The sequence below is a fragment of the Phyllobates terribilis genome, unplaced genomic scaffold (genome assembly GCF_046119375.1).
Source record: "Phyllobates terribilis strain yellow unplaced genomic scaffold, ASM4611937v1 Scaffold_3__8_contigs__length_932513732, whole genome shotgun sequence".
Classification (NCBI taxonomy): Eukaryota; Metazoa; Chordata; class Amphibia; order Anura; family Dendrobatidae; genus Phyllobates; species Phyllobates terribilis.
Genome location: NW_027362763.1, coordinates 43444845 through 43516933, shown reverse-complemented (window position 1 = coordinate 43516933; position 72089 = coordinate 43444845). Strand labels below are relative to the sequence as shown.

The 72089-nt window shown below is 48.6% G+C and overlaps 2 protein-coding genes across 2 annotated transcripts in view; one reads left to right on the top strand and one right to left on the bottom strand.

The window, feature by feature from the left end:
- The first annotated feature begins 36282 nt into the window (after positions 1-36282).
- Positions 36283-58011, top strand: PBK (PDZ binding kinase). The gene is made up of 7 exons (XM_073672919.1): positions 36283-36456; positions 43628-43724; positions 44733-44875; positions 45273-45442; positions 55382-55511; positions 57204-57395; positions 57475-58011. The coding sequence occupies exons 1-7, from the start codon at positions 36396-36398 to the stop codon at positions 57675-57677; spliced, it is 996 nt and encodes a 331-aa protein (XP_073529020.1). The 5' UTR covers positions 36283-36395; the 3' UTR covers positions 57678-58011.
- A 9847-nt stretch (positions 58012-67858) lies between these two features.
- ESCO2 (establishment of sister chromatid cohesion N-acetyltransferase 2) overlaps positions 67859-72089 on the bottom strand; it is a 10393-nt gene continuing 6162 nt past the window's right edge. Inside the window, exons 8-10 of the mRNA XM_073673831.1 lie at positions 71688-71831; positions 70533-70705; positions 67859-68865 (exon numbers count right to left, since the gene is read on the bottom strand). Coding sequence (XP_073529932.1) covers positions 68733-68865; positions 70533-70705; positions 71688-71831 — 450 coding nt within the window. The 3' untranslated portion in view covers positions 67859-68732. The remainder of the gene's footprint in view (positions 68866-70532; positions 70706-71687; positions 71832-72089) is intronic.

The window sequence follows — 72089 nt, the reverse complement described above, 5'->3', positions numbered from 1 at the left end:
CGATGCCTTTGCTGGTCTCTTTCACCTTGAATACCTGTAAGTGCTCCACTTAATGTCATATTTTTGATTCTGTTCTTCTTCATCTTTTGGCATGTGCAATTGTATGAGCAAGTATTCATATGAATTTATGACCTACTTAAACCTTCGAGGACCTTAAATTTTATTCAATCAAATTTTTTTCCAGTTTAAAACTATGGGACATATATGTGCCTTGGTCCTCAAAGGGTTTTTAAAGGGGCTGCAAACATAAATACGAAAAAAATAATTCAATTAGTGCTTTTTGTGTTCATTTAATTTTTATTTGAAGTCTATTTTTTTATATACCTTGAAATTAAGCCCTACCCCATGGAATGAAGCCCTACCTACATGACATCTGAGAGCTACATGGATCCCGCTTGTGAGGTGCCTGTCCGTCACTACTATTCAGTTTTAGGGTCCACTCACTAAGCCATATATTCTCTCATGCAAGAGAATAGGGCCAATTATGCTAATGACACTGGGCTCAAACTCTGTCAGAGCTTCAACTGAGTGTGATCCGATTCTCTCGCAGCACAGATATGGAGAAGATGGAGAACTTACTTTCTCCATCTTCTCCATAGTCTCTGTGAGTGTTCATCGGACTGCACTTGGATGACATCCGAGTGCAGTCCAATGTTTTACGTGCACCCGTAGACTTGTATGGGTGCACATGGTCCGAATATCGAATGAGATTATTTTCTCATGCCGATAATCGCAGATCTGCACTGTCCCATAGTATAACATAGGGCCGAGTTCTATCCGATAAAACATCACATAGCATTCGGCCGTGTTATACGACAGTGTGAGCGAACCCTTAGAGTCAAGGAATATTTACATGCAGATGATGATATTACTCTCCAAGTGTATATTTTTTTAGGCGAGTTCATAGTAAATGCTTTGCCTTTTTGACATGTGATCAACTAAAGAACAAGAAAGATTTAGGACCTCCCCTATAGAGAAACGGAAAATAGTTTGGAGGACTTGCATGTCCTTTTTTATTTATTATGAGAAAATCATAAAAGATCCCGTTTTTTAACCATGCTGTGACTTTCTGCTGAGGGAGAGGGAGAGAGCTGCCCTATTCAGAGTCTGTAATAAGACCTGCTGACAAAAGTGTTGAAGATACAGTCTAATGTGAATTAACAATGAAAAAAGTTAATTTCACAAATGGCTTGTATTTTTTTTAATACAAACTTTTTTTGTGTTTACAGCTCCTTTAAAGGGAATCTGTCATCAGGTTTTTGCCACCTAATCTGAGAGCAGCATAATGTAGGGTTAGAGGCACTGATTCCAGTAATGTGTCACTTACTGGGCTGCTTAGTGTTGTTTTGATAAAATCATTGATTTGTCAGAAGGTAATTGATTAGTAAGTTCTGTAGGACCCCACCCCCATCACTGATCAGTAGATTTCTGTTTACACTGAGCATGGGCAGAAAGCTGCCAATCAGTGGTGTGGGCGGGGCTATACAGAGCGCAGCATTCAGAGAGCTGCTAGATCTGCAGCAGATAAAACGGTGATTTTCTCAAAATGACAACAAGCAGCTGAAAAAGTGACACATCGCTGGAATCAGGGTATCTGCCCCAATATTGTGCTGCTCTCAGATGGGGCAGCACAATTAATATTGTGCCAAATTAATTTCCCGTGAACTATCACATGATCTATCACAGGGGATCATGTGACATGTCACGTGATAAATCAGGTGTGGGGGGGGGGGGGACCCGCGCCTTCTAAACTGCCCGGGGCCCTTGCTACTCTTAATCCACCCCTGAGCATGAGAATGTGTGTAGATTACAGACAAGTAAATCGCATTACACATAAAGATGCATACCCTTTACCACGCATAGAGGAGTCCCTGGCTGCCTTAAAGTCTGCAAATTATTTCTCCACCCTTGACCTCACTAGTGGGAACTGGCAAGTAGCTGTGGCTGAAGAGGATCGGGAGAAGACGGCCTTCACCACCCCGATGGGACTCTGCGAGTTCAATAGTATGCCGTTCAGACTCTGCAACGCCCCCGGAACATTCCAGAGATTGATGGAGTGCTGCCTGGGACACCGCAACTTCGAGACTGTACTACTATACCTGGACGACGTGATAGTGTACTCCAAAACGTATGAGGACCAATTAAAGCACCTGGCGGAGGTATTTGAGTCGCTGTCCCGGTATGGGATGAAGCTGAAGCCCTCAAAGTGCCACCTGCTCTAGAGAAAGGTACAGTACCTTGGGCACATCGTTAGTCCAGAGGGAGTAGCACCAGACCCGGAGAAGGTCACTGCCATCCAGAAATGGCTGGAGCCGAAGAGCCTCAAGGAGGTGCGTCAGTTCCTGGGACTAGTCGGGTATTACCGGAGGTTTGTGAAGGACTATACCAAGAAACTGGCGCCTCTGCAAGACCTCCTGGTAGGACAGTCCCCCAGAGGCAGAAATCCCCCGTTCCAGTGGGGTCAGGAACAAGCTGAATCCTTTAATGTGATGAAGGAGATCCTGACCGGCGAAGAGATCCTAGCCTACCCTGACTACAGCCAACCATTCCTGCTGTACACTGATGCCAGCAACGAGGGATTAGGAGCTGTACTGAGTCAGGAGCAGAATGGCCGAGAGAAGGTGATCGCCTATGCAAGCAGGAAGCTCCGCCCGACCGAGAGGAACCCAGAGAACTATAGCAGCATCAAGTTGGAGTTCCTGGCCCTGGTCTGGGCCATCACCGAGCGGTTCAAGCACTACCTAGCCTCCAGTAAATTCACTGCGTTCACTGATAACAACCCCTTGACTCATCTAGAAACAGCCAAGCTAGGAGCCATGGAACAACGATGGATGGCTCGGCTGTCAAACTACCAATTCAATATTAAGTACCGGGCGGGCCGCAAGAACGCAAACGCCGATGCCCTTTCCAGGATGCCTCACCAGTCGGACACTGAAGAAGAAGTGGATGACCTGGAGGAGATTGAACTACCTGCCTTTCATCGGAATGGGATGGTCCACGAGCAAGGAGCATCCAGGAGGCCTTGCGGTAAGACGTTAAACCCCCTGCCTCACCACAGCTGGAAGGAGACCCAGGACAGCGACCCGGTTGTCAGCCGTATCAAGGAGCTGATAACCCAGGAAGGTTCCTCCCTGGAGAAGGAAGCCTCTCTACAAGCCAAGCAGCTGTGGAATGAGAAGAGCCGGTTGTTCATCTATAGAGAGAAACTGTGCCGGAGGTACGTCAACCCCAAAATCCATGAGATGGTATGGCAGATAGTGGTGCCCAAGACAGACATCCAGATGGTGTTGGAGGCCTACCACGATCAGGTGGGGCACTTTGGCTGGAAGAAGCTAGAAACCCTGCTGAAGTGTCGGTTTTATTGGGTAGGAATGCGCAGCTCCATTGAGAGGTGGTGCCGGAATTGTGGACCCTGTAGCCTCAGAAGAAAAGACTACAGCAGCCAGAAGGCACCCCTGCAACCCATCAAGATGACTCGTCCTTTGGAGATCGTGGCCCTGGATCATGTCAAGCTGTCACCCAGCAGGTCAGGATATTCTTATGCCCTGACCATGGTGGATCACTACTCCCAGTTCCTGGTGGTCACCCCCGTCAAGGATCTGACGGCAGAAACTGCGGCAAAGACGTTTCAGGCGTACTTCTGCAGGCCCCTTGGATACCCGGAGCAGGTGCTGACAGATCAAGGCTCAGCCTTTGAGGCCGAATTGTTCAAGGAGTTCTGCCATTTGTACGGGTGTAAAAAGATCCGGACTACACCGTACCACCCCCAAACCAACGGTCTCTGTGAAAATATGAATAACATTGTCATCGACCTGCTGAAGACCTTACCACTAGAGGAGAGAAATCAGTAGCCAGACCTACTACCTGACCTGGTAGATCTGTACAACCACATACCTGTGAGTTCCACCAATTGTACTCCAGCATATCTCATGCCAGCAAGACCCGGAAAGTTTCCCATGGACCTGGAGCTTGGTGTAGTAGAACCAGAAGCAGATGTGTCCACTGAGGACTGGGACACGACCAGACAGGAGCAGTACAGAAGAGTACAAGGCTGTGTCGAAGACAGTCTCACTCGGGTAAGGGACAAGCAGGAAGCCCGCTACAATAAAAGTGTGCCCGCAGAACCCTTCACACCAGGAGAAGTGGTGTTAAAGAGGAAAAGGAGAAACCACAAACTTGATGACTAGTGGGAGAGAGAACCCTACACTGTATTAAATTCAAGATTTGATAACAAGAAGACCTGTTTGATTAGCAAAGACGGAGGAATAACGACTGCAACGGTATCTAGAGACCATCTGAAGTTGTGTCCAGACCTGCTAAAGCCCCAAGAAGAAGTGCCTCTCACCGTACCGGAGGAGCCTAAAGAAGCAGTACTCCATACTGACTTAGGAGATTTCCCGGCAGATTGGCCTCAACTAGGAGGAGCAGTAATAATACCTGTGATCCACTTTTTTCAACAGCCAGAAGACCCTCCACAGCAAGTAGAGCCTGTAAGTGCTTCAGAAGAGCCTGCTCAAGAAGAATCCCCGGAAGGATCCCCGGTTGGAGCAGAGCAAGAAGGGCCAGCCAATGGTATACTTGCCAGTCCTGTAGAGAGGTTAAGGCAACCCTGCAGTTCCCGAACACTTAGAACTGACAGAATGGGAGGTAGTGCAAACACTAGTGCCTCACGCATCCCAGTATCACGTAGGTCGACACGTAGCACACAAGGTCAGACCCGTCAGATACAGAGAATAGAGAAGGAAACTCTGACAGTGTAAATAGTTTCCCCTGGGGTATTATATTGTGTATTTTCATGTATATGTATTTATTAACTTGTGTTTTGCCTTATAATGGACAATTTAAGTAAAATGGACACTTTTCTTGTTTGCCTCTAACTACCCGTCAGGGTACATACAGAACTTTAAGGCTGAGGACTATGTGTAGCCCAAAAAACTGCTTCTTGTAAATAATTGCACTCCCTGGAGTGCCCCTTTAGGTGACCTCAGAAGAAAAACCAGTCTGGTGTGGCACTAACGGAGGTCCAACTCAGGATCGCCATGCCCTGCAGCCACCCCAGGGCCTACGTGGAGGGTTTGCTTTGGACAGGTCCCTCAAGCTACCAAGTACTCTACCCTGTGAGATGGACATCCTGTCGGGGAACCTCACCGGAAGAGACTTGAATTCTGGGGTTGCTTATCTAATTGTATATACTGTATCTATTTTTTATTTATAATGTTTTATATGCAACGTTCAAGCAAAGTGCCTCCCATAAAGGGAAGAGTTATTGTATTGTTGTTATAAATAGTACTTCAGTCCGGGACTACTGAGCTTTGCTAGGGGGGAATGTGGCGCCTTGCTGCGCATTGGTGCCACAGATCCTAGAGGGGTGCATGGATGGATTCCTCCACAAGAGGCCCTCGTCACATTCACACACCTCCACCTTCCACCTCAGACCAGCAGAGGGAGCCCGGACAGGGATATAAAAAGTAAACAATGGTGCAGCGGTCTCAGGGAGCGCCAAAGGAATACTGGACAATTTAGTAGATGTCAACCGACTTTTATTCTTCCTCCAATACCACTGCCACAACGCGTTTCAACGGTCTAAGCCGTCTTCATCAGGTGGGGTCTATTTGGATGTTTGAGGACCTGCGGTATCCAACCACCGGGTTAAACTACTGAGGACCTGCGGTGACGTGGTATCTGGTCCAGCAGGATCGTGTGACCACTTGAGGAGCACGGAGTTGCGAGGCAAACACCGACAGGACGGTACTACAAATAGAGGTGACCCGGAGCCTCATTAATTACACGCTTAATCTTGGTTGTGTAGACGTACACAACCTTCACAGGTGAGTGTACTGGCACTTTTTAAATTCAGCAAATAGCACTGTGAGTCTACACATGCGCCCTTTCTTTTCTTTTCACAAGGGATATAAAAAGGGAAGGTGGAGCTAGGCAGTTCAGTCTAGAGTCTGTGAGAAAGTCAGTCTGGAGTCAGCAATCTAGAGTCTACAGTCTGCTGCAGCCAGAGAGAGGTTGTCAGTCCAGCCCAGACTCATTGAGCTCAGGTTAGTGAGCCTAAGGCGTGCCGACGCCATAAGAGAGGTGAAGAGTAGCGAAGCCTACTGCCAGTGTGAAGCCTAGTGAGGGCCCGAGCGCGGCCGAAGGCAAGTGGAGTAAACGAGCTACATAGGGGGAAGAAGAGCTTAGCCAGCTCACCCCAAGACCATATACCGGACACCGGGTCCGTGTCTGCAAGGATCTCTAGGACCAGCAGAAACAACCAGAACCCCAGGCGAACTACATGTCCCAGGAACACGAGAAGCTGACCATTATCCCAGAGTCAGGAATCACAGAGGCCCAAGAGACCAGGGAGTGTAATCTCCAACAGAAGGCCCTACCACCAGGTCAGCAGGTGCAAGACAGAGAGCAAGTTAGGCCTAGCTCCAGGCAGGTCATAAACTTATCAGGAAAAGGCAAGAAACAGGAGGCCCCACACCCGCTCACTGGGGAGAGTCCTGAAATGCACCCTTCACCCTACAGTGCCCTGGATCGTGCCTGAAACACCACCAGTAAAAGGTACTGAAGTGAACTGTTGTGAGTGTGCCTATTCTTCTTCTTCCGACCCAGCTGGGTCCCCTCTGTCCTGCATCCTTTTTCCTACGCTGCCCTGAAGCCCCGCTCCACCTGTGGGGAGCCGCACCAACTAAGCTGCCTGACCACCGGCCTCAGAGGACTGTAGCAGCGCTGGTGATTCTCACCAGACACCACAGGTGGCATCACGAACTTTCCCTTTCTCATACACCTTTCCCCCAATTCCTTGCTTTTAAGAGTGACCCCAGGGTACGGGCCCGGGAGCCGGCCACCGCGGCATCCCCCAAAACTAACAGCAAGGCCCGAGCGCCGAGTAGTCCCCCTTTATCCCCTGGGCGCGTCACTGCACTCACTATTCTGCTGGTGCAGTCACTGTGTCCATACATTACATTGCTGATCCTGAGTTACATCCTGTATTATACTCCAGAGCTGCACTCACTATTCTGCTGGTGCAGTCACTGTGTACATACATTACATTACTGATCCTGAGTTACATCCTGTATTATACTCCAGAGCTGCGCTCACTATTCTGCTGGTGCAGTCACTGTGTACATACATTACATTACTGATCCTGTACTGATCCTGAGTTACATTCTGTATTATACTCCAGAGCAGCACTCACTATTCTGCTGGTGCAGTCACTGTGTACATACATTACATTACTGATCCTGTACTGATCCTGAGTTACATTCTGTATTATCATCCAGAGCTGCACTCACTATTCTGCTGGTGCAGTCACTGTGTACATACATTACATTACTGATCCTGTACTAATCCTGAGTTACATTCTGTATTATACTCCAGAGCAGCACTCACTATTCTGCTGGTGCAGTCACTGTGTACATATATTACATTACTGATCCTGTACTGATCCTGAGTTACATCCTGTATTATACTCCAGAGCTGCACTCACTATTCTGCTGGTGCAGTCACTGTGTACATACATTACATTACTGATCATGAGTTACATCCTGTAGTATACTCCAGAGCTGCACTCACTATTCTGCTGGTGCAGTCACTGTGTACATACATTACATTACTGATCCTGTACTGATCCTGAGTTACCTCCTGTATTATACTCCAGAGCTGCACTCACTATTCTGCTGGTGCAGTCACTGTGTACATGCATTACATTACTGATCCTGAGTTACCTCCTGTATTATACTCCAGAGCTGCACTCACTATTCTGCTGGTGCAGTCACTGTGTACATACATTACATTACTGATCCTGAGTTACATCCTCATAAAAGGGTGGCGAGATTCTTCCGCCAGCTCTCGAGCCTCAGGAGCCTGGACAGGTATCGCCATTATCAGGGCCTGAGGAGGAAACTCGAGCATCTTGTCTCGATTGGAGGTAGCCGCGAGGAGATCTCCAGAGTGAAATCTTTGCTAATGAGGTGTCAGTATGATAGACACGCATCTTTGGTTCTTGAGAGGGATTATGGGAAGTACCGCTCGCCCAACCCTTACAGAAACTGCAAGATAGAAGTGAATAGTAAAGTTGTCGTAAAAATGGTTGACAGTACGGGTTTCCTAAAAAGATCCAGATCAAGGGTCATGGAGGTCGTCAGATCCTTCTACTCGCACCTCTTGGGGAAGAGGGATCTGGATTGGGATGAGATGTCGGCTTTTCTGGCTGAAGCCATCCCCGAACCAGGTGTAGACCCCTCTCGCAAAGTTTTGACAGAGATGATCAGGGAAGAGGAAGTTAAGTTGGCGATTGAAGGGCTTGCCCTAAAGAAATCTCCTGGTCCAGGTGGCTTAACATCTGAATTCTATAGGAACCTTTAAGGACGCCTTTGTTCCCTCTTGACTGAGGTATTCAATGAGTGTCTTTCCTCGGCCACTCTGCCGAAGTTAAAAAGGAGGTCTGCCCTGATCATCTTGTTGAGGACCCATCTTGCATTGAGAGGTGGCGTCCCATAGCGTTTCTCAATGCAGACAGGAAGGTTTTGGCAACGGTGCTGTTTAATCAGTTGGTGAAGTTTGCAACCTGGGTCCTTTCCGGGGTCCAGCATTGCTCTGTTCCAGGCTGCAGTACATTTAGTGCTGCGCTCTGTCTTTGAGAGGCACTGGAAATCATGGACCCAGATTCCTCAGAGTAGCGATCTTCCTCTGATTTACCCACTCTGCCTTCCCATCCGAGGACACAAACCCGGTGATGTCTTCAGCATACACCACCACCCTCAGTGGCTTCCTTTGCTGCAAGATCCTTCCTACCCCATGCTTTGGTGAGGGACAACCGTGGAGAACACCAGTTTCAACCTCAAAAGAGCTGCCAATCCAACCATTTACAAGAGGAAAACTCTGACACTTTACATAAGATCTTAAACACAATCAGCAACCCCCTCTACCGTCACCCCCAGTAGGCCATACCTGGAAAGAGAGGGCTCCTCTGGGGGTATTCACCTGTAGGGGATGGTTTAAACTTTTCTTCTAGGAATGGGAGACAAGTGAAGGATCTTCATACACCGCATGGACATCTTCCGGCTTACGCTACCCTGGTTCTGAAGGTAATTTACCGGTGGGGACTGGGAATGTGGGAGGACAGGACAAGCTTCTTGACAAGAGTTTTGGTGACCCATTTTCAGAAGCCTATGGCGCTCAGGGATTGCCCAAGTCAGGATCTTGGGTTTGGTTTACATCTATCAGGATACCATTGACGTTTTGGGACTTGGCGTTGCTTCCATGAGAACCTCTGTGTAAGGGACAACCCGAAGTGCAGAAGCTCTGAGGATAAGGGCTGTCCTCCGAAGGAGTGTGGCACCAAGCTGAAAAACATGGAGCACCTCCTAGTGACTCCGCCAGCAGAATAGTGAGTGCAGCTCTGCAGCATAATACAGCATGTAACTCTAGATCAGTACAGGATGAGTAATATATGGGGACAGTACAAGGAATGTATACATTTTTATATGTTGTAGTAAATTAACCACTTTAAAAGAGGTAAGTTCAGTAGGTATATGGGCATGGGTAGATATATCATTTCAGAGACAAGAGAAGTATTGTGTAAGCAGGGGATGCATTGCCTTTCTCAAAGCGAGCCGAGATTATCAGCAGAGACAGGACACAGCCCCGTCTCCATATTATTAATGGTGCTAGCTGCATTTGTGAGCGGTTGTATCACTGCATTCATGTAACGCCTGTGACTGTATGATTTATGAGCTGCGTACTTGATCCCACAGATACTAAGCATATGGGAACCAAATGCGCCCCAAATATTATTAATGACATACTCTATGCAAAGTGCACAAAGTCAACCAGGCTTTGAGCCACTAAATTGACAATAGACCACCAAGAATTGGACACACGAGGACTAGCAACCATGCAAGATGCAATGACCTCCAGGAAAGGATCACTACCTGCACAACTGACCATGGACTAATGCCTCAAATACAATACAGGTCACAATTAGTGATGGCGAACCTGTGACTGTTCAGGTTCGGCTAATTGAGCCGAACTGTTTTTTTAAAAGTTCAGGTACCAGAACAGTACCCGAACCCGGACCCCATTCATGTGAATGGGGGAGCCGAATATCCCTCTTATCCCGAGCTTCCACTTGCGTGACAGCGCAGGAAACACAGCCTCTGATCGGCGGTAATAGTATTACCGCGATCATAGCGCTGTGGCATGATGCTGACAGGTGCCAGCATGATGCCACAGCTATGACAGTGACCCGCGGTAAAAAGCTTACCATGGGTCATAGGCGCCGGCTGATGGTACTACTACCACCATCAGCCAGCGCCTACTGCCATAGGAAACGGCGAGCGCAGGTACCGCTGGATGGGAGCAGTAGTCTCTGTTCATGGGATCTTCGTGGGACCCTCGCTATTTGGACAGGTGAGGATGAGGTTGCTTTATTATTTTAACTTTATCACAGGTGATCATGGACTTTAGCTGTAAGGTGAGTATATGGTGTTTTTTTATTTTTTTGCAGGGGAGGAGAACATCGAGGACAAGGTGCAGGTGAGTATAATGTGTTTTATTTTAATATTTTTTTATTAATTTTAACATTTTTTTTTACTTTCAGCAGAGCACAGGCGCCGGCGGATGGGAGACTATTGCTCACATCCAGAGGTGCCTGCGCTCGCTGTAGGAACCGGCTGATTGTTGTAGTAGTACCATCAGCCGGCGCCTATGATCCACGGTAAGCTATTTACCACAGGTCACTGTCATCACCGCCGATCAGAGCCAGCGTTTCCTGCTCTGTCACACAAGTGACAGCGCGGGAAACACGCAAACCCGAACAGTAACAGGGACTTCCAGAGGAAGTCCATGTTCGGGGTTCCGTGCCCAAGCAGTAGGTGTTCGGTACAGACCCCGAACTTTACAGTTCGGGTTCGCACATCACTAGTCACAATCCATATGAAGTCATCATGTGAGGAGCGCTATGCCACTATACAACTGTGCAAGGATGTTATCCCTACAACTCCTGAGCTGATCTAGAAACACAAGTTCTCTAAGTTTTTATTGAATTAACAACACATTTTGGGACCTGTTCCTCTCTACTGTTTAGATAAAAGGAGTGGATCAACTCGAACACGTTGCCAATGTGCAGGATCCATCACCAAAGTCTCCAGAACCGAAGGCTCAATAAAAGCGTTAGGCTTAACTGGTGAGATGGATTCATGAAGTCGCAAGTCACGATGGACACAAGGAGCCAGGGCGTTGGCACAGCGGGCTGGAAGGCATGTGGGACAGCAAGTTCTTGGAAAACAGGCTATGCTGTATGGTAGACCAACAGGCAAGGCAGGACATGCTGGAGGCCATAGAACCAGGAGAGCAGTTGAAAAAAAATAATGGCAGGTCTGAATCAGTACATGGATAGATGTGATGGAATTCTTTACCTTGAACAGTCTCCAATAACATTTTGTGATGCTTACAGCCAACGATGGGTTTGAGATATCAGTGGTAACAGAGGATTAACCACCTTGTCCTTTTTGGGTCCTCAGCATCTCTTGTCAGGACTGTGTCCCTTCCAGTTTATTAATTAGAAGAGATGTCTATGAAACTTCTTACCGTCCAGAATTTGGTTGATCTCATACTTCGTGTTTGGATCAGAGGCAAAAGCAGGAACCGTCTTGACTTTAGGAGAGAATCTGTTGAGCACTAGAAGATGTAGTCGAAAGACATTAGGGATTTTTAGCGTAGGAAGTAGGTTTAGATGGAAAGTGGCAGGATTAGTTTGCTGAAAATATAGAATGGGCTGAAAAACTTAAAAGCCAACTTTTTGTAACAAGTCTTTAAACAAATGTTTTTGGTGGAAAGCCAAATCTTATCTCAAGGAGTGAGGAACAGATCGATGGTGTGTATCAGTGCTCTTCTATGCTTTAGCTTCAGCCAAATTGGATTGCACCTCAGTCCAGATGTTATGTATGTCCCGAGGGGGCACAGCTGAAATTAGACTTTTAGATGCAATAGGCAGAGAACGACGAGGTCCTCAATCATACACTGTAAGAAAAGGAGATTTCCTAGAAGAGCTCTGAAAGTAAAATTGTTGCTGGTCAACAAATTTGTAAATATTTTTCCATGGACTTATCGATTCTCTCAATCTGCTCATTACGTTGGGGGTGATAAAGTGAAAAGTCCAAAAGAGATTTTAAATTCTTGTAGAACGCCCTCCAGAACCTGGAAACAAATTGCTAGAACTGGAATTTTTTCTTTTTTTAAAATATTAAGGAGATCCTGATAATGGCATACAATGAGACATCTTGGAAAACCGGTCCACTACGACACAGATAGTGGTGAAGACTAGAGATGAGCAAACCCAAACTTTAAAGTTCGGGGTTTGTACCAGACACAAGAGTCTGGTGCTGAATGCCGAACTTCTCTTGGAAGTCCAGAGAGAGAGAGGAGAAGAGAGAGAGAGAACATTTTCCAGGTCTAAGTTTAGGTCCACCTAGATTTCAAGGGGTTCGGGTTCATGTTTGGGTAAAGTTCTGGAACCCAAATCGAACTTTGGTCTAAAATTCGTATGGGTACCAGAACCCGAAGTTGCACGGATCCGCTCATCCCTAGTAAAGACTTGTGCCTCAGGAAGATGTGTAACAAAGTCCATGAAAATCTTAGCCCAGTGCTCTTGAGATATAGGAAGAGTCTGAAGAGAACCGAGAGGCGCTTAACGTGAGGGTTTGAATTGCGCACAATCGAGTAAGACAGTACAAATTCTTTGGCGTCTTGTCTCCATTTGGTAAAAATTAAAAAGGCGTTCAGCAACTCAGGGCTGATTTTATGGCTAAGAGCTCACAGTCACCCATGGACCATCGAGCACATCTGTGAAGTCATTGGCCCGTGCCAGCAGCGGATCCTAATGATTTCCCAAGTGCATTCAGTGGCAGAACCTTCCTCAGACGACCACGAATAACCTCAGTGATGGCAGCCGAGGCTGGAAATGTAAAGCGCTGCGGAATATGTTGGCGCTATATAAAAATAAAGATTATTATTAAAGATTAAAAGTGCTGGGATTTCTACACATGGCTCATCTATAATATAACGGGGGATGCGTCCCTCTGTCTGAAGCCTGCATGACGCGCAGTCTGGCTCCAGACAGAAGCAGGCATCCAGCCGTTACAGGTAAGAGGAGTGTATGGCGCCGGAGATCGCTGTATGCCTAGGCACTGAACACATACCGCGATCTCCGGCACCATACTTGCATACTTACCTGACTGGGAGGAGCGTTGCCGCGGCGCCTCTCTTCGCCGGAGACCGGGGCAGGAGTGAGGCGTCGGATCGGCGCATGCACATAGCGCTATCTGGCGCCATTTTACTGAAGACACATTTACAGTGTGTCTTCAGCAAAATGGCGCCGGACAGCGCGGTGCTCCAGCGCCGCTCTCCTCCCCCAGAACAGGACGCAGCAGTGCTGGAGTACAGAGAAGAAAGGTGAGTATAACTGTTTATATTTTTTGTATGTGTGTACAGTGTGAAAGGGATGAGGGAGCTACACATACCAGGATTGTAGGGTGAGGGGACCACGCATATCAGGATTGGGGGGTGAGGGGTACCACACATATTAGGATTGGGGGGTGAGGGAGCCATGCATACCAGGATTTGGGGGTGAGGGAGCCATGCATACCAGGATTGGGGATGAGGGGTGCCATGCATACCAGGATTGGGGTGTGAGGGGTACCACACATACCAGGATTGGGGGGTGAGGGGTACCACACATACCAGGATTGGGGGTGAGGGAGCCATGCATACCAGGATTCGGGATGAGGGAGCCATGCATACCAGGATTGGGGATGAGGGGTATCATGCATACCAGGATTGGGGATGAGGGAGCCATGCATACCAGGATTGGGGATGAGGGTTGTCATGCATACCGTGATTGGGGATGAGGGGAGCCATGCATACCGGGATTGGGGATGAGGGGAGCCATGCATACCGGGATTGGGGATGAGGGGAGCCATGCATACCGGGATTGGGGATGAGGGGAGCCATGCATACCGGGATTGGGGATGAGGGGAGCCATGCATACCGGGATTGGGGATGAGGGGTGCCATGCATACCGGGATTGGGGATGAGGGGCCATGCATACCAGGATTTCGATGAGGAGTGCCATGCATACCAGGATTTGTATGAGGAGTGCCATGCATACCAGGATTCGGATGAGGGGCCATGCATACCTGGATGGGGATGAGGGATGGGGTACCATGCATATCAGAATGAGGGATACCATACATACCAGGATAGGGATGAGGGATGGGGTACCATGCATACTAGGATAGAGATGAGGGGCGCCATGCATACCAGGATTGGGGATGAGGGGTGCCACGCAAACCAGGATTGGGGGTGAACGGTGCCACGCAAACCAGGATTGGGGGTGAGGGGTGCCATGCATACTAGGATTGGGGATGAGGGGTGCCATGCATACCAGGATGGGGATGAGGGGTGCCATGCATACCAGGATTGGGGATGAGGGGTGCCATGCATACCAGGATAGGATGGTGGGGACAGGATGGGGGCAGCACAAATACCAGGATGGGGGCAGCACATACCTGCATGGGAGACCATATACCAATAAAAATGCTCTCCACCTGGGCGTAGAAGGGGTTCAATAGCTAGTACTGAATAAATCTGGAGGTGTTGCAAACGTTTCTTCCATTTTTTTTTTTTACCATTTGCAGGTCATTAACGTCTCCTTCTTGTGGTTTCCATCATTTCACAACTTCGTCTTGCAGTTTCAGTGCCGAGGAGCGTACGTTCTAGATTCAGAGATTTGCAGTATTGCACCGGACCAGTTCTTAAACATTTTAATGAACGAATATAGGATTTTCAAAATGTCATTTTCAGTTACAAAATGTGATTTTAAACTGGTAAAGATTTTCAGGATTGTTCAAAAATAAGTCCCAAAATGCATTATTGGCTCAGAAGATTTAATCACAAAAAAAATGCTGCAGACGAAGTAAAGGTTTTCAGCAACAGTCCTGAAAGGTGTTTCTAAATCAAAGCATTATATGAGATAACTCCCAAAATACATTGTAGAATCAATATAGATCATCAGCTCTGTACTACGTTGGTCCCAAACACATTTTTAGTAATGTACCAGACCAATCCAAAAACCAATCCCGCATTATTGCAGGACTGTAGAGAATAAGTCCGGAAACGCGATTTTCAATATTTTAAAAGATTATTGAGATGTGATAACAATCCAGTAAAGATTTCCAGCATTCTCCAAGTTCAGGCCCTAAATGCTGAAAATACACTGCTCAAAAAAATAACGGGAACACTGAAATACCCCATCCTAGATCTGAATGAATGAAATATTCTCATTGAATACTTTCTTCTGTAGAAAGCTGAATGTGCTGACAACAAAATCACACAAAAATCATCAATGGAAATCCCATTTATTAACCAATGCAGGCCTGGATTTGGAGTCACCCCCAAAATTAAAGTGGAAAAACACACTACAGGCTGATCCAACTTTGATGTAATGTCCTTAAAACAAGTCGAAATGAGTCTCAGTATTGTGTGTGGCCTCCACGTGCCTGTATGACCTCCCTACAACGCCTGGGCATGCTCCTGATGAGGCTGAGTATTGTGTGTGGCCTCCACGTGCCTGTATGACCTCCCTACAACGCCTGGGCATGCTCCTGATGAGGCTGAGTATTGTGTGTGGCCTCCACGTGCCTGTATGACCTCCCTACAACGCCTGGGCATGCTCCTGATGAGGCTCAGTATTGTGTGTGGCCTCCACGTGCCTGCATGACCTCCCTACAACGCCTGGGCATGCTCCTGATGAGGCTGAGTATTGTGTGTGGCCTCCACGTGCCTATATGACCTCCCTACAACGCCTGGGCATGCTCCTGATGAGGCTCAGTATTGTGTGTGGCCTCCACGTGCCTGTATGACCTCCCTACAACGCCTGGGCATGCTCCTGATGAGGCTGAGTATTGTGTGTGGCCTCCACGTGCCTATATGACCTCCCTACAACGCCTGGGCATGCTCCTGATGAGGCTCAGTATTGTGTGTGGCCTCCACGTGCCTGTATGACCTCCCTACAACGCCTGGGCATGCTCCTGATGAGGCTGAGTATTGTGTGTGGCCTCCACGTGCCTGTATGACCTCCCTACAATGCCTGGGCATGCTCCTGATGAGGCTGAGTATTGTGTGTGGCCTCCACGTGCCTGTATGACCTCCCTACAACGCCTTGGCATGCTCCTGATGAGGCTGAGTATTGTGTGTGGCCTCCACGTGCCTATATGACCTCCCTACAACGCCTGGGCATGCTCCTGATGAGGCTCAGTATTGTGTGTGGCCTCCACGTGCCTGTATGACCTCCCCACAACGCCTGGGCATGCTCCTGATGAGGCTGAGTATTGTGTGTGGCCTCCACGTGCCTGTATGACCTCCCTACAACGCCTGGGTATGCTCCTGATGAGGCTGAGTATTGTGTGTGGCCTCCACGTGCCTATATGACCTCCCTACAACGCCTGGGCATGCTCCTGATGAGGCTCAGTATTGTGTGTGGCCTCCACGTGCCTGTATGACCTCCCTACAACGCCTGGGCATGCTCCTGATGAGGCTGAGTATTGTGTGTGGCCTCCACGTGCCTATATGACTTCCCTACAACGCCTGGGCATGCTCCTGATGAGGCTCAGTATTGTGTGTGGCCTCCACGTGCCTGTATGACCTCCCTACAACGCCTGGGCATGCTCCTGATGAGGCTGAGTATTGTGTGTGGCCTCCACATGCCTATATGACCTCCCTACAACGCCTGGGCATGCTCCTGATGAGGCTCAGTATTGTGTGTGGCCTCCACGTGCCTGTATGACCTCCCTACAACGCCTGGGCATGCTCCTGATGAGGCTGAGTATTGTGTGTGGCCTCCACGTGCCTGTATGACCTCCCTACAATGCCTGGGCATGCTCCTGATGAGGCTGAGTATTGTGTGTGGCCTCCACGTGCCTGTATGACCTCCCTACAATGCCTGGGCATGCTCCTGATGAGGCTGAGTATTGTGTGTGGCCTCCACGTGCCTGTATGACCTCCCTACAACGCCTTGGCATGCTCCTGATGAGGCTGAGTATTGTGTGTGGCCTCCACGTGCCTATATGACCTCCGTACAACGCCTGGGCATGCTCCTGATGAGGCTCAGTATTGTGTGTGGCCTCCACGTGCCTGTATGACCTCCCTACAGCGCCTGGGCCTGCTCCTGATGAGGCTGAGTATTGTGTGTGGCCTCCACGTGCCTATATGACCTCCCTACAACGCCTGGGCCTGCTCCTGATGAGGCTGAGTATTGTGTGTGGCCTCCACGTGCCTGTATGACCTCCCTACAACGCCTGGGCATGCTCCTGATGAGGCTGAGTATTGTGTGTGGCCTCCACGTGCCTGTATGACCTCCCTACAACGCCTGGGGATGCTCCTGATGAGGCTGAGTATTGTGTGTGGCCTCCACGTGCCTGTATGACCTCCCTACAACGCCTGGGCATGCTCCTGATGAGGCTGAGTATTGTGTGTGGCCTCCACGTGCCTGTTTGACCTCCCTACAACACCTGGGCATGCTCCTGATGAGGCTCAGTATTGTGCGTGGCCTCCACGTGCCTGTATGACCTCCCTACAACGCCTGGGCATGCTCCTGATGAGGCTGAGTATTGTGTGTGGCCTCCACGTGCCTGTATGACCTCCCTACAACGCCTGGGCATGCTCCTGATGAGGCTGAGTATTGTGTGTGGCCTCCACGTGCCTGTATGACCTCCCTACAACGCCTGGGCATGCTCCTGATGAGGCTCAGTATTGTGTGTGGCCTCCACGTGCCTGTATGACCTCCCTACAACGCCTGGGCATGCTCCTGATTAGGCTGAGTATTGTGTGTGGCCTCCACGTGCCTGTATGACCTCCCTACAACGCCTGGGTATGCTCCTGATGAGGCTGAGTATTGTGTGTGGCCTCCACGTGCCTATATGACCTCCCTACAACGCCTGGGCATGCTCCTGATGAGGCTCAGTATTGTGTGTGGCCTCCACGTGCCTGTATGACCTCCCTACAATGCCTGGGCATGCTCCTGATGAGGTTGAGTATTGTGTGTGGCCTCCACGTGCCTATATGACCTCCCTACAACGCCTGGGCATGCTCCTGATGAGGCTCAGTATTGTGTGTGGCCTCCACGTGCCTGTATGACCTCCCTACAACGCCTGGGCATGCTCCTGATGAGGCTGAGTATTGTGTGTGGCCTCCACGTGCCTGTATGACCTCCCTACAATGCCTGGGCATGCTCCTGATGAGGCTGAGTATTGTGTGTGGCCTCCACGTGCCTGTATGACCTCCCTACAACGCCTGGGCATGCTCCTGATGAGGCTGAGTATTGTGTGTGGCCTCCACGTGCCTATATAACCTCCCTACAACGCCTGGGCATGCTCCTGATGAGGCTCAGTATTGTGTGTGGCCTCCACGTGCCTGTATGACCTCCCTACAGCGCCTGGGCATGCTCCTGATGAGGCTGAGTATTGTGTGTGGCCTCCACGTGCCTATATGACCTCCCTACAATGCCTGGGCATGCTCCTGATGAGGCTGAGTATTGTGTGTGGCCTCCACGTGCCTGTATGACCTCCCTACAATGCCTGGGCATGCTCCTGATGAGGCTGAGTATTGTGTGTGGCCTCCATGTGCCTGTATGACCTCCCTACAACGCCTGGGCATGCTCCTGATGAGGCTGAGTATTGTGTGTGGCCTCCACGTGCCTGTATGACCTCCCTACAACGCCTGGGCATGCTCCTGATGAGGCTGAGTATTGTGTGTGGCCTCCACGTGCCTGTATGACCTCCCTACAACGCCTGGGCATGCTCCTGATGAGGCTGAGTATTGTGTGTGGCCTCCACGTACCTGTATGACCTCCCTACAACGCCTGGGCATGCTCCTGATGAGGCTCAGTATTGTGTGTGGCCTCTACGTGCCTGTATGACCTCCCTACAACGCCTGGGCATGCTCCTGATGAGGCTGAGTATTGTGTGTGGCCTCCATGTGCCTGTATGACCTCCCTACAACGCCTGGGCATGCTCCTGATGAGGCTGAGTATTGTGTGTGGCCTCCACGTGCCTGTATGACCCCCCTACAACGCCTGGGCATGCTCCTGATGAGGCTCAGTATTGTGTGTGGCCTCCACGTGCCTGTATGACCTCCCTACAATGCCTGGGCATGCTCCTGATGAGGCTGAGTATTGTGTGTGGCCTCCACGTGCCTGTATGACCTCCCTACAACGCCTGGGCATGCTCCTGATGAGGCTGAGTATTGTGTGTGGCCTCCACGTGCCTGTATGACCTCCCTACAACGCCTGGGCATGCTTCTGATGAGGCTGAGTATTGTGTGTGGCCTCCACGTGCCTGTATGACCTCCCTACAACGCCTGGGCATGCTTCTGATGAGGCTGAGTATTGTGTGTGGCCTCCACGTGCCTGTATGACCTCCCTACAACGCCTGGGCATGCTCCTGATGAGGCTGAGTATTGTGTGTGGCCTCCACGTGCCTGTGTGACCTCCCTACAACGCCTGGGCATGCTCCTGATGAGGCTGAGTATTGTGTGTGGCCTCCACGTGCCTGTATGACCTCCCTACAACGCCTGGACATGCTCCTGATGAGGCTGAGTATTGTGTGTGGCCTCCACGTGCCTGTATGACCTCCCTACAATGCCTGGGCATGCTCCTGATGAGGCTGAGTATTGTGTGTGGCCTCCACGTGCCTGTATGACCTCCCTACAACGCCTGGGCATGCTCCTGATGAGGCTGAGTATTGTGTGTGGCCTCCACTTGCCTGTATGACCTCCCTACAACGCCTGGGCATGCTCCTGATGAGGCTCAGTATTGTGTGTGGCCTCCACGTGCCTGTATGACCTCTCTACAACGCCTGGGCATGCTCCTGATGAGGCTGAGTATTGTGTGTGGCCTCCACGTGCCTGTTTGACCTCCCTACAACGCCTGGGCATGCTCCTGATGAGGCTCAGTATTGTGTGTGGCCTCCACGTGCCTGTATGACCTCCCTACAACGCCTGGGCATGCTCCTGATGAGGCTGAGTATTGTGTGTGGCCTCCACGTGCCTGCATGACCTCCCTACAGCGCCTGGGCATGCTCCTGATGAGGCTCAGTATCGTGTGTGGCCTCCACATGCCTGTATGACCTCCCTACAACGCCTGGGTATGCTCCTGATGAGGCTGAGTATTGTGTGTGGCCTCCACGTGCCTGTATGACCTCCCTACAACGCCTGGGCATGCTCCTGATGAGGCTCAGTATTGTGTGTGGCCTCCACGTGCCTGCATGACCTCCCTACAACGCCTGGGCATGCTCCTGATGAGGCTGAGTATTGTGTGTGGCCTCCACGTGCCTATATGACCTCCCTACAATGCCTGGGCATGCTCCTGATGAGGCTCAGTATTGTGTGTGGCCTCCACGTGCCTGTATGACCTCCCTACAACGCCTGGGCATGCTCCTGATGAGGCTGAGTATTGTGTGTGGCCTCCACGTGCCTATATGACCTCCCTACAACGCCTGGGCATGCTCCTGATGAGGCTCAGTATTGTGTGTGGCCTCCACGTGCCTGTATGACCTCCCTACAACGCCTGGGCATGCTCCTGATGAGGCTGAGTATTGTGTGTGGCCTCCACGTGCCTGTATGACCTCCCTACAATGCCTGGGCATGCTCCTGATGAGGCTGAGTATTGTGTGTGGCCTCCACGTGCCTGTATGACCTCCCTACAACGCCTTGGCATGCTCCTGATGAGGCTGAGTATTGTGTGTGGCCTCCACGTGCCTATATGACCTCCCTACAACGCCTGGGCATGCTCCTGATGAGGCTCAGTATTGTGTGTGGCCTCCACGTGCCTGTATGACCTCCCCACAACGCCTGGGCATGCTCCTGATGAGGCTGAGTATTGTGTGTGGCCTCCACGTGCCTGTATGACCTCCCTACAACGCCTGGGTATGCTCCTGATGAGGCTGAGTATTGTGTGTGGCCTCCACGTGCCTATATGACCTCCCTACAACGCCTGGGCATGCTCCTGATGAGGCTCAGTATTGTGTGTGGCCTCCACGTGCCTGTATGACCTCCCTACAACGCCTGGGCATGCTCCTGATGAGGCTGAGTATTGTGTGTGGCCTCCACGTGCCTATATGACTTCCCTACAACGCCTGGGCATGCTCCTGATGAGGCTCAGTATTGTGTGTGGCCTCCACGTGCCTGTATGACCTCCCTACAACGCCTGGGCATGCTCCTGATGAGGCTGAGTATTGTGTGTGGCCTCCACATGCCTATATGACCTCCCTACAACGCCTGGGCATGCTCCTGATGAGGCTCAGTATTGTGTGTGGCCTCCACGTGCCTGTATGACCTCCCTACAACGCCTGGGCATGCTCCTGATGAGGCTGAGTATTGTGTGTGGCCTCCACGTGCCTGTATGACCTCCCTACAATGCCTGGGCATGCTCCTGATGAGGCTGAGTATTGTGTGTGGCCTCCACGTGCCTGTATGACCTCCCTACAATGCCTGGGCATGCTCCTGATGAGGCTGAGTATTGTGTGTGGCCTCCACGTGCCTGTATGACCTCCCTACAACGCCTTGGCATGCTCCTGATGAGGCTGAGTATTGTGTGTGGCCTCCACGTGCCTATATGACCTCCGTACAACGCCTGGGCATGCTCCTGATGAGGCTCAGTATTGTGTGTGGCCTCCACGTGCCTGTATGACCTCCCTACAGCGCCTGGGCCTGCTCCTGATGAGGCTGAGTATTGTGTGTGGCCTCCACGTGCCTATATGACCTCCCTACAACGCCTGGGCATGCTCCTGATGAGGCTGAGTATTGTGTGTGGCCTCCACGTGCCTGTATGACCTCCCTACAACGCCTGGGCATGCTCCTGATGAGGCTGAGTATTGTGTGTGGCCTCCACGTGCCTGTATGACCTCCCTACAACGCCTGGGGATGCTCCTGATGAGGCTGAGTATTGTGTGTGGCCTCCACGTGCCTGTATGACCTCCCTACAACGCCTGGGCATGCTCCTGATGAGGCTGAGTATTGTGTGTGGCCTCCACGTGCCTGTTTGACCTCCCTACAACACCTGGGCATGCTCCTGATGAGGCTCAGTATTGTGCGTGGCCTCCACGTGCCTGTATGACCTCCCTACAACGCCTGGGCATGCTCCTGATGAGGCTGAGTATTGTGTGTGGCCTCCACGTGCCTGTATGACCTCCCTACAACGCCTGGGCATGCTCCTGATGAGGCTGAGTATTGTGTGTGGCCTCCACGTGCCTGTATGACCTCCCTACAACGCCTGGGCATGCTCCTGATGAGGCTCAGTATTGTGTGTGGCCTCCACGTGCCTGTATGACCTCCCTACAACGCCTGGGCATGCTCCTGATGAGGCTGAGTATTGTGTGTGGCCTCCACGTGCCTGTATGACCTCCCTACAACGCCTGGGTATGCTCCTGATGAGGCTGAGTATTGTGTGTGGCCTCCACGTGCCTATATGACCTCCCTACAACGCCTGGGCATGCTCCTGATGAGGCTCAGTATTGTGTGTGGCCTCCACGTGCCTGTATGACCTCCCTACAATGCCTGGGCATGCTCCTGATGAGGTTGAGTATTGTGTGTGGCCTCCACGTGCCTATATGACCTCCCTACAACGCCTGGGCATGCTCCTGATGAGGCTCAGTATTGTGTGTGGCCTCCACGTGCCTGTATGACCTCCCTACAACGCCTGGGCATGCTCCTGATGAGGCTGAGTATTGTGTGTGGCCTCCACGTGCCTGTATGACCTCCCTACAATGCCTGGGCATGCTCCTGATGAGGCTGAGTATTGTGTGTGGCCTCCACGTGCCTGTATGACCTCCCTACAACGCCTGGGCATGCTCCTGATGAGGCTGAGTATTGTGTGTGGCCTCCACGTGCCTATATAACCTCCCTACAACGCCTGGGCATGCTCCTGATGAGGCTCAGTATTGTGTGTGGCCTCCACGTGCCTGTATGACCTCCCTACAGCGCCTGGGCATGCTCCTGATGAGGCTGAGTATTGTGTGTGGCCTCCACGTGCCTATATGACCTCCCTACAATGCCTGGGCATGCTCCTGATGAGGCTGAGTATTGTGTGTGGCCTCCACGTGCCTGTATGACCTCCCTACAACGCCTGGGCATGCTCCTGATGAGGCTGAGTATTGTGTGTGGCCTCCATGTGCCTGTATGACCTCCCTACAACGCCTGGGCATGCTCCTGATGAGGCTGAGTATTGTGTGTGGCCTCCACGTGCCTGTATGACCTCCCTACAATGCCTGGGCATGCTCCTGATGAGGCTGAGTATTGTGTGTGGCCTCCACGTGCCTGTTTGACCTCCCTACAACGCCTGGGCATGCTCCTGATGAGGCTCAGTATTGTGTGTGGCCTCCACGTGCCTGTATGACCTCCCTACAACGCCTGGGCATGCTCCTGATGAGGCTGAGTATTGTGTGTGGCCTCCACGTGCCTGTATGACCTCCCTACAACGCCTGGGCATGCTCCTGATGAGGCTGAGTATTGTGTGTGGCCTCCACGTGCCTGTATGACCTCCCTACAACGCCTGGGCATGCTCCTGATGAGGCTCAGTATTGTGTGTGGCCTCCACGTGCCTGTATGACCTCCCTACAACGCCTGGGCATGCTCCTGATGAGGCTGAGTATTGTGTGTGGCCTCCACGTGCCTGTATGACCTCCCTACAACGCCTGGGCATGCTCCTGATGAGGCTGAGTATTGTGTGTGGCCTCCACGTGCCTGTATTACCTCCCTACAACGCCTGGGCATGCTCCTGATGAGGCTGAGTATTTTGTGTGGCCTCCACATGCCTGTATGAACTCCCTACAACGTCTGAGCATGCTCCTGATGAGGCTGAGTATTGTGTGTGGCCTCCACATGCCTGTATGACCTCCCTACAACGCCTGGGCATGCTCCTGATGAGGCTGAGTATTGTGTGTGGCCTCCACGTGACTGTATGACCTCCCTACAACGCCTGGGCATGCTCCTGATGAGGCTCAGTATTGTGTGTGGCCTCCACGTGCCTGTATGACCTCCCTACAACGCCTAGGCATGCTCCTGATGAGGCTGAGTATTGTGTGTGGCCTCCACGTGCCTGTATGACCTCCCTACACCGCCTGGGCATGCTCCTGATGAGGCTGAGTATTGTGTGTGGCCTCCACGTGCCTGTATGACCTCCCTACACCGCCTGGGCATGCTCCTGATGAGGCTGAGTATTGTGTGTGGCCTCCACGTGCCTGTATGACCTCCCTACAACGCCTGGGCATGCTCCTGATGAGGCTGAGTATTGTGTGTGGCCTCCACGTGCCTGTATGACCTCCCTACACCGCCTGGGCATGCTCCTGATGAGGCTCAGTATTGTGTGTTGCCTCCACGTGCCTGTATGACCTCCCTACAATGCCTGGGCATGCTCCTGATGAGGCTGAGTATTGTGTGAGGCCTCCACGTGCCTGTATGACCTCCCTACAATGCCTGGGCATGCTCCTGATGAGGCTGAGTATTGTGTGTGGCCTCCACGTGCCTGTATGACCTCCCTACACCGCCTGGGCATGCTCCTGATGAGGATCAGTATTGTGTGTGGCCTCCACGTGCCTGTATGACCCCCCTACAATGCCTGGGCATGCTCCTGATAAGGCTGAGTATTGTGTGTGGCCTCCACGTGCCTGTATGACCTCCCTACAACGCCTGGGCATGCTCCTGATGAGGCTCAGTATTGTGTGTGGCCTCCACGTGCCTGTATGACCTCCCTACAACGCCTGGGCATGCTCCTGATGAGGCTCCGTATTGTGTGTGGCCTCCACGTGCCTGTATGACCTCCCTACAACACCTGGGCATGCTCCTGATGAGGCTGAGTATTGTGTGTGGCCTCCACGTGCCTATATGACCTCCCTACAATGCCTGGGCATGCTCCTGATGAGGCTGAGTATTGTGTGTGGCCTCCACGTGCCTGTATGACCTCCCTACAACGCCTAGGCATGCTCCTGATGAGGCTCAGTATTGTGTGTGGCCTCCACGTGCCTGTATGACCTCCCTACAACGCCTGGGCATGCTCCTGATGAGGCGGAGTACTGTGTGTGGCCTCCACGTGCCTGTATGACCTCCCTACAACGCCTGGGCATGCTCCTGATGAGGCTCAGTATTGTGTGTGGCCTTCACGTGCCTGTATGACCTCCCTACAACGCCTGGGCATGCTCCTGATGAGGCTGAGTATTGTGTGTGGCCTCCACGTGCCTGTATGACCTCCCTACAATTCCTGGGCATGCTCCTGATGAGGCTGAGTATTGTGTGTGGCCTCCACGTGCCTGTATGACCTCCCTACAACGCCTGGGCATGCTCCTGATGAGGCTGAGTATTGTGTGTGGCCTCCACATGCCTGTATGACCTCCCTACAATGCCTGGGCATGCTCCTGATGATGCTGAGTATTGTCTGTGGCCTCCACGTGCCTGTATGACCTCCCTACAACGCCTGGGCATGCTCCTGATGAGGTTGTGGATGGTCTCCTGTGGGATCTCCTCCCAGACCTGGACTAAAGCATCCACCAACTCCTGGACAGTCTGTGGTGCAACGTTGGTGGATGGAGTGAGACATGATGTCCCAGATGTGCTCAATCGGATTCAGGTCTGGGGAACGGGCGGGCCAGTCCATAGCTTGAATGCCTTCATCTTGCAGGAACTGCTGACACACTCCAGCCACATGAGGTCTGGCATTGTCCTGCATTAGGAGGAACCCAGGGCCAACCGCACCAGCATATGGTCTCACAAGGAGTCTGAGGATCTCATCTCGATACCTAATGGCAGTCAGGCTACCTCTAGCGAGCACATGGAGGGCTGTGCGGTCCTCCAAAGAAATGCCACCCCACACCATTACTGACCCACTGCCAAACCGGTCATGCTGAAGGATGTTGCAGGCAGCAGACGGCTCTCCACGGCGTCTCCAGACTCTGTCACGTCTGTCACATGTGCTCAGTGTGAACCGGCTTTCATCTGTGAAGAGCACAGGGCGCCAGTGGCGACTTTGCCAATCCTGGTGTTCTGTGGCAAATGTCAAGTGTCCTGCACGGTGTTGGGCTGTGAGCACAACCCCCATCTGTGGACGTCGGGCACTCATACCACCCTCATGGAGTCAGTTTCTAACCATTTGTGCAGACACATGCACATTTGAGGCCTGCTGGAGGTCATTTTGCAGGGCTCTGGCTGTGCTCCTCCTGTTCCACCTTGCACAACGGCAGAGGTAGCGGTCCTGCTGCTGGGTTGTTGCCCTCCTACAGCCCCTTCCACGTATCTTGGGGTACTGGCCTGTCTACTGGTAGCACCTCCAGCCTCTGGACACTACGCTGACAGACACAGCAAACCTTCTTGCCACAGTTCGCATTGATGTGCCATCCTGGATGAGCTGCACTACCTGAGCAACTTCTGTGGGTTGTAGAGTCCGTCTCATGCTACCACGAGTGTGAAAGCACAACCAACATTCAAAAGTAACCAAAACATCAGCCAGAAAGCATTGGTACTGAGATGTGGTCTGTGGTCCGCACCTGCAGAACCACTCCTTTATTGACGGTGTCTTGATAATTGCCAATAATTTCCATCTATCGTCTATTCCATTTGCACAACAGCATGTGAAATTGATTGTCAATCAGTGTTGCTTCCTAAGTGGAGAGTTTGATTTCACAGAAGTTTGATTTACTTGGAGTTTTATTCTGTTGTTTAAGTGTTCCCTTTATTTTTTGAGCAGTGTATATTCAGCAATGTCCCACAAAACTCTGCTCGAGAAGTAAGACCGTCCTTAAATGCATTTTTCAAACACAGATTTTCACATGGTCCTAAATATACATTCCCGATGCAAAGATTCTCAGCGTTGTACAGGATCAATCCTGAGATATTGTGAAGCCTTTAACCATTTTCCAAGATCGATCCCGAAACGCATTAATAAAGAAAACCTGTCACCAGATCAAAAGTGGAAAGTTTTTGATTTTTTTTTCATGCTGCTCTCCTGAGTTTTTTGTTTTCCAATCTGCATTACGGATTGTAAGGTGGCGGTGTTCACACCGTGCAGTAACTGAGGCAGTGACCCAAGTAAGTCCAACATAAACAGCTTTATTCAGCTTCTTATGAGTAAACAGAAAAGTCCTCCGGTGGGCAACGGCCGGGCCGCTCAGAGCCTGATGGGTGCAGAGCCTTCCCAGGCATGGGTTCAGCAGCTGACAGGCCCGCCGAGCTTTCCTGCTGTGCTTCTAGCAGGTCCCAACACTGAACAACCCTAATCCTTAGTGCAGGATTTTTAAAGGACCTGTGGCAAGAGCCACTGGAAAACCCAGGTTGGAGGGAGGAGGCCGCCCCACTACCTTCCTGTAGCCTCCCCCAAGAAATGAAGGCCATGCCGGGTTTTACTAATCTTCCTTAGCCAGATAGCCTGACCAGGTCAATGCTCACCTTCATTACTGCATTGCAGCCGCAGGCGAGTTTGTGACTGCAATGCACTCCAATGGATTTAATAGGTCTCTGTACACATTCTGGGAGATATACAACGTCCCTCGAATACGATCCCGGTCACTGCCTCACATATCCCCCCCCTCTGTTCAAACTTGTGGGGTTGAACATTTGTCACCATACAGGGTGCCCGGGACAGGGCATCCGCGTTTGCCTGCGACTTCCCTGGGCGATGTTCTACAGAGAAACTGAAATTTAGCAGTGACAGGAACCACCTGGTGACTCGCGCATTCCTCTCCTTGGCATTCCTCATCCATACCAAGGGTGAGTGGTCCGTCACCAAGCGGAACTGACGCCCGAGTAAATAATAAAGTAGCGATTCCAAGGCCCACTTAATAGCCAAACACTCCTTCTCTGCCACGCTATAGTTTTTCTCTGCCGGGATAAGTTTTCTACTCAAGTAGGTGACCGGGTGCTCTTCGCCATTCATTTTTTGTGACAATACCGCCCCTAGGCCTACCTCCGAGGCGCCTGTACAATGAAGGATTCCTTGAAGTTGGGGCTGATGAGGACTGGCTGTCCACACAGGGCCAACTTCATGGACTGAAAGGCTTCTTCTGCCTGAGGGTTCCACCGAACCATTACCGATTTTTTCCCTTCCAAGAGATCGGTCAGGGCCTCCGTTCTCCCAGCAAAATTAGGTATAAACCGGCAGTAATACCCAAGGATGCCAAGGAACGCCCTCACCTGCTTTGTTCTTGACGGTTTAGGCCAGTTTTTTATGGCCTCAACTTTATTGATTTGGGGCTTGATAACTCCTCGGCCAATCAGATACCCCAAATATCGGGCTTCCTCTAGTCCTATTGCACATTTTTTGGGGTTTGCCGTTAACCCCGCGGCTCTGAGAGAATCCAGCACCGCTTGTACCTGGGATAGATGCGTATTCCAGTCGGTGCTAAAGATGATAATATCATCTAGATACGAGGACGCGTACTCCTGATGGAGCTTGAGCACTATGTCCATCAGCCTCTGGAATGTAGCCGGGGCCCCATGTAACCCAAAAGGTAAGACCACATAGTGATAAAGACCCTCCGGAGTTATGAAGGCAGTCTTTTCCTTCGCCGATTTCGTGAGAGGTACCTGCCAGTAACCCTTGGTGAGTTCGAGCGTGGTAAAGTACTGGGCCTGCCCCAGTGTCTCAATCAGCTGATCCACCCTGGGAATTGGATATAGGTCAAATTTCGACACTTCATTTAATTTCCGGAAATCATTACAGAAGCGTAACGATCCATCTGGTTTCGGAATCAGTATGATGGGGCTAGCCCACTCACTCCGCGATTCCTCGATGACGCCTAACTGGAGCATTTGATTTACCTCAGCCATGATGGCTTGCCTCCAGGCTTCGGGTACCCGGTACGGTCTCATTAGCACCCTTACCCCATGTTCGGTGACAATGTCATGTTGGAGAACTGTAGTCCTTCCCGGTAGCTCTGAGAACACGTCGATATTCTGCTGCACCAGCGAGCGAGCCTCCCGTCGCTGCTGTTTAGTGAGAGCACCACTTATCCTGACCTCTCCCCCGAACGCATCCCTGGCTGAAGGTAGAGAACTCTCTGGCAATATGCCTGAAGTGACGTCTGTAACTAAACACTCTCGATCTTTCCAAGGTTTTAGCAGGTTTACATGATAAAACTGCTCAGGTTTCCTCATTCCGGGCTGATACACCCAGTAATTTACCTCCCCCACCTTTTCTCGAACCTCATATGGTCCTTGCCACTTGGCCATGAGCTTACTCTCGACTGTGGGTACCAGTACTAATACCTGATCGCCCTTGTTAAAAGACCTGACCGTGGCTCTTTTATTATATCTGCGCCTCTGGACTGCCTGGGCATCTAACAAATGTTCTTTCACGATGGGCATGACCGCCGCAATCCAGTCCTGCATACTAGCCACGTGTTCACTTATACTCCTATGTGGAGTCGGAGCTGGTTCCCACGTCTCTTTGGCTACGTCCAACAGACCCCTAGGGTGTCTGCTGTACAATAACTCGGAGGGAGAAAACCCTGTGGAAGCCTGGGGTACCTCACGGACGGTGAACATCAAATAGGGTAGCAGCATGTCCCAATCCCTTCGGTCCTTAGAATCCACCTTTTTTAACATGGACTTGGGGTTTTTATTGAACCGTTCTACTAGCCCGTCGGTTTGAGGGTGGTACACTGAGGTGCTCAATTAATTTTTAGCATTTTGCACAGTTCCCTTGTCACCTTGGATATAAAAGGGGTCCCTTGATCCGTCAGGATCTCCTTAGGTAGTCCAAGGCAACAGAACATGGCAAACAGCTCCCGCTAAATCAGTTACGCCGAGGTGTGGCGTAGCGGTATAGCCTCCGGGTACCGGGTGGCATAGTCGACGACCACCAGTATATGTTGGTGGCCACGAGTGGATTTTACAATGGGCCCTACCAAGTCCATTGCAATCTGTTCAAAAGGTACCTCTATCACTGGCAGGGGTACCAATGGGCTACGGAAACTGGCGGTGGGTGTGGTCAACTGACATTCGGGGCAGGATTCGCAGAACTTTTGGAACTCCGCGTAAATCCCCGGCCAAAAGAACCACTGCAAGATACGTTCTTGCGTCTTTTTAACCCCTAAGTGTCCACCCAGCAGGTTTGTGCCCAATCCAGAACCGCCCGACGGTACGACTGAGGTGCCACTAACTGTTCCACGACCTCGTCCCTGATGTTGTCTATCCTATAGAGCAACTCCCCGTTGACTACCATGCGTGGAAATACATTATCTGCACCGGGCTGTTGAGCTACGCCATTTACCTCTAACACCCTTTCCCACGCCCGAGTCAGGGTGGGAACCTGTAGCTGAGCTGTCCCAAAACGTGTCCCAGGACACTTCCAGCTCTGGGATTGATGGGGTCTCCTCGACCTCTCCTGCCAGCACCTCTAGGGGAGACCTATCGGGGTCACACTCTGTCCCTAGGTTGGACACCCCTACGCCAGGTATCCCCGACTCGGGTTTGTCGGGTACAGTGCCTGTAATAAATTTTACCGGGGGAGAGTGGATTTGGTTTTTCTACAGAGTCCAGAACAGGGGTAAGTCTCTTCTCAACACAGTCCCATAGGGAAGATTTTTACCACCCCCACCACGCTTTATGTCGCCACATGGCGTGGACAAAACTACCTCTGCGGTTGGGTACTCTCAGAGGTCCCCATGGATACACACAACCTCGAGTGTCCGTCCACTGGGTTGTCTCCAGCCACCAGCGACCCATGCACCAAAGTCACTAGGCTCCCCGGGTCCAGGAGGGCCTCCGTGGGGTACCCATTAACCAGTACCTGGCAAAGTTGGGGTTCACTGTCCAAGGGGTTGGCACTCTCAGTGCAGACGATCTGGGCGTACATTGAAACCCGGCGGGTATACCCACAGTCTATGGGCTCCGTAGTTAGGGGGCAGTTAGCAACCACATGTCCTGGCCCCAGACACCGCCAGCACCTAATGGTGGAGGTACTATTAGGTCTTATGACCGTTTGGGAGGGAATCGGTCTCCTGCTACTCTCACTCCGGAGTACTCCTTCAGCACGGGTACGGTGCTGACTGTCCTCAGCAGAGGGACGCGACCCCCTTCCCGGTTTCTGGGTTGGCAGAGATCGTGACAGCCGCGATGGGGCAGAGTCCCAGATAAAGTCCTGAGTGGCTGAGTAGCGTTCGATCAGGCAGACCACCTGGTCGAGGGTGGCGGGGTCCTTTTGTCCCACCCAACGTTGGATAGCGGCCGGCAGAGTCCTCACCAGCTGGTCGACCACCACCCTCTCCACCATCTGGGCTGGAGTCAAAGACTCAGGCGGAAGCCACCTCTTTACCAGCTGCAAAAGCTCATAAGCCTGAGACCGGGCGGCTCGGGTCTCCACAAAGGCCCATGAAAACACGTGCTGAGCCCTCACGTACGTATTGTCCCCCAGCTGGGCAAGGATCTCACCTTTGAGCCTCTGGTAGTCCCGGGCGTCCTCCCGACTGAGGTTGAAATAGGCCTTCTGGGCATCGCCGACCAAAAACGGAGCCACCACTTCCACCCACTGGCAGGCTGGTAGATTTTCCCGCTCTGCTGTGCGTTTGTAGATGGTCAGGAAGGCTTCCCCATCGTCCTCCAGTCCCATCTTCCTCAACGCTGAGCGAACTTGGTCACGGGCCTCTCGACGTTCTAGAATCGGTGTTGTGGCTGTTTCCCGCACAGCAGGAATCTGTTGCAGCAGCAGTTCATTTGTTTTTTGCTGCTGTTGGTACAGTAACTGCTGCTGATTGTGCTGCTGCTCCTGCTGAGACTGCAGCTGCTGCTCCCGCTCCTGCAGTTGCCGTTGGAGACTCTGGTGCTGCTCCTGCAGTTGCCGTTGGAGACTCTGGTGCTGCTCCTGCAGTTGCCGTTGGAGACTCTGGTGCTGCTCCTGCAGTTGCCGTTGGAGACTCTGGTGCTGCTCCTGCTGTTGCCGCTGAGACTGCAACTGCTGGGTAAGTACCAGCTGCTTTAACAGCTCCTCCATTTTGTCCACAGGGTGAGGCTTAAAGGTGGCAGGCCGGATTGTAGTCATGCACCTGCCGGTGGGGTATGCCTCAGTCACTATGCCCGCATTCCCCACTAAGTTGTAAGGCGGCGGTGTTCACACCGTGCTGTAACTGAGGCAATGACCCAAGCAAGTCCAACATAAAGAGCTTTATTTAGCAACTCACCGCTAAACAGAAAAGTCCTCCGGTTCGCAGTCAGGTTAACATGAGTCCTTAAACAACGGTTGCCGTGGTCAATGGCCGCGCCGCTGAGGGCCCGATGGGTGCAGAGCCTTACCAGGCGTGGGTTCAGCTACACACAGGCCGCCAAGCTTTCCTGCTATGCTCCTAGCAGGTCCCAATACTGAACAACACTAATCCTTACTGCAGGGTTTTTAAAGGATCTGTGGCAAGAGCCACTGGAAAACCCGGGTTGGAGGGAGGAGGCCGCCCCACTGCCTTCCTGTAGCCTCTTCCAAGAAATGAAGGCCCTGCCAGGTTTTACTAACCTTCCTTAGCCAGATAGCCTGACCAGGTCATTGCTCACCTTCACTCCTGCATTGTAGCCACAGGCGAGTTTGTGACTGCAATGCACTCCAATGGATTTAATAGGTCTCTGTACACATTCTGGGGGATATATAACATCCCTCGTATACGATCCCGGTCACTGCCTCACAGGATCCAGAGATAAGGACCTTTTTATTTACAGCTAGTTTTAACCAAGTGGGCATTTGACGCACCCCCTGGGCCGTGGGGTACTCAGTAGCCGGGCCGGTCGCTGCTGGGGGTGTTACAGTGGCGGTGACCCGGTCCATGACCCAGGGCGGTCAATAAAAGGGGAATAAAGAAAAGGGAATATAGTTTTTATATAATGTTCGTGACGCCACCTGTGGTATGCGGCTATATGGAGCCGCCCCTGCGGTGCAGATCCTCTGGAGCTGATGATGACGCAGCAGAGTTGGTTCAGCTCTCCACAGGCAGAGCTTAGCTCCAGGGCAGTGTAGGGATGATTTGATGAGGTAGATGTGGCTGTGCAGTGCAGGTGATAGCGCAGATAATAATTCTAGGACACAGTGGGGTGCAGTCTTCAGATTTACTCACAGTTGTCAGACTCCAGGTCACCAGTACCAGGGTGACCTCCCATGCAGTCCTGTTTACCAAGGCAGGGGTACAGCAAACTCCCAGGTGTTTCAGGAGTACATAACGGGACCCCATTCTGTGTGCCTTCCTCAGTCATCTTCCTGCGCTGGCTCTCACCCTCCTGCCCTGCGCCTCGCAACCAGTGTCCCAAGCCGGTAACCTCGGATTTTGGCGGGGAACCTGCAGTCCCCTGAATCCTATGTGGCTACCTTTTTAGCGATGTAGTTGCGGTTGTGAGGAGCTGCACCCTGAAAGTAAAGAAGCCTCCGGTTTCTAGCTGAGCCTTGTAGTTCTCCACTAGTTAGGGGCCGGTCTCCTTTGGGGCCTGATCCCTCCACGTTCCTGCAGATTCGGGCGCACAGGTGGCTTCCGCACTCGCCGTGCCCCTGGGATCCCCTCACTCCTGGAGCCTTCCTCTGCTCCCTTCCTCTTCCAGCCAGTCCTCCTGGGCCTCTCTGTCTAGGCCCTCTTCTCTGAGAAGAGCTCCTGCTCCCACCTCAGACTGACCTGTCTCTTCCAAGATGGTTCCCCTTTTTATACACCTACTGAAGTGCTCCCGTGTCTGCTTCCTCCACCCACACCCACTACATGGTCCCCTCCCCCACTTCCAACCAGGGACAGGGCTCAGCATAAGGGAGTGCATCTTGTCCCGCCTGCTGGTCTGGAGTAGTGTAGTGTTGGATGCAGGTGTTAGGGTCCCGGGCAGTACTCCCTCCTTACCTGAGTGTGGGGTACCACACCTCTGGGTGAGATGCAGTACCTCTGTGGCAACTGAACCCGCAGGGGCACCACACGTTACTCACAGGATTCCTTGGGGAGTGTCTTTAGGCTGCTCTTCATAGTTACCACCCTCTTGGTGCTGGTGGGGACACATAAGGGGGGGGGGGCTTGGAACAGGAGAGTATAATAAGGCTTGATTATTTCTTAACCCCTTCCTGTCATTAAGAATTCAGCAAAATGCTGAAATCAAAGATCAAAAAATATTTGATTATGAAATATCTGAATTTTTAGAGTAATTTCTTAATGCACTTGTTATCATTACAAATCGATTCGCTCCTCTCTAGCTCCGGCCACAGCTTCTATACCCTTCTGAGGGGGCTGTGCCCAGGGTGGGCATCTTGTTTGCTCGAGACGGGCAGACAGCAGAGCACAGACATAAAGGACCCCCGCTCTAGACCCCTTGTACATCAGTACTTAGAATGAAGAGGTGTTGTTGCTGAGCCAACAGGTAGCAACAGGCAGCTCAACAGACAGTATCACACAGGATAGGATTAGATACACGGCTCAGCAGACAGTATCACACAGGATAGGATTAGATACACGGCTCAGCAGACAGTATCACACAGGATAGGATTAGATACACGGCTCAGCAGACAGTATCACACAGGAGAGGATTAGATACACGGCTCAGCAGACAGTATCACACAGGATAGGATTAGATACACGGCTCAGCAGACAGTATCACACAGGATAGGATTAGATACACAGCTCAGCAGACAGTATCACACAGGATAGGATTAGATACACTGCTCAGCAGACAGTATCACACAGGATAGGATTAGATACACAGCTCAGCAGACAGTATCACACAGGAGAGGATTAGATACACTGCTCAGCAGACAGTATCACACAGGATAGGATTAGATACACAGCTCAGCAGACAGTATCACACAGGATAGGATTAGATACACGGCTCAGCAGACAGTATCACACAGGATAGGATTAGATACACGGCTCAGCAGACAGTATCACACAGGATAGGATTAGATACACGGCTCAGCAGACAGTATCAAACAGGATAGGATTAGATACACGGCTCAGCAGACAGTATCAAACAGGATAGGATTAGATACACGGCTCAGCAGACAGTATCACACAGGAGAGGATTAGATACACGGCTCAGCAGACAGTATCACACAGGAGAGGATTAGATACACTGCTCAGCAGACAGTATCACACGAGAGGATTAGATACACAGCTCAGCAGACAGTATCACACAGGATAGGATTAGATACACGGCTCAGCAGACAGTATCACACAGGATAGGATTAGATACACGGCTCAGCAGACAGTATCACACAGGATAGGATTAGATACACGGCTCAGCAGACAGTATCACACAGGATAGGATTAGATACACAGCTCAGCAGACCGTATCACACAGGAGAGGATTAGATACACAGCTCAGCAGACAGTATCACAGGATAGGATTAGATACACAGCTCAGCAGACAGTATCACACAGGAGAGGATTAGATACACAGCTCAGCAGACCGTATCACACAGGAGAGGATTAGATACACAGCTCAGCAGACCGTATCACACAGGATAGGATTAGATACACGGCTCAGCAGACAGTATCACACAGGATAGGATTAGATACACAGCTCAGCAGACAGTATCACACAGGAGAGGATTAGATACACTGCTCAGCAGACAGTATCACACAGGATAGGATTAGATACACTGCTCAGCAGACAGTATCACACAGGATAGGATTAGATACACGGCTCAGCAGACAGTATCACACAGGATAGGATTAGATACACGGCTCAGCAGACAGTATCACACAGGATAGGATTAGATACACGGCTCAGCAGACAGTATCACACAGGAGAGGATTAGATACACGGCTCAGCAGACAGTATCACACAGGATAGGATTAGATACATGGCTCAGCAGACAGTATCACACAGGAGAGGATTAGATACACGGCTCAGCAGACAGTATCACACAGGATAGGATTAGATACACGGCTCAGCAGACAGTATCACACAGGATAGGATTAGATACACGGCTCAGCAGACAGTATCACACAGGATAGGATTAGATACACGGCTCAGCAGACAGTATCAAACAGGATAGGATTAGATACACGGCTCAGCAGACAGTATCACACAGGATAGGATTAGATACACGGCTCAGCAGACAGTATCACACAGGAGAGGATTAGATACACGGTTTAGCAGACAGTATCACACAGGAGAGGATTAGATACACGGTTTAGCAGTCAGCATGGGATTAGCTGCCCTGCCCGAGTCTATTTCTAACAAACGCCCCGCCCCCTCCTGTGCGGCTGGCTGGAGGTGACGTCACTACGCGCGTGCTCTGATTGACGTTGTTACGCGCGTACGTCGCTCCTCGGTGACGTCAGGCTCGGGAGCGCGCCAGCTTCGGTTTGAATTGTGTCGCGGGAGCAGTTCGCGGTGTAACGGCAGAAGTCGAAAAAATGGAGAAGGCAGAAAGCAGCTTCAAGACTCCCTGTAAGGTGGAGACGGGCAGGAGCTCCGGTGAGAGCGGGACCCCGGGGAAGTCCATGTGTGTGGGGTGGAGAGCCGCGGGTGACGTCATAGCTTTTATAGCAGAAGCATTTAGAGTTTGACGTCACTATGCAGTATGGCTCAGTGCAATGTCACCAGTGATATATAAATGACGTCATCACACTGAGATATGAAATCATACTTATGTCTATTATACTGGGGGGGGGAGGTGATGTCATCATACAGTGATATGGGGGGGTGTATTATACTGGGGGGAGGTGATGTCATTATACAGTGATATGGGGGGTGTATTATACTGGGGGGGAGGTGATGTCATCGTACAGTGATATGGGGGGGTGTATTATACTGGGGGGAGGTGATGTCATTATACAGTGATATGGGGGGTGTATTATACTGGGGGGGAGGTGATGTCATCGTACAGTGATATGGGGGGTGTATTATACTGGGGGGAGGTGATCTCATCGTACAGTGATATGGGGGATGTATTATACTGGGGGGAGGTGATGTCATCATACAGTGATATGGGGGGTGTATTATACTGAGGGGAGGTGATGTCATCGTACAGTGATATGGGGGGTGTATTATACTGGGGGGAGGTGATGTCATCATACAGTGATATGGGGGGTGTATTATACTGGGGGGGAGGTGATGTCATCGTACAGTGATATGGGGGGGTGTATTATACTGGGGGGAGGTGATGTCATCGTACAGTGATATGGGGGGTGTATTATACTGGGGGGAGGTGATGTCATCATACAGTGATATGGGGGGTGTATTATACTGGGGGGAGGTGATGTCATCGTACAGTGATATGGGGGGTGTATTATACTGAGGGGAGGTGATGTCATCATACAGTGATATGGGGGGTGTATTATACTGAGGGGAGGTGATGTCATCATACAGTGATATGGGGGATGTATTATACTGAGGGGAGGTGATGTCATCATACAGTGATATGGGGGATGTATTATACTGGGGGGAGGTGATGTCATCATACAGTGATATGGGGGGTGTATTATACTGAGGGGAGGTGATGTCATCATACAGTGATATGGGGGATGTATTATACTGGGGGGAGGTGATGTCATCATACAGTGATATGGGGGGTGTATTATACTGGGGGGAGGTGATGTCATCGTACAGTGATATGGGGGGGTGTATTATACTGGGGGGAGGTGATGTCATCATACAGTGATATGGGGGGTGTATTATACTGGGGGGAGGTGATGTCATCATACAGTGATATGGGGGGTGTATTATACTGGGGGGAGGTGATGTCATCATACAGTGATATGGGGGATGTATTATACTGGGGGGAGGTGATGTCATCGTACAGTGATATGGGGGGTGTATTATACTGGGGGGAGGTGATGTCATCGTACAGTGATATGGGGGGGTGTATTATACTGGGGGGAGGTGATGTCATCGTACAGTGATATGGGGGGGTGTATTATACTGGGGGGAGGTGATGTCATCGTACAGTGATATGGGGGGGTGTATTATACTGGGGGGAGGTGATGTCATCGTACAGTGATATGGGGGGTGTATTATACTGGGGGGAGGTGATGTCATCGTACAGTGATATGGGGGGTGTATTATACTGGGGGGAGGTGATGTCATCGTACAGTGATATGGGGGGTGTATTATACTGGGGGGAGGTGATGTCATCGTACAGTGATATGGGGGGTGTATTATACTGGGGGGAGGTGATGTCATCGTACAGTGATATGGGGGGTGTATTATACTGGGGGGAGGTGATGTCATCGTACAGTGATATGGGGGGGTGTATTATACTGGGGGGAGGTGATGTCATCGTACAGTGATATGGGGGGGTGTATTATACTGGGGGGAGGTGATGTCATCGTACAGTGATATGGGGGGTGTATTATACTGGGGGAGGTGATGTCATCGTACAGTGATATGGGGGGGTGTATTATACTGGGGGGAGGTGATGTCATCGTACAGTGATATGGGGGGATGTATTATACTGGGGGGAGGTGATGTCATCGTACAGTGATATGGGGGGTGTATTATACTGGGGGGAGGTGATGTCATCGTACAGTGATATGGGGGGGTGTATTATACTGGGGGGAGGTGACGTCATCGTACAGTGATATGGGGGGTGTATTATACTGGGGGGAGGTGATCTCATCGTACAGTGATATGGGGGATGTATTATACTGGGGGGAGGTGATGTCATCGTACAGTGATATGGGGGGTGTATTATACTGGGGGGAGGTGATGTCATCGTACAGTGATATGGGGGGGTGTATTATACTGGGGGGAGGTGATGTCATCGTACAGTGATATGGGGGATGTATTATACTGGGGGGAGGTGATGTCATCATACAGTGATATGGGGGGTGTATTATACTGGGGGGAGGTGATGTCATCATACAGTGATATGGGGGATGTATTATACTGGGGGGAGGTGATGTCATCGTACAGTGATATGGGGGGTGTATTATACTGGGGGGAGGTGATGTCATCATACAGTGATATGGGGGGTGTATTATACTGGGGGGAGGTGATGTCATCGTACAGTGATATGGGGGGTGTATTATACTGAGGGGAGGTGATGTCATCATACAGTGATATGGGGGGTGTATTATACTGAGGGGAGGTGATGTCATCATACAGTGATATGGGGGATGTATTATACTGGGGGGAGGTGATGTCATCATACAGTGATATGGGGGGGTGTATTATACTGGGGGGAGGTGATGTCATCATACAGTGATATGGGGGGTGTATTATACTGGGGGGAGGTGATGTCATCATACAGTGATATGGGGGGGTGTATTATACTGGGGGGAGGTGATGTCATCATACAGTGATATGGGGGGTGTATTATACTGGGGGGAGGTGATGTCATCGTACAGTGATATGGGGGGTGTATTATACTGGGGGGAGGTGATGTCATCATACAGTGATATGGGGGATGTATGATACTGGGGGGAGGTGATGTCATCGTACAGTGATATGGGGGGGTGTATTATACTGGGGAGGTGATGTCATCGTACAGTGATATGGGGGGTGTATTATACTGGGGGGAGGTGATGTCATCGTACAGTGATATGGGGGGGTGTATTATACTGAGGGGAGGTGATGTCATCGTACAGTGATATGGGGGGTGTATTATACTGGGGGGAGGTGATGTCATCGTACAGTGATATGGGGGGTGTATTATACTGGGGGGGAGGTGATGTCATCATACAGTGATATGGGGGGGTGTATTATACTGGGGGGAGGTGACGTCATCGTACAGTGATATGGGGGGTGTATTATACTGGGGGGAGGTGATGTCATCGTACAGTGATATGGGGGGGTGTATTATACTGGGGGGAGGTGATGTCATCGTACAGTGATATGGGGGGGTGTATTATACTGGGGGGAGGTGACGTCATCGTACAGTGATATGGGGGGTGTATTATTCTGGGGGGAGGTGATGTCATCGTACAGTGATATGGGGGGTGTATTATACTGGGGGGAGGTGATGTCATCGTACAGTGATATGGGGGGGTGTATTATACTGGGGGGAGGGGATGTCATCGTACAGTGATATGGGGGGTGTATTATACTGGGGGGAGGTGATGTCATCGTACAGTGATATGGGGGATGTATTATACTGGGGGGAGGTGATGTCATCATACAGTGATATGGGGGATGTATTATACTGGGGGGAGGTGATGTCATCATACAGTGATATGGGGGGTGTATTATACTGGGGGGAGGTGATGTCATCATACAGTGATATGGGGGGTGTATTATACTGGGGGGGAAGTGATGTCATCGTACAGTGATATGGGGGGGTGTATTATACTGAGGGGAGGTGATGTCATCGTACAGTGATATGGGGGGTGTATTATACTGGGGGGAGGTGATGTCATCGTACAGTGATATGGGGGGTGTATTATACTGGGGGGAGGTGATGTCATCGTACAGTGATATGGGGGGTGTATTATACTGGGGGGGAGGTGATGTCATCATACAGTGATATGGGGGGGTGTATTATACTGGGGGGAGGTGACGTCATCGTACAGTGATATGGGGGGTGTATTATACTGGGGGGAGGTGATGTCATCGTACAGTGATATGGGGGGGTGTATTATACTGGGGGGAGGTGACGTCATCGTACAGTGATATGGGGGGTGTATTATTCTGGGGGGAGGTGATGTCATCGTACAGTGATATGGGGGGTGTATTATACTGGGGGGAGGTGATGTCATCGTACAGTGATATGGGGGGGTGTATTATACTGGGGGGAGGTGATGTCATCGTACAGTGATATGGGGGGGTGTATTATACTGGGGGGAGGTGATGTCATCGTACAGTGATATGGGGGGGTGTATTATACTGGGGGGAGGGGATGTCATCGTACAGTGATATTGGGGGGTGTATTATACTGGGGGGAGGGGATGTCATCATACAGTGATATGGGGGATGTATTATACTGGGGGGAGGGGATGTCATCATACAGTGATATGGGGGATGTATTATACTGGGGGGAGGTGATGTCATCATACAGTGATATGGGGGGTGTATTATACTGGGGGTAGGTAATGTCATCGTACAGTGATATGGGGGGGTGTATTATACTGGGGGGGAGGTGATGTCATCGTACAGTGATATGGGGGGTGTATTATACTGGGGAGGTGATGTCATCGTACAGTGATATGGGGGGGTGTATTATACTGGGGGGGGCGGTGATGCCATCGTACAGTGATATGGGGGGTGTATATATTTTGCCTGCACTGTCAGTAAATTCATAGTTTCATAGTTTATAAGGCCGAAAAAAGACAAGCGTCCATCCAGTTCAGCCTATTTCTTGTGCACTGCAGCTATTCCGCAGCGTTGATCCAGGGGAAGGCAAAAAAAACCATGCGGTATAGGCCAATTTACATCATTGAGGAAAAATTCACTTCCCGACACCAATCTGGCAGTCAGATTAAATCCCTGGATTAATTAACTATCACTAACCATAAGATGTAATTTTATTGTTCTCAAGAAAGGCGTCCAGGCCTCTCTTGAACTCATTAAGTGAGTTGGACATCACCACTTCCTCTCCCAGAGAGTTCCAGAGTCTCACGGCTCTGACCGTAAAGAATCCCCTTCTATGCTGGTGCAGAAGCCTCCTTTCCTCCAGACGCATAGTGTGCCCCCTCGTCTTTGTCACCATCCTTGGTATAAACAGGTCATGGGAGAGATCTCTGTACTGCCCCCTGATGTATTTATACATGTGTATGAGGTCTCCCCTAAGCCTTCTCTTTTCCAATGTAAATAGGCCTAATTTTGACAACCTCTCTGGGTATTCTAGTCCCTCCATTCCCTTTATTACCTTAGTCGCCCTCCTTTGTACCCTCTCTAGCTCCAATATGTCTTTCCTGAGCACCGGAGCCCAGAACTGTGCACAATATTCTAAGTGCGGCCTTACCAGCGCTTTATACAGAGGAAGAACAATGTTCTCATCATATGCCCCTATTCCTCTTCTGATGCATGCCATGACTCTATTTGCCTTCGCAGCTGCTGCCTGACACTGGGCACTCCAATTTAATTTGCTATTAACCAAGATGCCCAGGTCCTTCTCCATGTCAGATTTCCCCAACGGTTTCCCATTTAATATGTATGGGTGACTGCTGTTTTTCTTTCCCATGTGCATGACCTTACATTTATCGGCATTGAACCCCATTTGCCATTTTTTGGCCCAACTCCCCAATTTATCTAAATCCTCCTGTAGCTGTGCCCTATCCTCATCTGTATTAACTACTTTACAAAGTTTAGTATCATCTGCAAATATTGCTATTTTACTATGCAACCCTTCCACTAGATCATTAATAAATATATTAAATAATATAGGGCCCAAGACAGACCCTTGAGGCCCCCCGCTAGTAACCCTGACACCCCCTGAGCTTACTCCATTGATAACCACCCTCTGCTTTCTATCACTCAGCCAGCTATTTACCCACTTGCACACATTATCCCCCAGACCAAGCATTCTCATTTTATATACCAACCTTTTGTGTGGCACGGTATCAAACGCTTTGGAGAAGTCAAGGTCTACAACATCCACTGACTCTCCCTGGTCCAGCTGTGAGCTCACCTCCTCGTAGAAGGCGATCAGGAGCGATCCCTCATGAATCCATGTTGATATGGAGTTAGACAGTTATTATCATTAAGATATTCTACAATAGCGTCTCTAAGAAATCCTTCAAACAATTTACCCACTACAGACGTTAAGCTGACTGCTCTATAGTTCCCAGGGTCACTTTTAGACCCCTTTTTTAATATTGGTACCACATTTGCTTGGCACCAGTCTAGTGGGACAGTCCCTGTCCATAAAGAGTGCTTGAATATAAGATACAGCGGTCTGTCTATCACATTACTTAATTCTTTTAGTACCCGGGGGTGTATGTCATCTGGGCCTGGTGACTTGTCTATTTTGATATTATTTAGGCGTTTCTGAACTTCCTCCTGGGTTAGGTGGGTGATATTTAGCGGAGGGTTTACTTTATCACTCTCCATTTCCTCCGATATATTATACTGGGGGGAGGTGATGTCATCATACAGTGATATGGGGGGTGTATTATACTAGGGGGGAGGTGATGTCATCATACAGTGATATGGGGGGTGTATTATACTAGGGGGGAGGTGATGTCATCGTACAATGATACGGGGGTGTATTATACTGGGGGGGGTGATGTCATCATACAGTGATATGGGGGATGTATTATACTAGGGGGGAGGTGATGTCATCATACAGTGATATGGGGGGTGTATTATACTAGGGGGGAGGTGATGTCATCGTACAATGATACGGGGGTGTATTATACTGGGGGGGGGTGATGTCATCATACAGTGATATGGGGGATGTATTATACTAGGGGGGAGGTGATGTCATCATACAGTGATATGGGGGGTGTATTATACTAGGGGGGAGGTGATGTCATCGTACAATGATACGGGGGTGTATTATACTGGGGGGGGAGGTGATGTCATCATACAGTGATATGGGGGATGTATTATACTAGGGGGGAGGTGATGTCATCATACAGTGATATGGGGGGTGTATTATACTAGGGGGGAGGTGATGTCATCGTACAATGATACGGGTGTGTATTATACTGGGGGGGGAGGTGATGTCATCGTACAGTCATACGGCTGGTATATTCCTCTATTGCAGGATCCTCCACACAGTCCCCTTCTTTTGCCATCCCGGCCTCACCATTTATGAAGAAGTTTGGTTACGGCACCGGAGTCAGCGTCTATCTCATGAAAAGGTAAAGTCCATTGCATAAGACTCCCATCAAGAGCTGCACTTCTACTGTGTATATATTCAGAGTAATATACTTACACAGTCCTCCCATCAGCAGAATAGTGAGTGCAGCTCTGGGGTATAATACAGGATGTAACTCAGGATCAGTAATGTAATGTATGTACACAGTGACTGCACCAGCAGAATAGTGAGTGCAGCTCTGGATGATAATACAGGATGTAACTCAGGATCAGTAATGTAATGTATGTACACAGTGACTGCAGCAGCAGAATAGTGAGTGCAGCTCTGGAGTATAATACAGGATGTAACTCAGGATCAGTACAGGATCAGTAATGTAATGTATGTACACAGTGACTGCACCAGCAGAATAGTGAGTGCAGCTCTGGAGTATAATACAGAATGTAACTCAGGATCAGTAATGTAATGTATGTACAAAGTGACTGCGCCAGCAGAATAGTGAGTGCAGCTCTGGAGTATAATACAGGATGTATCTCAGGATCCGTAATGTAATGTATGTGCACAGTGACTGCCCCAGCAGAATAGTGAGTGCAGCTCTGGAGTATAATACAGGATGTATCTCAGGATCCGTAATGTATTGTATGTACACAGTGACTGCAGCAGCAGAATAGTGAGTGCAGCTCTGGAGTATAATACAGGATATAACTCAGGATCAGTAATGTAATGTATGTACACAGTGACTGCAGCAGCAGAATAGTGAGTGCAGCTCTGGAGTATAATACAGGATGTAACTCAGGATCAGTAATGTAATGTATGTACACAGTGACTGCACCAGCAGAATAGTGAGTGCAGCTCTGGAGTATAATACAGGATGTAACTCAGGATCAGTAATGTAATGTATATACACAGTGACTGCACCAGCAGAATAGTGAGTGCAGCTCTGAAGGATAATACAGGATGTAACTCAGGATCCGTAATGTATGTACACAGTGACTGCACCAGCAGAATAGTGAGTGCAGCTCTGGAGTATAAGCATTTTATTATTTTTTCATAGATCACCAAAAGGTCTGTCTCATTCCCCTTGGGCGGTGAAGAAGGTGAATAAACAATGTGATATGTCCAGTAAGAGCCTCTATGAGACGAGACTGAACAATGAGGCCAGAATTCTCAAAAACCTGAAACACCCGAACATTGTTGGTGAGTAGAAGGTATCTGTGGAGTCGGTGTTGTAATTCGGGAGATGTCAGTGAGATTTCTGTTGTGTGGTTGATGGAATAAACCTGGTAGTCTGGTTTCAGCTGCGGGTAATGGGTCCATCATCATCTCATGGTTTCCTATATCCAGTAGGGGGCGACGCTGGGTCCCCGGGGGGCTTCCTCTACTGCTGATGATGGCTGTCTGACCTCTTAGATGCAGCTGTTGCCATTGACCTCGATATCTCAGCAGTTGTCTGCCAATATTAGATTTCTTTCTGATTCCCTCGGTGTCTGGTGTCAGCTAATAGGGTTATCCAACTCCGAAAACATGAAACCTGTCTGGTGTGAACGCATCCTAACATGTGACCAGCTCACAAGGTGTATCACCTATCTCTCAGGTTACAGAGGTCTGACCAAGGCAATAGACGGCAGCTTGTGCCTCGCCATGGAGTACGGCGGAGAGAAGTCTCTGAACGACCTGATAGAGGAGAGAAGCGAGAAGAGTCTGGGCCCGTTCCCTGCCCACACCATCCTGAAGGTGGCGCTGAGCATGGCGCGGGGGCTGAAGGTAACGTATCACAGCTGTGCCCCCTGATAATGCAAGGGGAGCTCCAGGTCATTAGCCTGCTGCCCCCCATTATCATCTACTTGGCCCCACATGTAGCACTTTAATTACTTTTCTGCAGATTTCATTTAGTAACATAAATGTGGTCTTTTTGTAACTTAAATTCATGTATTTCTTCTCTTGTAATTATTTTTTGCCAAAATAGTTTCCTCTGAATATTTTGAACTGTTAGTCTTCTACATCCTCTGTGTATCACAGTACATAGCAGACTACTGCAGAATGAGCTACCTGTGAATCCGTCAGTGAGCTCTCCTTGGTCTGTAAGGCTCACCTCTTCTCCTGAGCAATCTTCTGTGATGGATTCTGACCAAAGCCTAAATCGTCTCAGTAGAGAGACCAAGTGTTACTGACCCAGGGTGGGCAATAAAACAGATCTGTAGGACACTGGCTTTCATTTAGTTTGGCAGCCAAGGACCACCAGCTCTGATCCAGGCCACTGAACGGGTCACGGATATCTCACTGTGTAGTTTGCTATGTACGGTGATACATAGAGGATGCAGGAGAAAGCTGTCAGAATTCCTTATAGAATGTGATGACAGAAATGAATTTTTGGCTAAAATACGTTTTTAATTTAAAGGAGTTTTCTGACGTCATTAAATTCAGGGAAAATAGAGGGGCTGCGTGACCCCCCGACAGCCTAATGACTGATATATCCGTCATGTCGCAGAATGAGCTCAGGAGCTGTTATACAACCGCCATCTGCCAGTTAGAGCAGCAATCGGAGCTGAGCTCTGATACATAGCAAAGACAATTACAATAATCTTGAACAAAAACGAGTCCGCGACTGGTACAGGAGGAGCGAGGACCCTGCCCCCGAGTGCTCACAGTCTACAAGGGATGGGTGAGGATACAGTAGGTGAGGGTAGAGCTGGTCGTGCAGCGGTATGGTGGAGCGAGGACCCTGCCCGCGAGGGCTCACAGTCTACAAGGGATGGGTGAGGATACAGTAGGTGAGGGTAGAGCTGGTCGTGCAGCGGTATGGTGGAGCGAGGACCCTGCCCGCGAGGGCTCACAGTCTACAAGGGATGGGTGAGGATACAGTAGGTGAGGGTAGAGCTGGTCGTGCAGCGGTATGGTGGTGCGGTGGTTACTGCAGGTTGTAGGCTTGTCAGAAGAGGTGGGTCTTCAGGTTCCTTTTTGAAGGTTTCCATGGTAGGTGAGTGTCTGATGTGTTGGGGGTAGACAGTTCCAGAGTAGGGGGGAAGCACGGGAGAAATCTTGTATGCGATTGTGGGAGGAGGGGAGTAGAGAAGGAGATCTTGTGAGGATTGGACGTTGCATGCAGGTATGTACCGGGAGACTAGGTCAGAGATATATGGAGGAGACAGGTTGTGGATGGCTTTGCATGCCAAGGGTAGGGTTTTGAACTAGAGTCTCTGAGCAATGGGGAGCCAGTGAAGGGATTGACAGAGGGGGGAGGCCAGGAATAGCGAGGGGACAGGTGGATTAGTCGACCAGCAGAGTTTAGGATAGATTGGAGGGTTGTTAGAGGGGAGGCCAAAGAGCAGGAGGTTGCAGTAGTCGAGGTGGGAGATGATGAGGGCATGCACTAGTGTTTTGCAGATTCATGGTTGAGGAATGTGCGGATCCGGGAGATGTTTTTGAGTTGGAGTCGGCAGGAAGTGGAAAGGGCTTGGATATGTGGTATGAAGGAGAGTTCAGAGTCCAGGGCTACCCTGAGGCAGCGAGCTTGAGGGACTGGGGAGAGTGGGCAGCCATTGACGTTGATGGATAGGTCAGTTGGGGGAGATGAATAAGACGGTGGAAAGATGATGAACTCTGTTTTATCCATGTTGAGTTTTAGAAATCTGGCAGAGAAGAAGGATGCAATAGCGGACGGACATTGTGGGATTCTGGTTAGTAAGGAGGAGATGTCGGGTCCAGAGAGGTAGATCTGTGTGTCATCAGCATAGAGGTGATAATGAAAGCCATGAGACTCTATGAGCTGTCCCAGGCCAAAGGTGTAGATGGAGAAGAGCAGAGGTCCTAGAACTGAACCATGGGGACACCAACAGATCGGGGGCGAGATGAGGAGGTGGTGCGTGAGTGGGAGACGCTGAATATCTGGTCTGTTAGGTACGAGGCGATAAAAGATAGGGTCAAGTCTGTGATGCCAAGAGAGTCTGTAGTAAGAGGCAATGGTCAACTGTGTCACAGGCAGATGACAGGTCCAGGAGGAGGAGGATAGAGTACCGTCGCTTGGATTTGGCAGTTCGTAGGTCGTTGGTGACTTTAGTCAGGGCAGTTTCAGTGAAATGGTGCTTTCGGAAGCCAGATTGTAGGTGGTCGAAGAGGGAGCAGGAAGAGAGGTGGGAGGACAGTTCGGAGTGGACATGTTGTTCCAGTAGTTTTGAGGCGTAGGGGTGAAGTGAAATGGGGACACAATTAAGCAAAAAATTATAAAGAGATGCCAAAGCATAGTAAAGATCCCTCAGGACCTCTTCCCACATCCACACAAATAGTTTTGTCAGAAAATTGCAAAATTGGGGATTTAAAATGTAACTTTTACTGAGTATTTTTCTTAAAAAGAGAATTTTTTTGGTAGACAAACATATTAAAATTGTAAGAGAGATCTGACTGATGACCCTTGTCCCTATAAGAGTACAATTATTGACAGTGGTCAAAATTATTAGGGTCTCAATACACATGAGTCCATATAGTGAATAGGCTCAATACATATAACATTTGAGTGTACAAAGGATTAAATAAGAAAGATCTCACCCATATTCAGTTTTGTCCTCTATGTCCTTTGTAGCTCCTCAGGATTCCCTGTTAGTGGTGGAGTTCTCATCGTTTATTGTCCCTGCCAGTCCCTATAGCTTAGAGATGGCCCTGAGACCCCAAGAACTCCCGCTCTTACAAGGGCAGTCCACAGCTGACCCTGTACTAGTACAGCCCTGAACTAGCCCTATTAGTGCCTCCCGACGCGTGTCTTCAGGGGATTGGCACATGCATCTCCACATCGGGAATAAGGGAAAAAGACCCACCCTCCAGATTATAGATGGGATAAACAGATAGTTGAGTAATAGAGAGTACACTCATTATATAGGGCAGTTTTAAGTGGGAACCTCCCCCACCCCATAGGTTTCCATACTAAGATTGGATCAATTTCAAATAATAACAGCCTCAAGGGCCAATCAGAGAAGTGTCCTACCCTCAAAAATGGTCCTATTTGAGAATATCGCTTAATCAAAATCAAATTGTTCCACATGACACCTAGGATTCGTAGTCTACATGTCTGGACATCGTGTGGAACGCAAGAGTGCGTTCCACACACGCTAACTGGTGTCATTTCCGGTGCGCGTGCGGGAGGAAAGACGTCATATCCGGTGTGTCATCGACCAACGCCACATCCTGTTCAGGTGGAACGCAATACGCGTACTGTGCTCTCCACCTGTGCGAGTCGCCGTCACATCTGGTGCGTCATTACCACCGACGTCACCTCCTGTCCAGGTGGAACGCATCGCATGCACTGTGCGCTCCACCTATGTGAATTTTGTGGAACGCATCGTGCGCTCCACATCATATTTGTCCCCATAAAAATAGGACTCCGTTGCGTGTTGAAAGGGCACCTGCCCCAGTGAGCGCAACCCACACTGATGGATATGCTCCAGCATCCATCAGTGTGGCGGGGGCCGCGGTCCAACGACTTATTGTCGCCCCCAAATCGCCACATGCGCACATTACCATTATACACATAAAGGGGCCTGCATTACTCAATTTGAAATACATTTCAGGCACCTTTATATATCAATGTTATAATGATTAGAACATGGACCATATAAATACTTTCTCAATTCATAATTAGGAAGGAACCAATTCTGAATCATATTCCATAAAAGGCAATTATATCTTTAATAAAAAGGTATTTTTAAGTTGGGTTCTGTCCTGGCATATTTAGAATTAGACGTATATACATCGTGCGTTCCACACGATGTCCAGACATGTAGACTACGAATCCTAGGTGTCATGTGGAACAATTTGATTTTGATTAAGCGATATACTCAAATAGGACCATTTTTGAGGGTAGGACACTTCTCTGATTGGCCCTTGAGGCTGTGATTATTTGAAATTGATCCAATCTTGGTATGGAAACATATGGAGTGGGGGAGGTTCCCACTTAAAACTTCCCTATATAATGAGTGCACTTTCTAATACTCAACTATCTATTTATCCCATCCATAATCTGGAGGGTGGGTCTTTTTCCCTTATTCCCGATGTGGAGATGCATGTGCCAATCCCCTGAAGACTCAGAATCCTGAAGACACGCGTCGGGAGGCACTAATAGGGCTAGTTCAGGGCTGTACTAGTACAGGGTCAGCTGTGGACTGCCCTTGTAAGAGTGGGAGTTCTTGGGGTCTCATGGCCATCTCTAAGCTATAGGGACTGGCAGGGACAATAAACTATGAGAACTCCACCACTAACAGGGAATCCTGAGGAGCTACAAAGGACATAGAGGACAAAACTGAATATGGGTGAGATCTTTCTTATTTAATCCTTTGTACACTCAAATGTTATATGTATTGAGCCTATTCACTATATGGACTCGTGTGTATTGAGACCCTAATAATTTTGACCACTGTCAATAATTGTACTCTTATAGGGACAAGGGTCATCAGTCAGTTCCCTTTCGGAGAAGTGAAATGGGGCAATAGCTAGACACGGAGGATGGCTCAAGGGAGGGCTTTTTGAGGTTGGGTGTGATCGAGTCATGCTTAAAGCATGAGGCGAAGACACCAGTTAGTGACAGGTTGAAGAGACGGGTTAGGGTTGGGATGATGAGTGTGGTGAGGTCTGGATGAGGTGGGACGGGATCGGGTCGAGTGCACAGGTGGTGAGATGTGTTTTGGAGGAGGAGAGTTGAGTCATTATGAGAAGGGGCTGTTGAAACATTAGGTAAAAGCTTTGCCTGATGGTGTCAATCTTCTGTTTGAGGAATGAGGCAAAGTCTTCGGCTGAGAGGAGAGGGAGGAAGTGCTGGGGGATGGAGGAGAGAATTGAAAGTGTTGAATAGCTGTTTAGGGTTGTGAGACAGAGGATATGAGAGATGAGAAGTAGGTTTGTTTTGCTGCAGTGACTGTAGACTTGAAGGTAGTAAGGGACTGTTTCAATGCGATGAAGTGCTCTTTGGAGAGGGAACCTTTTCCGTCTCCGCTCAGCAACCCTGGAGGCCCTTCGCAGTTCTTTAGTCAGGTTGGTGTGCCAGGGTTGCCTATTGATTGTGCGAGCTTTGGTATGTGAGGGGGGCGACCGAATCAAGAGCTGCAGCTGTTGTGGTGTTATATAAAGCAGCAGCAATGTCTGCATCGTGTAAGGAACTAATGTCTGTAAGAGGGAGGAGGGGCTCAGAAAGCGAGTGAAGGTGTTTGATATTTCTGCAAAAGTGTGCAAGTTTGTGAAATGGGAATTGTGGACCTGGAGAGGGCAGAGAATGTAAGTAGGTTGTGGTGAGGGAGAGGAGAGTTGGGGTATGTGCGCACGATGCAGATTTGAAGCAGAAATTTTCTGAGCGGTTTTGCCTCTCCCTGGCAGAAAAAAAACGCATGTACATTTTACATGCATTTTTTACATGCGTTTTTTGAAGCGTTTTAGTACATTGATGAATGCTTTTTGGAGCTAAATAAAGTTATTTGGTGAGACATTGCTTAAACCCTTGGATTACCATAGAACTGGGTGAGTATATTGGTTCATTTAAATGATTAAAGAATGTGTCTGCTGTAACTCAAATAAAGTGTTTGCTCTGTGTCTGTTTATTTAACTCTTTACTTTAAGTTTGGTCATGAAAAGGTCTGATTGACACCTTGTCATCACCAAACAAAAGAGCTGGGTGTCAGCTAGTCCCATTCACCCAATCTTCATTAGCATTTCTATTCATGTAATTTATGCGACTGCTGGGAGTTGCTAGTTTTAGCCTGGAAAGGTGCCATTAGGCAAACATGGTCCCTGGCCATTAAATAACATCTCACAGCTGGTTCATTAGCCGCTATGTCCCCCTGATCAGCACTTTGAATGCAGCATGTTTTTCTTGAGTCCAAAATGCGGTGTTTTAATACCGCACTTTTGTTGTCGGTACATGTGAATCTACCGCATATAATGACACTTCAATCGGTCAAAATCTGCAGTGGAGACTATCGTGTCCGCTACACAAATTTACATGCTGCGGGTGAGTTTGGGTACATGGCCACGGTCAGATGTTACAGCATAGTGGATGGGATCTCTAGAAATCCCATGTCCACTATGCGTGCATCAGAGGCTGCGGATCACCCGTGGACACTGACATGCAGCGCGTCTTTCAGGACCGCAGCATATCAAATTGTCTTGCAGAGTCGCTAGTCTCCGCAACAGAAACTTGACCACTAGAAAGTATTGAATGCGGTAAATCTGCAAGGTCCAGTGAACACATGTGGATTTACCTGCATTCAATAGAATGCAACGTTTTGGACGCAGAAAAAATTGTTTTCAAAGCGCTGCTACGTGCCCATAATATGAGTTATGGGCACAGAGCCTAAAATTAAAAAAAAAAAATGGTGTGGGCTCCCGCGTAATTTTTATAACCAGCAGAGGGAAAGCCGACCGCTGGGGGCTGATATTAGTAGCCGGGGAAGGGGCCATTAGCCAACAATGTTGGATAGTAATATCAGCCCACAGCTGTTTGATAAGCATTTACTGGCTAGATTACAGGGGGACCCCAGAAAGAAATGGACGTGGGGTCCCCCTATAAAATCTAACCAGCAAAGGCTAAACTAGTCAGCTGCAGGCTTATATTAATAGCCAGGGAAGGGGCCATGGATACTAGCCCCCTCCGTGGCTATTAATATCAGCAGTCCCAGAAATGGCGCATCCATAAGATGCCCCAAATCTGGCGCTTAGCCTCCGCTCTTCCCACTGTCCTGTAGCGGTGGCGAGAGGGGGTAATGGGGATGGGGTTCATGTCAGCCTTGTATTGGCGGCTGACGTGAAGCCCAAGTTAGTAATGGAGGGCGTCTATAAGATGCCCCTATTACTAACCGCGAGGTAAAATCGTCGCCGCTTTTTCAATAAAAGACATGGCCAGAATAAAGTATTTTAATGAAATAAAACACACACGCTTCTACAATTTTTTTTTTTATTACCCTCCGTCCGCGAAGCTCTCAATCTCCTGAAAAAAACATAAAAAAAACAAACAACCATATCCCTCACCCATCCGCCCTCAACGAAACAGTCCACAAGTGTCCCCCGTCAATCATGTCACTTCTACAGCAGTGACCTCAGCAATGTACACTGACAGGGGTGTAAAATCCCTCCTATCAGTATACCGGCTGCAGGAGGTCACTGGGGTTCATCAGCTGATCAGCCCCGGTGAACTTAACACCTTGGGAACATTCTTGCAAATGTTCCCAGGGTCAGGTGAGCATCAGAGTTGTACAGAGTGTACACTGCTGGTCCTGGCAACTCTGTACACTGCGGGGCACGAGCCCGCGCTCTGCAGTGTACCCCTGGCCGCTGGGGAGACAGCATCGCCGCCGGAGACCAGGAGGACACCGGGGGCCGCTGGACAGGTGAGTATAAAGGTTTATTTTTTTTCTTTTTACTACCGTGGGCTGGGAAGAGCTGCTCCTCCCATCCACGTCGCTCCCCGTGTTATCAGTAAGGAGATGGGAGAAAGTTCCACAGAGTCAACTATCACTGCAGCCCTCCACCAATCAGGCCTTTATGGCAGAGTGGCCCGACGGAAGCCTCTCCTCAGTGCAAGACATATGAAAGCCCGCATAGAGTTTGCTCAAAAACACATGAAGGACTCACAGACTATGAGAAATAAGATTCTCTGGTCTGATGAGTCGAAGATAGAACTTTTTGGTGATAATTCTACGCGGTATGTGTGGAGAAAACCAGGCTCTGCTCATCACCTGCCCAATACAATCCCACCAGTGAAACATGGTGGTGGCAGCATCATGATATGGGGGTGTTTTTCAGCTGCAGGGACAGGATGACTGGTTGCAATTGAAGGAAACATGAATGCGGCCAAGTACAGAGATATCCTGGATGAAAACCTCTTCCAGAGTGCTCTGGACCTCAGACTTGGCCGAAGGTTCACCTTCCAACAAGACAATGACCCTAAGCACACAGCTAAAAACAAAAAGGAGTGGCTTCAGAACAACTCTGTGACCATTCTGGACTGGCCCAGCCAGAGCCCTGACCTAAACCAGAGCATCTCTGTACAGACCTGAAAATGGCTGACCACCAACGTTCACCATCCAACCTGACGGACCTGGAGAGGATCTGCAAGGAAGAACGGCAGAGGAACCCCAAATCCAGGGGTGAAAAACTTGTTGCATCATTCCCAAGAAGACTCATGACTGTACTAGCTCAAAAGGGGGCTTCTACTCAATACTGAGCAAAGGGTCTGAATACTTATGACCATGTGAGATTTCAGTTTTTATTTTTTAATAAATTTGCAAAAATTTCTACATTTCTGTTTTTTTTCAGTCCAGATGGGGTGCAGAGTGCACTTTAATGAGAAAAAAATGAACTTTTTAAAATTTACCAAATGGCTGCAATGAAACAGAGTGAAAAATGTAAAGGGGTCTGAATACTTTCCGTACTCACTGTATATAATATATTGGGTACAGAAGTACAATGCAGGATGTGCTGTAAATGTTTTCATAAGATTTTGGGTAAGTTTATGAAATGTCTGTTCTGTTCCTGATTGAAGGATTTGGGCTTTTAGTTGAGATGAATCTGTGCTGCACTTTATGTACATGCTCATTAGTGACCGGGGCTGTGGAGTCAGAAGTCAGGGAAACTGAGGATTATGAGTCTGTGTTTTGGCTTACCGACGCCACAGCCCTGCGAGGAAGGAAAGTTTGTTAGTAATGAAAATGTAGGAAAGTTTGTTGCAGATGGAGCGAGCGTTCCATAAGAGCTCCTGTTAGAGGGACTGGGGAAGCGAGGGCTGGGCGGATGGGTATGAGGTCAGAAGGGTTGCTGAAATTTGTGATAGATGGTGGATGAGAGGTAGAAGTGACCGTGGGGATGTGGTGAGGGAGGATTGGGAGAGATATTGCCTGCAGTGAGGAGGAGCAGAGAAAGGTTTAGTAGGTGGGAGCAGGACAGGACATGAGATGGCTGTCTGTGCTTAGAGACACAGGATTGAATGTTCAGGAACAGTTCTGAGGAGGAGGTGAGATGAATGGGGGAGGATGGAGGGAGAGAGAACCAGTTCCTTACTAGGTTTAAGGATTTAGGGGGGTTAGTAGAAAGTGAAGGACTATAGAGGGTGATAATGGAAACAAACAGAAACATTGTTTACTTTGACTGAGCATCCAGTTCCCTTCTAGTTAAATTCTGGTCTAATTCATTGCAGTACACTTATATGATGCACTTAGAAGTTGCACCGGCCAGACCTTCCTGGCAGCGCTCACAAAGTCCGCATTGTTTTTGTATTCACTGTCAGTTCCAAGTCCCGGTGCTCCCAGGCCGGCTCTTCTGCGGACCGATGGGGAGAAATCCTTCACGACATGATAGCGGACTGCTGATGGGTTGCCTGGCTGCCATGTTGGTCCTCTTTGTGCAGACAGTCATTTTTTTGCTATATACTTGCAGTATGATTGTACTGAATATAGAGGGAGTGATCAGACATCGTAGGTTCAACATCCCCCACAGAAATTTAAAAAAAATAAAAATAAGTTTGGCATCATCTCATTCGTATAAATATGCTTAACTCATGCGGTAAAGAACAATGGCTCACACCGCCCCAGTGACGGGAAAATAGTCACACGTCTCAGACAATGAGAGCGCCCTCTACCTGTCATACTGTCTCTGCACAGTAGGGGTTGTCGTTGGCCGGGCCTGTATTCATTTACTACATTCTATGGGATCGTCTTATTCTTACTTTCCTTTCAGTATCTGCACAACGATAAAAACATCCTGCACGGAGACATCAAATCCACCAACGTCGTCATCAAGGGCAACTTCGAGTCCATCAAAATCTGCGACGTGGGGGTGTCGCTGCCGCTGGATGAGAACATGATCAGTGAGTACTGTGGAAGCCCCATGGAGGACTGCGGGGTCAGGTCCTAAAATTCAGCCCCTCCTTGTGGGATAAGGAACCTGCACCCCTCTCCTTAGGAGATAAGTTGTGACCCTCCCATCTGTCTGCATACATTTTACTTGCAGAAGTGCTGCACCCCTCCATGTAGTCGCAGCAGGGCGATGTGATATGAGGGCACGACAGCTGCTCCCTCTGCCCAGCAGAAGCCCTGTACGCAGGGCCGGCTCCAGGTTTTTCTGGGCCCCGGGCGACAGAGTCTCAGTGGGCCCCTTTAACATGCCCCCTTATAACGCTTCATACAGAATACTTGCCCCAATAAAACGCTCAATACAGGATACTGGTCCCCTTATTACGCTCCGTACAGGATACTGGCCCCCATATAATGCCCTATGCAGGCTGTCACCCCCCCATATAATGCCCCATGCAGGATGTCACCCCGCCCCCCCCTCATAATGCCCCATGCAGGATGCCACTGTCCCCCCCCCCCCCCCCCCCATATAATGCCCCATGCAGGATGTCACTTCCCCTCCCCCCTCCCCCTCCCATATAATGCACCATGCAGGATGTCATTACCCCCCCCCCCCCCATATAATGCCCCATGCAGGATGTCACTCCCCCCCCCCCCCCATATAATGCCCCATGCAGGATGTCACTTCCCCTCCCCCCTCCCCCTCCCATATAATGCACCATGCAGGATGTCATTACCCCCCCCCCCCCCATATAATGCCCCATGCAGGATGTCACTCCCCCACCCCCCCCCCATATAATGCCCCATGCAGGATGTCACTCTCTTCCCCCCCCTCGCATATAATGCCCCATGCAGGATGTCATTCCCCCGTCCCATATAATGCCCCATGCGGGATGTCACCCCGCCCCCCCCCCCTCATAATGCCCCATGCAGGATGCCACTCCCCCCCCCCCCCCTCCCATATAATGCCCCATGCAGGATGTCACCCCGCCCCCCCCCCTCATAATGCCCCATGCAGGATGCCACTCCCCCCCCCCCCCCCCTCCCATATAATGCCCCATGCAGGATGTCACCCCGCCCCCCCCCCTCATAATGCACCATGCAGGATGTCATTACCCCCCCCCCCCCCCATATAATGCGCCATGCAGGATGTCATTCCCCCGTCCCATATAATGCCCCATGCCTCCATGCATTAAAAAAAAAAAAAAATCAAATACTCCGCTCACTCCTCCTCACCTGCTGCCGCTGCTCCGGACTCCTCAGCCGTGTTGCCGGCGTCTTCCCGCTCTGCGTTGTGACTGCTCAGCAGAGGATGCGGTGTAAAGACGTCACCGTGCCCTCTGACCTGAGACGTCTCAGGGAGCGCAGAGTGGGAAGACAGCGGATCTGCGGAGGCACGGGGAGAGGTAAGTATCCGGCTGCTGGGGCCATGGGCAAGCGGGGGGAAGGGCGGGCGCTGACACCGCTCTCCTCCGCCCATAGCGCGGCGGGGTGTCCGATCGCGAGTGGGCCCCCTCGCCTGATCAGGGCCCCGGCATTTGCCCTGCATGTATGACCTCCTGCTGGGAGAGATTACAGAATTTTCTTTTTTCTTTCTTGTCCAGACTAGTCTTCCTGTACGAGTTTCACTATTAGTGTCTCCGTCTCGGTTTTCACCTGACTTTTCTTCCTGTACTCGTTTCACTATTACTCTTCCTTGCGTCTAGTGAGTGATCCAGAGGCGCATTACATTGGCACAGAATCCTGGAAACCCAAGGAAGCTCTGGAGGAACACGGGGTCATCACCGATAAGTCTGACATCTACGCCTTTGGTTTGACTCTGTGGGAGATGATGACCTTGACCATCCCTCATTTCAACCTGCCACCAGAAAGCAGCGACGACGATGATGATGATGAAGGTGGGTGTTGTAAGGACCCAGCAGTGTAGGACGCTCCAATCTTGGTCACTTTCTGATCCCTTCTTCTGTTGGTTCGCAGACGACTCTTTTGATGAAGACGACTTTGGCGAAGACGCCTACTTCGAAGCCCTGGGGACACGGCCACCGCTCAACGCAGATGAGCTGGACAACTCCTACCAGCGGGTCATCGAACTGTTCTTCATGTGCTCCAGTGAGGACCCTAAAGAAAGACCCTCTGCTGCACTGATCGTGGAGGCCCTACAGGCGGAGAATATCCAATGATTACTTTATAGGCCGCCGTAGACCTGCCAAGTCCCCCGGTTTTAGTTTTAATGCTGCATCTTCCACAGAAAGTGTTTCCAGCAGTTGTGTTAAGACTGTTATATTGTTACAATAAGCGAAGATATAGAGGAGATGGTGAGGATGAGGAGAAAATAAAAGATAGAGAGCGCCCCCAGAGGAGAGGGAGAGGAAGAGGACTGCACCTCAGATACAGATGTTTGTAGAGTTGTAAAGGGGTTTTGTTTTTATGTTGTTTTGTCTTATATTAATGTTTATAAGTGTCTCTATATATATTCACATAATAAAACGTGTACTAGTCTCTTACCAAAAGTAACTCCTTGTATGGCGATCATTATATTCTGTGCGATAATACACTGCACACACTACCAAGCGCTCTGCAGCACAAGTTACTATAGCAGTTATATTCCTGCACATAGGGGCAGTATTATAGTAGTTATATTCCTGCACATAGGGGCAGTATTATAGTAGTTATATTCTTGTACATAGGGGGCAGTATTATAGTAGTTATATTCTTATACATAGGAACAGTATTATAGTAGTTATATTCTTGTACATAGGAGCAGTATTATAGTAGTTATATTCTTGTGCATAGGGCCAGTATTATAGTAGTTATATTCTTGTACATAGGGGCAGTATTATAGTAGTTATATTCTTGCACATAGGGAGCAGTATTATAGTAGTTATATTCTTGTACATAGGAGCAGTATTATAGTAGTTATATTCTTGTACATAGGGGGCAGTATTATAGTAGTTATATTCTTGTACATAGGGGGCACTATTATAGTAGTTATATTCTTGTACATAGGGGGCAGTATTATAGTAGTTATATTCTTGTACATAGGAGCAGTATTATAGTAGTTATATTCTTGTACATAGGGGGCAGTATTATAGTAGTTATGTTCTTGTACATAGGAGCAGTATTATAGTAGTTATATTCTTGTACATAGAGAGCAGTATTATAGTAGTTATATTCTTGTACATAGGAGCAGTATTATAGTAGTTATATTCTTGTACATAGTTATATTCTTGTACATAGGAGCAGTATTATAGTAGTTATATTCTTGTACACAGGGGGCAGTATTATAGTAGTTATATTCTTGTACATAGGAGCAGTATTATAGTAGTTATATTCTTGTACATAGAGAGCAGTATTATAGTAGTTATATTCTTGTACATAGGAGCAGTATTATAGTAGTTATATTCTTGTACATAGGAGCAGTATTATAGTAGTTATATTCTTGTACACAGGGGGCAGTATTATAGTAGTTATATTCTTGTACATAGAGAGCAGTATTATAGTAGTTATATTCTTGTACATAGAGGGCAGTATTATAGTAGTTATATTCTTGTACATAGGGGCAGTATTATAGCAGTTATATTCTTGTACATAGGGGCAGTATTATAGCAGTTATATTCTTGTACATAGGAGCAGTATTATAGCAGTTATATTCTTGTACATAGGAGCAGTATTATAGCAGTTATATTCTTGTACATAGGAGCAGTATTATAGTAGTTATATTCTTGTACACAGGGGGCAGTATTATAGTAGTTATATTCTTGTACATAGGAAAGTATTATAGTAGTTATATTCTTGTACATAGGGGAAAGTATTATAGTAGTTATATTCTTGTACATAGGGGAAAGTATTATAGTAGTTATATTCTTGTACATAGGGGGCAGTATTATAGTAGTTATATTCTTGTACATAGGGGGCAGTATTATAGTAGTTATATTCTTGTACATAGGGGGCAGTATTATAGTAGTTATATTCTTGTACATAGGGGCAGTATTATAGTAGTTATATTCTTGTACATAGGGGCAGTATTATAGTAGTTATATTCTTGTACATAGGAAAGTATTATAGTAGTTATATTCTTGTACATAGGAAAGTATTATAGTAGTTATATTCTTGTACATAGGGGAAAGTATTATAGTAGTTATATTCTTGTACATAGGGGGCAGTATTATAGTAGTTATATTCTTGTACATAGGGGGCAGTATTATAGTAGTTATATTCTTGTACATAGGGGCAGTATTATAGTAGTTATATTCTTGTACATAGGAGCAGTATTATAGTAGTTATATTCTTGTACATAAGGGCAGTATTATAGTAGTTATATTCTTGTACATAGGGGCAGTATTATAGTAGTTATATTCTTGTACATAGGGAGCAGTATTATAGTAGTTATATTCTTGTACATAGAGGGCAGTATTATAGTAGTTCTATTCTTGTACATAGGAGCAGTATTATAGTAGTTATATTCTTGTACATAGGGAGCAGTATTATAGTAGTTATATTCTTGTACATAGGAGCGGTATTATAGTAGTTATATTCTTGTACATAGGGAGCAGTATTATAGTAGTTATATTCTTGTCCATAGGAGCAGTATTATAGTAGTTATATTCTTGTACATAGGAGCAGTATTATAGTAGTTATATTCTTGTACATAGGGAGCAGTATTATAGTAGTTATATTCTTGTACATAGGGGGCAGTATTATAGTAGTTATATTCTTGTACATAGGAGCAGTATTATAGTAGTTATATTCTTGTACATAGGAGCAGTATTATAGTAGTTATATTCTTGTACATAGAGGGCAGTATTATAGTAGTTATATTCTTGTACATAGGGAGCAGTATTATAGTAGTTATATTCTTCTACATAGAGGGCAGTATTATAGTAGTTATATTCTTGTACATAGGAGCAGTATTATAGTAGTTATATTCTTGTACATAGGAGCGGTATTATAGTAGTTATATTCTTGTACATAGGGAGCGGTATTATAGTAGTTATATTCTTGTACATAGGGGGCAGTATTATAGTAGTTATATTCTTGTACATAGGAGCAGTATTATAGTAGTTATATTCTTGTACATAGAGGGCAGTATTATAGTAGTTATATTCTTGTACATAGGAGCAGTATTATAGTATTTATATTCTTGTACATAGGGGGCAGTATTATAGTAGTTATATTCTTGTACATAGGGAGCAGTATTATAGTAGTTATATTCTTGTACATAGGGAGCGGTATTATAGTAGTTATATTCTTGTACATAGGAGCGGTATTATAGTAGTTATATTCTTGTACATAGGGAGCAGTATTATAGTAGTTATATTCTTGTACATAGGAGCAGTATTATAGTAGTTATATTCTTGTACATAGGAAAGTATTATAGTAGTTATATTCTTGTACATAGGGGCAGTATTATAGTAGTTATATTCTTGTACATAGGGGCAGTATTATAGTAGTTATATTCTTGTACATAGGGGCAGTATTATAGTAGTTATATTCTTATACATAGAGGGCAGTATTATAGTAGTTATATTCTTGTACATAGGGGCAGTATTATAGTAGTTATATTCTTATACATAGAGGGCAGTATTATAGTAGTTATATTCTTGTACATAGGGGACAGTATTATAGTAGTTATATTCTTGTACATAGGAGCAGTATTATAGTAGTTATATTCTTGTACATAGGGGGCAGTATTATAGTAGTTATATTCTTGTACATAGGGGGCAGTATTATAGTAGTTATATTCTTGTACATAGGGGCAGTATTATAGTAGTTATATTCTTATACATAGAGGGCAGTATTATAGTAGTTATATTCTTGTACATAGGGGACAGTATTATAGTAGTTAAATTCTTGTACATAGGAGCAGTGTTATAGTAGTTATATTCTTGTACATAGGGGGCAGTATTATAGTAGTTATATTCTTGTACATAGGAGCGGTATTATAGTAGTTATATTCTTGTACATAGGAGCAGTATTATAGTAGTTATATTCTTGTACATAGGGGGCAGTATTATAGTAGTTATATTCTTGTACATAGGAGCGGTATTATAGTAGTTATATTCTTGTACATAGGGGCGGTATTATAGTAGTTATATTCTTGTACATAGGGGCAGTATTATAGTAGTTATATTCTTGTACATAGGAGCAGTATTATAGTAGTTATATTCTTGTACATAGGAGCAGTATTATAGTAGTTATATTCTTGTACATAGGGGCAGTATTATAGTAATTATATTCTTGTACATAGGGGGCAGTATTATAGTAGTTATATTCTTGTACGTAGGAGCAGTATTATAGTAGTTATATTCTTGTACATAGGGGCAGTATTATAGTAGTTATATTCTTGTACATAGGAGCATTATTATAGTAGTTATATTCTTGTACATAGGGGGCAGTATTATAGTGGCATTTTAGGTTAATCTGTCATTCTACCTGTGCTGCTCAATGCACAGTCTGGGGTTTGTACGATTGCAGCCAGTTGTGTGTGCAGAGTCGGCCCAGGACCGGTCTCTCCCCCACTTGTATATATGGTGAGACCTCTCTATAATCAGGAGAAGCTGGTCGGCAGCTCTGGTAACCAGTATTGTAGCTACCGGGAAGGAAGGGGCAAAGGTTGCGGCTGCCCCGTGCTCTGGAGTTATCCTAGTTTTAACTGTATCAGTCTGCGCCGATACAGTTAAACTCTGGCAGTGCAGGGAGACACTGCCGCTATGGTGACCCTCAGCAGCTCACCTGTATCGGCATCTGCCGATATACAGTACAGACCAAAAGTTTGGACACACCTTCTCATTTAAAGATTTTTCTGTATTTTCATGACTATGAAAATTGTACCTTCACACTGAAGGCATCAAAACTATGAATTAACACATGTGGAATTATATACTTAACAAAAAAGTGTGAAACAACTGAAAATATGTCTTATATTCTAGGTTCTTCAAAGTAGCCACCTTTTGCTTTGATGACTGCTTTGCACACTCTTGGCATTCTCTTGATGAGCTTCAAGAGGTAGTCACCGGAAATGGTCTTCCAGCAATCTTGAAGGAGTTCCCATAGATGCTTAGCACTTGTTGGCCCTTTTGCCTTCACTCTGCGGTTCAGCTCACCCCAAACCATCTCGATTGGGTTCAGGTCTGGTGACTGTGGAGGCCAGGTCATCTGGCGTAGCAACCCATCACTCTCCTTCTTGGTCAAATAGCCCTTACACAGCCTGGAGGTGTGTTTGAGGTCATTGTCCTGTTGAAAAATAAATGATGGTCCAACTAAACGCAAATCGGATGGAATAGCATGCTGCTGGAAGATGCTGTGGTAGCCATGCTGGTTCAGTATGCCTTCAATTTTGAATAAATCCCCAACAGTGTCACCAGCAAAGCCCCCCCACACCATCACACCTCCTCCTCCATGCTTCACGGTGGGAACCAGGCATGTAGAGTCCATCCGTTCACCTTTTCTGCGTCGCACAAAGACACGGTGGTTGGAACCAAAGATCTCAAATTTGGACTCATCAGACCAAAGCACAGATTTCCACTGGTCTAATGTCCATTCCTTGTGTTCTTTAGCCCAAACAAGTCTCTTCTGCTTGTTGCCTGTCCTTAGCAGTGGTTTCCTAGCAGCTATTTTACCATGAAGGCCTGCTGCACAAAGTCTCCTCTTAACAGTTGTTGTAGAGATGTGTCTGCTGCTAGAACTCTGTGTGGCATTGACCTGGTCTCTAATCTGAGCTGCTGTTAACCTGCGATTTCTGAGGCTGGTGACTCGGATAAACCTATCCTCAGAAGCAGAGGTGACTCTTGGTCTTCCTTTCCTGGGGCGGTCCTCATGTGAGCCAGTTTCTTTGTAGCGCTTGATGGTTTTTGCAACTGCACTTGGGGACACTTTCAAAGTTTGCCCAATATTTCGCACTGACTGACCTTCATTTCTTAAAGTAATGATGGCCACTCGTTTTTCTTTACTTAGCTGCTTTTTTCTTGCCATAATACAAATTCTAACAGTCTATTCAGTAGGACTATCAGCTGTGTATCCACCAGACTTCTGCACAACACAACTGATGGTCCCAACTCCATTTATAAGGCAAGAAATCCCACTTATTAAACCTGACAGGGCACACCTGTGAAGTGAAAACCATTTCCGGTGACTACCTCTTGAAGCTCATCAAGAGAATGCCAAGAGTGTGCAAAGCAGTCATCAAAGCAAAAGGTGGCTACTTTGCAGAACCTAGAATATAAGACATATTTTCAGTTGTTTCACACTTTTTTGTTAAGTATATAATTCCACATGTGTTAATTCATAGTTTTGATGCCTTCAGTGTGAATGGACAATTTCCATAGTCATGAAAATACAGAAAAATCTTTAAATGAGAAGGTGTGTCCAAACTTTTGGTCTGTACTGTACGTGAAAGACGTGTCAGTTGACGGTTCCTCTCCCATCATTCTTCTTCGGCATCTGACGTCTCGGCGCGATGATGTCACTACGTGGCGTCCTCTACCCAGGGGGAAGTTCAGAAACACCTAAATAATATCAAAATAGACAAGTCACCAGGCCCAGATGACATACACCCCCGGGTACTAAAAGAATTAAGTAATGTGATAGACAGACCGCTGTATCTTATATTCAAGCACTCTTTATGGACAGGGACTGTCCCACTAGACTGGCGCCAAGCAAATGTGGTACCAATATTAAAAAAGGGGTCTAAAAGTGACCCTGGGAACTATAGAGCAGTCAGCTTAACGTCTGCTGTGGGTAAATTGTTTGAAGGATTTCTTAGAGACGCTATTGTAGAATATCTTAATGATAATAACTGTCTAACTCCATATCAACATGGATTCATGAGGGATCGCTCCTGATGGCCTTCTACGAGGAGGTGAGCTCACAGCTGGACCGGGGAGAGTCAGTGGATGTTGTAGACCTTGACTTGACACAAAAGGTTGGTATATAAAATGAGAATGCTTGGTCTGGGGGATAATGTGTGCAAGTGGGTGAATAGCTGGCTGAGTGATAGAAAGCAGAGGGTGGTTATCAATGGAGTAAGCTCAGGGGGTGTCAGGGTTACTAGCGGGGGGCCTCAAGGGTCTGTCTTGGGCCCTATATTATTTAATATACTTATTAATGATCTAGTGGAAGGGTTGCATAGTAAAATAGCAATATTTGCAGATGATACTAAACTTTGTAAAGTAGTTAATACAGATGAGGATAGGGCACAGCTACAGGAGGATTTAGATAAATTGGGGAGTTGGGCCAAAAAATGGCAAATGGGGTTCAATGCCGATAAATGTAAGGTCATGCACATGGGAAAGAAAAACAGCAGTCACCCATACATATTAAATGGGAAACTGTTGGGGAAATCTGACATGGAGAAGGACCTGGGCGTCTTGGTTAATAGCAAATTAAATTGGAGTGCCCAGTGTCAGGCAGCAGCTGCGAAGGCAAATAGAGTCATGGCATGCATCAGAAGAGGAATAGGGGCATATGATGAGAACATTGTTCTTCCTCTGTATAAAGCGCTGGTAAGGCCGCACTTAGAATATTGTGCACAGTTCTGGGCTCCGGTGCTCAGGAAAGACATATTGGAGCTAGAGAGGGTACAAAGGAGGGCGACTAAGGTAATAAAGGGAATGGAGGGACTAGAATACCCAGAGTGGTTGTCAAAATTTGGCCTATTTACGTTGGAAAAGAGAAGGCTTAGGGGAGACCTCATAAACATGTATAAATACATCAGGGGGATGTACAGAGATCTCTCCCATGACCTGTTTATACCAAGGATGGTGACAAAGACGAGGGGGCACACTATGCGTCTGGAGGAAAGGAGGTTCCTGCACCAGCATAGAAGGGGATTCTTTACGGTCAGAGCCGTGAGACTCTGGAATTCTCTGGGAGAGGAAGTGGTGATGTCCAACTCACTTAATGAGTTCAAGAGAGGCCTGGACGCCTTTCTTGAGAACAATAAAATTACATCTTATGCTTAGTGATAGTTAATTAATCCAGGGATTTAATCTGACTGCCAGATTGGTGTCGGGAAGTGAATTTTTCCTCAATGATGTAAATTGGCCTATACCGCATGGGGGTTTTTGTTGCCTTCCCCTGGATCAACGCTGCGGAATAGCTGCAGTGCACAAGAAATAGGCTGAACTGGATGGACGCTTGTCTTTTTTCGGCCTTATAAACTATGTAACTATGTGCGACTCTGAGAACAGCAGCTGCGGCGGCGGCCGGATCAGTGAGGAGAGGATTGTATTTTTATTTTCTTAGAACATTGTGTGGGCCATTAAACTGTATTGAGGGCTATGTGGGGGGGCCTTTTAAACTATATGCAAGCAATCATGCTGTGTGGGGGATCATACTATGTTGGGGGCAGGCGAGGTGGGGGTACAGTAGGGCCATATACTTTACGAATGCAATGAAAATGGAATCTAGGGGTCCAGGAGGAAAACTAGAGGCACGCAGCAGGTGCAGTAATAGGGACACATACAGCGGCGGCTCAGTATTGGGGGATCAGCAGGATGAGAAGTTTGTGCAGGTTGGGTATAGATGGGGACGGGGCTGGAAATCTCATTAATCAGATGTCTGTGTTGTGATCTCTGCAGACGAATCCTGGATGGAGAAGTTGTCGTGTCGGTCTGGGCCAGATGGAAAAGTGATCGATTCCATCAGAAAGAACGTCAGCTGTCAGTCACTATATATAACTGTACTGTGATCTCTTATATGTTCTGCAGGACTGGTATCTACCACTATATGGCGGTAATAGTGCTGCTCTTTGTCATCGGCTGAGGTTCTTCTATATCCACTATTAGGGTGCGCCACCATAGCTGTAATCAGGGTTACCTGGGTAGGGGCCACTGCGAAGTTTTGTCTACCCTGAACCAAACCCCTCGCTACGCCTCTGATCAGACTCTTATTCTCGCTGTCTGTTGTTTTGGCAGCTCAGTGACCCCAGTTCACACAGTACAGGGAGGTCGCAGCAGATACTACAGAACACACAACAAACCTGCAACTATGACTGCAGACTCCTTGTAGTTGTAGCAGGTTTTTCCCCCCGTTTCTGTGAGTCTTGAGGATACATTTTGCCTGGTGCTCCCGCTCTTCCTTTATCTCTTCCTGCCCCTACACAGGATCCGCTACACTGACCTCCATTATCCTGCGCTCAGTGAGGAGCCGCTCACATGGATGGACACGTGAACAATCGACCTCCACCCCCAGCCTGCCACCGCTCGGCCCCTGCTTCTATTTAGTCCACTCTGCTCTATTCGTTTTACACTCGTGAAATTGTCCCTCAGTTACCCCTCCTGGAAATGCAAGAATAAATGGACGCCCTGTTCAACAATAAAGACTCCATCATCCAATCCCTGATGATAGATAGTATCATCATATACTAGACTGACCCTGATAAAGGCAAACGACTCATTCTGCAAAGATTTCCAGGAGGAATAATAGAGGACCGGTAGAAAGAAAAAACATCCAGAAATTAAATGTGACAATGAGTGAAAGTGTAGAATTAAATATGGTGAGGGGTATCAAAGACCCCGACTAATACCACTGCTGAGACTCCCCCCCCTCCCCAAGCCTTCACATGATGGTCTCGCATGTGCTGCTATATTTATGGGCCTGAACGCAGTTGTTATCTCCGTGGTCACATACGGGGGTCTTCTGCTGCACGCAGTACCCCCATTAATGTGATTGGTTGGGGGGGGGTCTCAGCGACAAGTTAAAGTGAGAAAGTTAAAGTTTGTGCTGAAGTGTAACTTTTTTTTTTTTTGTTAGAGCAGATTGAAAAAAAAAAAAGAAAATTAGAAACAAAAGTTTTTTTTTATTCTTTTAAACAATTTTAAGATTAAATATTGTGTCACGTGACCATTCCTGGGGGGCTGTGATTGGGCCACGAGTGCCCCCCCCCCGCTCCCCCATAATGTACAGTCAGCCATGAGAACGCAACTGGTGAACAATAAGTACCAGCAGCGCCCATCCACAAGGAAATATGTACAGGACAGAAAACAGACTTCTACTATTACTTCATTCCCACCATTTCCAATATCTCTGCTGCCATCAGGGAATGAAAACTGACCCAGTCCCCCGAGCACTCCAGGCCGCGGGACCCAGTCCCCCGAGCACTCCAGGCCGCGGGACCCAGTCCCCCGAGCACTCCAGGCCGCGGGACCCAGTCCCCCGAGCACTCCAGGCCGCGGGACCCAGTCCCCCGAGCACTCCAGGCCGCGGGACCCAGTCCCCCGAGCACTCCAGGCCGCGGGACCCAGTCCCCCGAGCACTCCAGGCCGCGGGACCCAGTCCGCCGAGCACTCCAGGCCGCGGGACCCAGTCCGCCGAGCACTCCAGGCCGCGGGACCCAGTCCGCGGGACCCAGTCCGCCGAGCACTCCAGGCCGCGGGACCCAGTCCCCCGAGCACTCCAGGCCGCGGGACCCAGTCCCCCGAGCACTCCAGGCCGCGGGACCCAGTCCCCCGAGCACTCCAGGCCGCGGGACCCAGTCCCCCGAGCACTCCAGGCCGCGGGACCCAGTCCCCCGAGCACTCCAGGCCGCGGGACCCAGTCCCCCGAGCACTCCAGGCCGCGGGACCCAGTCCCCCGAGCACTCCAGGCCGCGGGACCCAGTCCCCCGAGCACTCCAGGCCGCGGGACCCAGTCCCCCGAGCACTCCAGGCCGCGGGACCCAGTCCCCCGAGCACTCCAGGCCGCGGGACCCAGTCCCCCGAGCACTTAAGACCCGGACTGAGCACCGAAATAATGAAGGTTCCTATTCACTGACACCAAGAAGAAATACTGAAAACAGGGGAAGTGGAACAAAGTTGAAAAAGTTTCCAACTTTTTTTTTTTGCACAAGAGTCCAGAAGTTTTTTTGGGGAATTACTGAAGTTATTGGAACTTTTGCAAAAGTTTGGAGGAAGTTGGAAACAAGTCCCAAAACTACAAAGTGCAACTTACATCAGGACACGGTCAGTAATGACTGAAACCGTGGGAGGAAATAAAACTCTTCACTTATAATACAAGTTGAGCGTTCTTTAGTGTCCCCTTCACTAGAGGCGCCGGCACTAAAGAACGCTCCAGCTGGACCGAGGGTCCAAAAAAAAAAAAAAAAAAAGTGTCACGAGGACGTTCTGTTCTAGCAGCGAACGAGACAAAGTGCAACAAACTAAAACAAGCAGCTTCCAACTGCTGAAGAACTACAACTCCCAGCGGGGCAGTGAGAGCCATGGGTTTGGAGAAACTACTGCTCCCATCGTCTGCAGCATCTAACTGAGGAAGTTGTACACCAGGAAGTCGGGGACGGCGCAGTAGGTGCTGGCGAAAAGCTTCCCGTCCGGCGTGGGGTCGGAGAAGGCGATCTCATCCGTGCTCAGGTGCGAGCCGTAAATGAAGGAGCTCCTGCAAGACAAGAGGACATTCCACACGTCACCACAGGAGGGCGCTAACAGGACACTGCCAGGTGGAGCAGCTCAGTATTACTATAAGGATTCGCTCACATCGGCCTAAAAAAAATCGGCGACTGCAACGTGAGGAAACCTCGGACTTTACTCACCTGGAATTGGGGTGAGGAAAAATTTGCAGAATGCTGAGTGAAACGGTCGAGACTACCCAATGCAAGTCAATGGGTGCGAGAATAAAAATCGCACGGTCCTCAGAACATGCGAGTGCTGTGCGAATTTTACGCACACATCTCATAGGAAACCCGACATTTCCTCAGCCGAGTACAGTAAATTCACAGCGTGAACCGTCAGAATAGAATAGATAGATGACACTGAGATACTAGACCATCATTGCAGCTTACAGAACATGTATACAGCGAATAAAGAAAAAAAAATAGCGTGGGGTCCCCCTTATTTTTATTAACCAGCTGAGGGAAAGCGGACAGCTGGTCTTAATAGTCTGGGAAGGAGACAACCAACGTGGAGCTTCCCAGGCTATTAATATCAGCCCGCAGCTGTCTGCTTAGGCTTTGCTGGTTATTAAAAAATAATGGGGACCCCATGTTATTTTTTTTTTTTAAGGGGGAGGGGGGGGGGGGGGGGAGTCCACCCTTGTTAATAACCAGTAAAGGCTAAGTAGACAGCTATGAGCTTGTATTAATAGCCTAGGAAGCACCATGTTTATAAATAAAAAAAAAAAAAGTTATTGCCCTTTTCCCAGACTATAAACATTAGTCCAGTCCCCAGCTATCCTCTGTCCCTCAGCTGGTTAAGAAAAATAAGGCAGACCCCATGCCATTTCTTGGTGGTGGGGGGTGTAGGGTTATACCCTTGTTAATAACCAGTAAATGCTAAGTAGATAGCTGATATTAATAGCCTGGGAAGTGCCATGTTTATTACCCCCTTACCAGACTATAAACATCAGTCCCCAGCTGTCCTCTTTCCCTCAGCTGGTTAAGAAAAATAAGGCAGACCCCATGCCATTTCTTGGTGGTGGGGGGTGTAGGGTTATACCCTTGTTAATAACCAGTAAATGCTAAGTAGATAGCTGATATTAATAGCCTGGGAAGCGCCATGTTTATTACCCCCTTACCAGACTATAAACATCAGTCCCCTGCTGTCCTCTTTCCCTCAGCTGGTTAAGAAAAATAAGGGGGACCCCATGCCATTTTTTTTTTTTGGAAGGGGGGCGTTCATCCTTGTTTAGTAACCAGTAAATGTTAACTAGACAGTTGTGAGCTGATATTAATAGCCTGGGAAGCTCCATGTTTATTGCCCCCTTCCCAGACTATAAAACAACAGCCCACAGCTGTTGGCTTTCCCTCAACTGGTTAAGAAAAATAAGGGGGACCCCACGCCATTTTTTTTTTAAAAATGTATTTAGCTAATAATTAAATACATGTGCATATGCACTGCAATGATGATATATCTCACCGACATAGATATTTCTATCTATATATAAGATTTATTAGTTAGAAAAGGCATTGCATATGGATGCGAGGTGATAAAAAAAAAAAAAATTGCACACTCGCATAACACGCTCAAACATTTTAGACTGAGAATCTCGGCTACTTTATATAAGCAGATGTGAGCGTGCACTAAGGTGGAGATCAGCGGCGCCCTCACCTCACTGCGTCCACCAGGCGGCTGGCGATGTTTCTCCTGCGCATCGGGGCAAACACCCAGACCCTGCTGATGCCGCAGATGGCCGGCTGGGGGTCAGAAGAGCAGCGCCAGGCCCGGTGCCGCTCCAGCGACTTGTCCTCAGGAGAAGGTGGCTCTGCCAGAACCCGGAACGCCTGCAGAACCAAAGCAAGAACATGAGACCTGGTGGCCCGGAGGAAAGGTCACGGCTCCGAGAGGTCAGCAGCACAAAGGACTACACAAGTGTATTCATCTAAGATCCTCCAAGCCTACGTCAGAGCGAGCACGACTAATCCTCGAAGGCAATATTACAGCTGCACTCTTCGATCGTTCGATCCTATGTTAGTGCGTGTGTGTGTACAATACTCTACTAGCACGAAAACCAAAGATGAGGCCACAATTCCTCCAGAGCGTTGTAAAAGTCTCATAGCCAGTGATCACAAACGCTCGATTGCAGTTGTTGCTGCTAAGGGCGGCACAACCAGTTATTAGGTTTAGGGGGAAATCACTTTATCACACAGGACCCTGTAGGTTTAGATTTCTTTTCCCATAATAATAAAGACCTTCATAAAAACTGCATTTTGTGATTACTTGTGTTATCTTTATGTAATATTTACATTTGTTTTGTGATCTGAAACATTTAAGTGACAAACATGCAAAAGAATAAGAAATCAGGAAGGGGGCAAACACTTTTTCACACAGGACCCTGTAAGTTTGGATTTCTTTTCCCATAATAATAAAGACCTTCATAAAAACTGCATTTTGTGATTACTTGTGTTATCTTTATGTAATATTTACATTTGTTTTGTGATCTGAAACATTTAAGTGACAAACATGCAAAAGAATAAGAAATCAGGAAGGGGGCAAACACTTTTTCACACAGGACCCTGTAAGTTTGGATTTCTTTTCCCCCTAATAATAAAGACCTTCATTTAAAAACTGCATTTTGTGATTACTTGTGTTATCTTTGTCTAATATTTACATTTGTTTTGTGATCTGAAACATTTAAGTGACAAACATGCAAAAGAATAAGAAATCAGGAAGGGGGCAAACACTTTTTCCCACCACTGTGCATCCTACCGAAGCGGCACAGTCCAGTGTACGGAGGGCGCAGATGATAGAGGATGACCCACGTACCTGTCTGATGGGCTCGGCGATCAGGCACCCGGCGATCTTCTTATCCCCGGTCACGTACAGGTACGTGCGGGCCCTGGCGGGAGAATTCAGACTCGTCTGCTGGAAGCCGAGCTCCGCGTCCACCAGCTCTCGCACCTCCTCCGCCTGCAAGAAAAGCCGCGACCAAACACTTTACTATCCGGGATCAGCTCAGTTTAGCTGCACCCCCATCAGTCATGCGACCGCAGTGAAGCTTCCACAAATGCACTACTCTAGAGCAGAATTTTGATTGCAGCTCTGGGAACGACTAGAGAAGAAATGATGGCGCAGAACCAGGCAAAAGACCGCCATGCAGCCCTCCACCGGCCGAGGGCAGGCGGCTGCTGCTGCTGACAAAATCCTCGGCTTATAGAGATTTTAACC

Excerpts from the sequence above, each read along its gene's own strand:
- PBK (XM_073672919.1), top strand. The coding sequence starts at position 36,396 with ATGGAGAAGGCAGAAAGCAGCTTCAAGACTCCCTGTAAGGTGGAGACG. Across the intron at positions 45,443-55,381 it reads GCATGGCGCGGGGGCTGAAG|TATCTGCACAACGATAAAAA; the intron begins GTAACGTATCAC and ends CTTTCCTTTCAG. Across the intron at positions 55,512-57,203 it reads GCTGGATGAGAACATGATCA|TGAGTGATCCAGAGGCGCAT; the intron begins GTGAGTACTGTG and ends CCTTGCGTCTAG.